Below are 70,025 nucleotides of genomic sequence, written 5' to 3'. Positions count from 1 at the left end.
CAGGCCTGTAACACAGTGTGTTATTTCTTAGACTTGCAGACGTTTGCCCAGCCCCAGCTGTCCGGGCACGTTCTCAAGAAACTCTGCAACTTAGGCCTACTGCAAGGGCTCCCGGAGAGAGCGTGGTGGAGTCCTTAGGGTTCCAGTTTATGTGTTATGGTCTCATGTTTCCCAACTTGAAACATCACAGTTAATGCATCAGCATTAAAAATGCAGCACTCAAGGTATTTACTAATGTTCAATTTAATCATACGTGTCTCTGGCACCTGAAGAAATTAGGCGCCTGGGGTGAACAGTAATTAGCAAGCATTCGAGCCTTGGAGTGCCCTGCAAGTGCAAAAAGCACTTTTAAGTGCTTTTAAGATACGAATCTCTCAGCAGCTCTCCCATGAGAAGGCCCCTCTGCTCCAGAAAAATTAAGCTGGGTAGTTTCTACAAAGTATTGTACAGGTGAGGGAGGTGAGAACTCTCAAATTTTAGGTCCAGGTTTGTCTTCTTGTATAAAATTTGGGGGGATACGTCTTCAGCACAAAGCTGGGTGTAAACCCGGAATCAAGGGGCCACCCTCTGCAAGTCTCCACCCCATTAGCAAAGGGGAAGGAGACCCTTCCCCCTGGTAGACTTTCGTATGTAGAACATGCAGATCACGTTGTACCCTTTTCCTCTGACACGGTGAATCCCAGCTTCCTCATACTTCTTTATCTCATTCTGCAACACCAAAATGGCTTAGAGGGCCACAGCCATTCAGACGATACCAAGTGTTCTTGCAGGAGCTATGACTCTCCCCCTTCAGTTGCACAATCCAAACAGCTGCGGGTCTGAGGATGCCCGGGCAGCCCCAGAGAGAGCACAGCTCAGTGAACGCACCCTATTTTAAAGGGGGAGGCAATGCTTAACATAAAAGGGATGCATTGCTAGCTGTGGAATTCCATGTATCCACAGGGGTTGGGGAAGGCAGGAAGAGGGGTCCTGTCCTTGAATCTCCCTACTCAGACGGTAGAAGACAGCCCTAAAGATGACACCAGCTCCTGCAGACTAGACTCCCTGACTGTACTGGAGGACGGTTCTCAAACGTGTAAGTCTGGGCTGGGACTCGCATTTCTTACAGTTCCCGGGTGGTGCTGCTGCGGCTGGTCCAGGGACCAGGTACTCCGAGAACTAGTGGGCTGGAAGCCCCTTTCTCAGGTACCTGACTTCATGTGGTTGTAGAAGCATCTAAACCTGCCTTCCCCATTTACTCACTGTGTTGACAAGCGCTGGATTTGAACCGTGGTGTGCGCTGCAATTCCCACCTGCAATACTGTGATTTATAAGAAAAGTGTGTATTTGGTCATTCAGATGAGAAATATGTACTTGGCTATTCATCCACAATTCCTGGCTCTTAGCTCCCAAACCCTTGGAATTCTTTGAGCCATAGGAGCAATGAGATATTATTTGGTCTCTTGTCCTTGGTTCCTGAGAACACTTCAGGGAAGGTGACTTTTCGATCCCACCCAAGGGTGGGGGCTGGTTGCCCTGAGAACCATGTGATTAGTCCACCGGTGATGTCATCAGGCACGCCTGTGTAATGAAGGCCCCATAAAACCCCAGAGGGCAGAGTTGGGAGGAGAGCACCAGGTTGGCGAACACGCGGAGATTCGGGGAGAGGGGCTCCTGGGGAGGGCGTGGAAGCTCCACGACCCTTCCCCAGTGTGTCTTTTCATCTGGCTATTGATTCGTATCCTTTAATATCCTTTCATAATAAATCAGTGATCTAGTAAGAAAACAGGATTGCTGAGTGCTGTGAGCCATTCTAACAAATTATTCAAATCTGAGGAGGAACCTCTGAGTCATAGCCAGTCGGTCAGAAGCACAGGTGACAACCTGGGATTGGCATCTGAAGTCAGGGGTGGTCTTATGGGACTGAGACCTTAACCTGTGGAACTGATTCTGCCTCCAGGTGGTGGCATCAGAGCTGAGTTCTTAGACATCCAGCTGGTGTCCGAGAATTGTGTGTTGGTGGCAGGGAGCCACACACATGTTGGAAGTGGATCCGGGAACCCAAAAGACCATCCCACCTCTGTTTTTCTGTTTGCTGGATTTAAAGAGATTTAAGCCAAATCGTTTCAGGCGGGGAGGGAAAGTTTTCAAGATGAAAAAGAGAGACTGTGAGCTGCTTTGGTTTTGTTATTAAAGAAAATTCCTAGGCTTTGGGACCGTCACCTTTAAGATGGAATCGTGTCCACGTATTCCTGCTGAGAACCTCGAGCTCCCAGGCACGTGTTCTTTTTCTGTTTCCTCGTCTGAAAAGTCACACTTCCTCCCTAAACAACTGCTAAGCTTGTCTTGTCTTTCCAGCCACCAGATTACGTGAGGGCTGTTCTTGTTTTAAGGGAAGAGCAAAGAAATATTGAAGAGTTCGGTCTAATAGCCGGAAGAGCCAGCAGATGCAGAAATGAGTTATAGTTCTAGCACATTTCTCTGCTTAAAATAAGCCAGTTCCAGAGTGCCCCACCTGCCACACGAGGACCCCTGACTCTGCCCACAGCTGCACTTGGGGACCAGAGCCAGAAGGACCCTGGTCCCCCACGCCCAGCCCCTGGTTAGAGCCTGGGCACAGAGGGGGACACTGAGCTGGGTTTCCATGTGCCGTGTGAGCAGCTCTGCCCTAGGGTTTTCTTTTCCCCAAAGCGTATAGTTGGCCCCTTTATTACTGACCAAAAACCTTGAGGGTCTTAGAAGGCCTTTGCTCATCGGGTCAGGTTAAATGCTGTGGAGACGCTAGCACACTATCTTCAGACCCTCCCCCCGTCCCCGTGGAGAGAACCCGCCGAGATCTCCCCGTCAGGCTAGGCAAATGGCTGCACAGCACCCACGGGGGACAGAAAGATTTATTAACAAGGGACAGTTTCCAACAGTACTATGAATACTACATGTGGACAAGCCCTATATTAAGCATTCGGGACAGAAAAAATTGATGTAAAGCCATTCACTGAATGAGCCAAAAATAATTGCCCAAGAGGCTTGGGATAAAGCCAACAAAAGCACAGAGCAAAGCCCGCAGAAATGCACGAAGCCCTGACGTACATTTGCTTCAAACTCTGTAGCTTACCAACCAATTGAGGTTGGTCCTCCCTGTCCTGCTCCCTATTTAGAAGGAAACCAAAAGGAGGAAATACACAGCCCCCCAAGTGCAGGTCAAGAGGAGTAAAGAACCCCCAGTGGCTCAGAGCGTAACCTTGGTTAAGTCAGATTCTGTAAGTGGCAAAGCTATCGGACTTCATTTGCTTTGGAGGCTGCAATAGGAAGCGTGGCAACAGGCAAGAGGAGCAGGGGTTACTGAGCTGAACTCCACCCATCACTCGCTCCATGAGCGCCGGGGCTGTGCTGGGCGGTGGGCGGCACAGGTGCAGGCTGTGAGCACTCCAGAGCCCCACGGGGTGAGGGGGCGGGTGGGAAGCGGAGCGGCTGGAAAGACGTAAGCAATTCCTTATGATCCAAAATGTGGAAGAATGACATGAGGCCCCATGGGGACATCCTCGGTGAGCAATTGCCGGTCCTGTCTTGCTCAGCAGATGGCCGGGCCAGAGTGTGCAGGTTGACAAAACTCTGAGGGCAGGTGGGAGAAAAGAATGGAAAGCTTAAGAGGAGATCTGGGGGTAGGGGGTGGGAGGGAAAGAATAGGGATGAAACAGCTGCTGTAGGGAAAAAGAATCTCGGAGAAAGAATGTTTTAAAGAGAGGACTTTAAATGGTTGCTACTGGTGTGGTGGCATAAAAACCAACCATTTTTTTATGCTCACAGATTCTATGGATTAGAATTTGGAAAGCCCACAGTGGAGACAGGAAGGAAGGTCTACTTCCAAGATGGCACCTTCCTTCCTGGGTCTGGCCCTGGTCTGAGTGTAACCCTGAGCACCTGCGTGTGGTCTCGTCAGGGGCTTGGGCTTTGCATGGATGGTGCTGGTTCTGAGCAGGAGCTTGCAGATGATATTTGATTCCAAGTCAGAAAGATCTTGCAGGGGAGGATATACCTCAAGTGGGAGAGTGCATGCTTAAGCTTAGCATGCACAAGTTCCTGGGTTCAATTCCCAGTACCTCCTCTAAAAATAAATAAATAAACAAACCAAATTAGAAAGATCTTGGTCTTTGAGCTATAAGAACATTCTGGTTACTGAAATTGCATCTGTGTTGCTCAGAGAAAAACGGAGCAGTCCTAGATGGCAAAAGGGAATGTCCTGTTTACAGGGGTATAAACTCATTCGTACACAGCCACGAGGGCTGGTACACTTGTGCTCACGTATGTGTTTGTGATCTCTCTGTTTCCATTTTTCTCTCACGCTTTCAGCATGAACAGATGGTCCCTGGGTTGTAAACCTAGGTAGCCTGTTGGCCTTCTGATCTGCTCAACTATTATTTAAGCTAAAATTGGGCATTTATTGCCTCCCTTGGGAAACAGAACGTGCATGGCATGAAGCAGCTAGAGAGAAAATGACAGTGGTGTCTCTAGAATGAAAGTGATGACTACCGTGCTCCTGATTACAGCTTCACGGGTCTCCTACTTGCTCTTTGAGGGGAAGGGTGCTACACAGAGCTAGGCTGAAAACATGCAGATAGAAGCAAGCCTTTCCATTCTTTTCCTGGAAACAGAGAAAATGTTCAGTCAATTGCTTGTGTAATAAAAAGTCCAGGGTTACTGTAAAATTGATTTTTTCTCAATATGGAAGTCATTCTCTTACCTTTCCTTCAGGATTATGATAAATGTGTATTTGATTTGAGGAAAAGCTCCCCAAGATAGAAGGACTTAACTTTATATCTTTTAGAAAAAAAGGAAACAAATGGCACTGATTAAATTAATTTTCCTCCAATTGACCTTTGACTATGAAATAGCAACTTTAAAAAATTGCTGATCGGAACACAGTCAACAAGCACACGAAAAGATGCTTAACATCATTCGTTATCAGGAAACTCGAGTCAAAACCACAAAGAGATATACTTTACACCCATTAGGATGACTGTCACTAAAACAGCAAACAATAGAAAATAACAGGTGTTGGTGAGGATGTGGAAAGATTGGAACCCTCATACATTGCTAGTGGGATGTAAAGTGATGCAACTGTTGTGGAAAATGGTTTGGCAGCTCCAAAAAAGTTAAATATAGAATTACCATGTGACCCAGCAGTTCCACTCCTAGTGATAGACTGAAAAGAACTGAAAACAGGTGTTCAAACAGACTTGTACATGGATGTTCATAGCAGCTATTATTCACCATATACTATTATACACAATAGTTGAGAGGTGGAAACAACCGAAATGTCCATCAATGGACGAAATCAGGATGGTCTACCCAGCCAATGGAATAATACTCAGCCATAAAAAAGGAATGAATCCCTGATAGATGCTACCACATTGATGAACCTGGAAAACATGATGCTGATCAAAAGCAGCCAGTAGCAACCATGAGAGAAAATAAACATATTTATAATATGTCTGAATACATGATCTTTGTAGATCTTTGCACTTACTTAGATCTCCTTTATGTGCTTTATTTTGTTGTTGCTTTTGCTATTATAAATAACATCTCTACCAATTACATTTTCTAACCATTTTTTGCTTCTAGCAAAAAGACTAAATTTTCTATTAATTATATTTAACCCTGAGTTGACTGATACTTTTTATTCTTTAATTCATTTGAGTTTTCTAAATAATACATTCTTTTTAGTTTTTTTATATGAATCATGCAATCTGAATACTGACAGTCTTCTTTCTTCTAATTCTTATAACTTATATTTCTTTTTCTTATAATATTACATTGGCTCATATCTCCATTTAGTACAGTGTATTTCTTTCTGCCATGTCATTTTGTTTTCTATTTGCCTTCCTTTTTATTTGGCTCCTTTCTTCATCATTTCTATTTTCTATTAGATTTATCAAATATTTTTAGTTCCTCTCTTTTTTTCCCTCCTGACAGGGAGGTTACAGTTTGAATTTCTATTCTATTTTAACATGAATTCTTAAAAACCAGATTCTTTTAAAAGCTGTAAATGTTAACCCCCAATTTACATGCCCCTCTGGGCAGGCTCAACACTCTGGAATATTCTGCGGGGATTGCTCTGAATGAAACTTCTCTGAAGGACAAGGCATCGGGAGTAGCTCCAGCCTTTTCCAAACCAGGAGGTTCTGGTTTCTGTACCTCCTTCCAAGCAGTAAGCCTAGGGAAGACCTGGCAATGGGGAGCTATTGAATATTGATTTATTATCTAATGCTGATTCCATTCAAATCATTGATCAGCAGTATCTGACGCTGCCTCTCCCTTTCCTACTTAATGGTCACAATAATCTTCAGAAAATTGGTTAGCAGGGACTGGCCTCTGACGAGCTGTTGCTAGACTCCCAATTTCAAATGGCCTCTACCAAGAAAGCCACAATACATCCCCCAGTATTCCACTAAAATGCTGGGGAGTGTGAACACAAGAGTTGTCATTCTTCTTAGCTAAACTAAGCAAACACAATACACATTTCCCTAGAGTTGCTTTCAGGTGGTCAAAATCCATTTGAATATTTATTACCGAAACAGGAGACTGGAATTCCAATTTAATTAGAGGGTGGCAGCTTGACTTTTCTCCCCACAAGTTCTGGGTGACTTGAATTTCTTAATTTAATTCCTTTAAATTTTAGTAGCTCAGCTAAATTATTTTCTCCTTCTTTGCACAGTAGTTTTCTCTATCACTCAAATCTTCTGCAATTCATTCTTCCCACTCAGAATTAAACTTAGTTAAAAATTTCTATCATTCTCTGGAATAAAACCAGTCCCTCAGGCTGTCTTCAGTTCCCTTCCGTTTTCCACATTATTTTTTGTCAGTTATTTTATTTTCACCTTATTTTAAAATTTCTCCAAATTCATCATTTTTAACAAATTGGGTCTTTTATCACCAACTGTACTTCAGGGGTTCCATCTTCTCAGTGGATACCCACCCTTTAGTCATTCTTTCAGAGAGAGCTTGGCCTGGCAAATGTGTTAGACTGAAAATGTTGTTATTTTACCCTTATTCATGAATGATAAGGTAGCTGAATACAGCGGTTCTACACTGACAATTTTTTCTCAACATATTTTGCTGGCATTTATTATCACTGATGAGAAGTCTATCTGTAGCCCAACTGTCATTCCTTTGTGTGGGATGTGTGGTTTTTCTTTTGGCAGGGGGGATGTGTGATTTTTCTCTGAAGTTTATTTTTCTTTATCCTTAATATTCCATAGTTTTTATGATGAGTCTAATGTGGAGTTGTTCTTATTTCTCCTGTTCAGGATGTGTGCTTCTTCAACTTGAAGACTTGGGTCTTTCTTAAATTCTAAAATCCTCGGTTTTATTTCTTCAAATAGTTCACCTTCTCTGTTCTCTGAATTCTCATCTTCTGAAGGGAACCTTGTGGGACCCTTCCTTTCTGAGCCGGTTGACACATCCTGCGGACGTGTGTTGAAAGCTTTCATTCTGTCTTCCATGCTGCTCAGTATCTCGTACTTTCCATTTCTTCAACTCTCTGTGCTGTGAGGTGACTTCTTCAGACCTATCTTTCAATTTGCTGATGAGCTCTTCAGTGACATCCACCTTATTATGTTTCCTATCTATTGAGTTTTCATTGTAATAACCATAATTTTTATTCCTAGAGTTTCTGCTCATTCCTTTCCAAATCTTCCTGCCCTTGTTTCACATCCTCCCCTCCCTTTAGAGAGTGTGAGTATATTTACAATGATGTCTCTTCCAGATCGCTCTGTCATTGGTGCTTCCTGGGAGGTTCCTTATCCCAGTTGCTGCATCGGATTACTCTCAAGTGGTAGTTTGTTTCTTCACATTTGGCTGTGAAATCAGCTTCAGTGTGAGTCGTCTCCATGTGCAGTCCTGCACCTGCCCTGGGGTGTGGGGACATCCCTCGGGTCTCCCTGGGTTTCATCATTACTGGGCAGATTCACATGTTAATTTCTTGGCTCAGGGTTTCTGCACCTCCTAGGTGGTGAGATTCAGACCCTTCACCTGCAAGTGGCCCAGAACTCTGCTGACTTTTTTTACACCCACGACCTAGAGTGAGTGGCATGCTTCTGAGTCATGTCCCCAGTTAGGTGGACAGAAGTTTCTTACCCCTGCTCACAGGTGGGGCAGCCTTCCCTTGCTCCCCAGTATACGTCAAATCCCAGCTCTGCATCGAGACTAGGGGCAGGGGAGAGAGCTCACCTGTGTCTCCTTCCTTCTTGCAGGTGGAGGCAGAGTTCTGAGAGCCCCGCAGGCCACCCTGGTTCTCAGCTATGGCTTTGAGTTCCCTTCTTTCTGGCATTAGGGGGTTTTTCAGCCTGGATCTGAGTTTTCAAATGTGGTGGTGTTTTATTGAGCATTTCTGTGTGTTTGAAGCAGAGCCATCATGGGAGGAGGAGGTCTCCATATCAGCTCCATCCACCATGTCGTGTTGACTGGAAGTTCTGAGATCAGGAGGCAGAACTGGAATTTTTAATTAATAAAATAACCAAGTCCAACTTGATACAGAAACCCCAGGATGCTGTCCTGGTGCCAGCAGCTCACTCTTCAAGCCTGAAAACTGTTCTGCCCTCCTGGGCCATGAGGGAGGGGCAGCCTCGCATCTCCTTTGAGCTCCGGGATCCAGCACCACAGCAGGCCCAGCCCAAGTGCTCAGACAGCAACAGCTGCTCTCTGCTTAGGCTTCACAGACACCTCCTCTGTTGCTCATAACTTCCTGACAGAAGCGTGTTTTTAACCCCCACTAAAAATGCAGAGACTGGGACCCAGTGGCATTAAGTCACTTGTCCAAAGTCACTCAGTCAGAAAACAGCAGAGCTGGGAATTCTACTTGAGGTTTGTCTGAGCCTCCCGTCCATGTTTTTGGCCCCTCCTGCTCTCTGGAGCCTTCCAAATGTTAGCCAAACAAAGGAGTGTGGAAGAGGAAGGAGATTTATTCTGCATGGTCTCAGTGGTAAAAGAAGATTAATGGGTAGAAGCTAAGTGGAAACTGATTTTGACTCATGAGGAATTTTTATACCACTTAAAACATCCAAATGGGCCTCCTTGGATGGTAATGAGTTCCCAGGCATTAGAGGAGTTCAGATATTGACTGGCAGGGATATTGCCAGAGAGAATTCCAGCAATTCGCTGAGCTGAGCCATTAGACTGGAAGGTTTTGGGTCCTTTCAGACCCCTGGATTCTGGGGCTATGGGACTCTAGCAAAAGCTGTTTTCACATCTATTCAAAGCTGGCCATTCACTGGACTATAATGCCTCTTTGATCTAATTGATGACCCAAATAGCTTTAAGCAGCTCTCAGCGGGTGGCCCAGCCATTGTGCAGGGTATCCTGTTCAGGGAGCTGCATACACTGGGTGTGTTTTCTCTCCACTGTGGGCACCGCGGGGCAGCCCCCCAGGGTCAGGACAAAGGAGATCTTTGGCTGCTAGGGCCCCAGCCTGTCCCCACGTGACAGTCCACGACCTCACCAGGGAGCAGAGAGGAGTACAACTGAGGAGGAGAAGAAGAAAGAGGAGAAAAGAGAAGGGGGTTGGGAAGGAGACAGAGCCTTTTGAAAGTGTTTTCCAGCAATTGATTCTGATTACCTTCCACCTCCACTGCTGCGGAAGGAAGCTCATTATGCACACGCTGACTCAGCGGCTCGGGTGACAGTATTGATGCCCACTTATCCCCCAGTCCAAGGAGAGAGATTAGCTGCCTGCTCTGGGGTCCACAAGGCAGGACGTGCTTGTCACCCAGGTTGAGGGGTGAAGCCCGAGCGTGACTGTCCAGCGGGATCGTTGATGAGCAGGGTTGCTGGGTCCAACTCTGGCACTTTCTCTCCGCCGCGCCCAGAGCTCTGTTCCCAGTGTCTGAGCCCCATGGGACACGGCCTTCCTGGGAGCAGTTGCGGGTTCTCCACTGCGCCCTCCAGTGGCTCAGCCTCAACTCAGCTTCCCGGGGCACCTCTACCCTCGGCCTGCGGTGGGGGAGGGAGCCTGGCCTCCATCCCTCCCCTCCCCTCCCGCCCCGACTCCAGGGCCCTTAACCTTGGGAATGCATGAGGAAGGCTGTCGTTCTTGTCTTAGGAAGGCTCTTCTTCCTGAAACCTGCACACGAACTGGAGTTTCTGGGGTTAACATCTTGAAGAGGATATTGCTATGGCCTGCATGTTTGTGTCCCCTGCAGTATTCACAAATTGAAACCTAAACTTCAAGGTGATGGTATTAGGAGGTGGGGCCTTTGCAAGGCGATGAGTCATGAGGGTGGAGCCTTCATGAGTGAGATTAGTGTCCTCACAAAAGAGACCCCAGAGAGCTCCCTGCCCCTCCCACCACGTGAGGACACAGTGAGAAGACAGCCATCTGTGAGCCAGGAATCTGTCTGGATCTTGGACTTCCAGCCTCCAGAACTGAGAAGTAAACGTCTGGTTTATAGGCCCCCCAGTCTGCCGTTCTGTCACGGCGGCCTGAATGTGCGCAGACAGCTGTAAAGTGCTGCGAGCTGCTTTATCCCTGTCACTGCTCATCTTCCGGTCTGGGTTATATTCTAGAGGCCTGTCCACAGCTAGAGTATCGAACATGTCCTCCTGATCACTGAGCCCAGGATCTCTGCACTTCGCATCGTCCGGATCCAAGTGGGGACCGACGAGGAAGGAGGAACCTGGAGTGAGTGGACACACACCATCCCAGAGACGGAGACCCCCGTAATCCTTCTATCTTACAGCCAGAGGGTTGCGTCTCATCTGGGGGGGGGGCATTGTAATCTTGACAGAAATCATTCCTGGGCACACATTTTCCTACAGAAAGAGGAGAGGTCACCCGAGTGCCCCAGTAGGGCCCTGAGGTCAAGGCCAGGGTCCCTTTGGTCTTAGCAGCCCCAGGGCTGGTGGGGCTCTTGGAAGGCGGGAGCCCGGAGGCCCTGTGGCGTGTTCTGGCCCTCTGGCTCATCTCTGTGTTAGAAGAGTGGGTCGGTTCTGAAATTAATGGGAGTTAAAGCCAATGGGCCAACTGAGAGCCTTTCAGATGCTGCAGGGCTCGCCCCGGGGGGGGCTCTGGGTGGGTCATCAGTGTATTACAGGGTTTGACCCTGCAAACTTCTTCCCTTTCAGGTAGACTTGGTCTGTGAACCACTCACAAGCCATTATCAGGCGAAGACCTGTGTTTTCCTGGGTGAAGCTCATCTGTACTCTGATAAGCTCTCCAGGCTAAGGCAGGCTGGTGGCTAAAGGGTTGGTATCGACCATACTCCTTAGTGATGCAGGTGGTACCCTCTGAGCCCCCACTGGTTTCTCTGTCAGCACCTAATGGCCCCGGGGCTTTGCTCCTCTAGACCCTGCGCGCTGGCCTCGACTTTCCCCTGATCTCTGTCGTTTGACTTGGACGAGGGCCGGGCCCCAGAGCCTCTCTCCCATGTTGTTGTTGGTGTCCAGCCACAGGGCCACTTTCTGGCTGAAACCTCCAGAGCACAGAGCCAGGACGGGGAAGGCCCCAGAACAGGTCACTGCACAGGGGAGCACGAGTCCCATGGCTACTCAGCCTTGGAGCCACAGCCAGACCTGAACCAGGACAGCAGGGGCGAGGGGCAGCTCGAGGAAGGGGCCCCAGTGCCCCACTCACCAGCTCCAGAGCCAGGGTCAGCTGGAGGTGTCCCCCTGATGACTGTATTGATTGGTTTGGGTTGCAGTAACAGTCCTCATGTTACTGTGTTTTGGAACAATCAATGCAGCGGTGAGACCAATTAATGTGACCATCCCTACGTAGGAAAACCAAGTCCTGGGTCAGGAACGGCCGTCCTTGCCTCCTTGCTGGCTCTCCGTCCATGGAGCACTCTGGTTTAGAAAACACTGTCTGTCACCGTTAACATTCATTTCAGTACCACCCCCATGCCAGGCACCGTGTGGAGCTGGGGTGCTGACAGTCATGCATTTGGGACCCCAGCAGCCTGGCAGGTGTTTGTGCCCAGGGCCTCTCAGGGGTCACAGCGTCTGAGCTGAGACAGAGACACTGAGGCCCACATCCATGGGTGGTGACGGGCCTTGGATTCACCTGCACACTTAGCTGTGTGCCTTATTGCCTGTGAAGTTTGGGGACACTGGATTCTACCTTATAGAACAAAAACAAACAAATTAACAAAAACAGAGCTCAGAAAGAGTGCTTTGCTCAAGGTGTCGGGCTTCCCCCTGCAGGCCTGCAAGCCTCGTAGTTGCCAGGCCTCTGGACCGAGGAAAGAGCCTGGAGTCAGCAACACAGACGTCACTGGTTTATTGAACAGGAGACCTTACACGTCCGCAGCAAACGATCCTGGAGTGACACCAACCCTGCACGCAGACGACAAGCAGGATGTGGCAGTCTTCACTACGCAGGGGAGAAGGAGGCCACCATTCATGGGGGAATCAACGTCCGGTAGGCTCATCACTTACCAGGGAAACCGTCTGGGGCACATCCTCACAGCCCCTCAGGTTAAGGACCATCGGGGCAGATGTTTTCCTTTACTAAACTAGCAGGTGGGGCCTCTCTGGCCCAAGGATTAGAACACTCACTAGCTGGGGCAGGGGGCAAGCACTCTGGTGTGAGTAGGGTGTTGGGGAAGCAGGGACTGGTTGAGCAGAGGATGGACAAGGAGCAAGAGAACAGCCATCTCGAGTGACCTGCCCACACACAGGGTGACCACGGGGCCAGTAGCAGTCTGGGTGCCAGTCTTCAGTGCCTGGGGCTGCTCCCAGGGGCTGTCACACCAGCATGGAGCTCGAACCCAAGCTGACTCGCTGGGTGAGCTCCTTGCGTGACGTCAGCGAGTGCAGACCACAGGAAACAGGACTTGGGGAGCAAGCGGGGGAGGGGGCCGTCTTCCCTGGGCCCAGTCACCCACGTGGTCACCCTGGCATCCTCCTCTGTAACACAGACTTGAGAGGGTTCCTTGAGACTCTGCCTGCTCCCCAGGGGCCCTGCTGGCGATAACCTCCCTTGGGTCCCCCCTTGGCTTCATGCCGGTCCCATAGCTTATGTGCCCTTTGGGACTCTCTCAAGAGAAAGGGCACGTTCCCACACACTCGGGGTACAGGGCCGGACACTCACGTCCAAGTCGGTTCCAAGCATTAGCAGCTCAAAGGAGTTTTTCATCTTAAATGACTTTATTTGGTGTCAAAGACGAAAACATTATTATTCACATATTGCTCTAAGGAAAAGAATGTCTCTTTTTTTAAATAGTTATTTAAGTTCCGTGACCTTCTATTCATAATCTTGAGGTACTTTTAAAAATACTCCCTTTCTTTGGGCCTCACCAGAAGGACTTGTGGAAAGGCTCTGGTGATTTGTAACCTGCTGGTCTCCATTTCAGCATTTGCAGCTGTGATGCTTAGAAACGCCCCCCCATCCCCCCGTTAGTGAACTCTTGCTTCTCAGAAGAATAACGTTCTCAGAGCAGTGTGGCTTCAGGTTAAGAGGACAAAATAAACAAAGTGAAAAGCTCGGATTTCCTTTTAGGAACTCGATAGCTCAGCCCAGAAACACTCTTTGCCAACAGGTTGAAGCAGTGATGGTAATAACCACCACGTGGCCCAAGGTGTTCACGACCATCCTTTCCCGCCAGCCTCACCGTCCCACGCAGAGGTAAGCGGAGCAGGACCCTCGGACTCATCCCCCCAGGTGACTTCTGCCCATGGTGCTTTCCTGCCCGTTTCCTTCCCCCTCTGCAGAGACTCTCTGCCTCCAGACGCGGGATATCATGATGGGTCCCAGAGGCTGGTAGCGATCGCGGCAGGGAAGCCCTTCATCGCGCTCAGCTCAGTTCCTCATCCTTTAAGTCTGGCCCACTCACCCAGGATGTCCACTGAGCACCTGTCATGTGCCAAGAACTAGGAATATAAAAGCAAACTAGGCACATGCAAACCCCTGCCCTCTGACCTACACCAGATCCTCCCGTCCTGTCATCCACCAATCGGAAAGGCCCCCACCGTATCTGATTTCTCCTCGCGAGGATGAGGAAACCCAATCCACCCTTTTATTCTCTGACCATCTTCCAGTCTCACCCTGACTGCAATCCACCCACCAGCCTTGTGGCTCTTGCCTACATTTCCCTCCAAGTTCCCATTCTTCCGGTGTGAGTGGGCGGAGCACAGGGTTCTTAGGGCAGTGAAACTACCCTGCATTACAGACTGTAATAGTGGATGAATGTCAGTGTACATTTGTCAGAACCCATGCAGTGAGCCCTGATGTGAACTGTGGACTTGGTTACAATGACGAGCGGGTGTTGGTGCATCGGCTGTGACAAAAGCACCGTTCTGGGGGTGGGGATGCTGGCAGGGGCAGGGACTGTGCTTTTGTGGGGCAGGGGGTGTGTGGGGACTCCCTGTCCTTCCTGCTCAGTCTTGCTGTGAACCTAAAACTGCTCCAACAAGTAGTCTTTTTTTTTTTTTTTTTTTTTGGCTTGGTGCAGAGCTAGCCTGATTCAATTCAGTACAGACTGGCTCCAGCAACTCACACTAACCCACATTATTCCCGCCGGCATTTGGACTTTTTCTAGAGGCAGTATGAGTTTTAAAGCAGAAAAAAAAAAAATAGTGAGATCATTACTGGGTTTCAGGAAGATGGTTGAATGGGGATTAGCTGAGCTAGCCAGGAGTCAGGGGACCCATCAGGACCCTGTGGAGAGGGCCCCCTCCTGCCCCACTGCTCCCAAATCTTCGACCTTAGAAACATGCAGGAACAGCAGAATTTCATCACAGGCCCGAGGAAAACGCCAGCCTACTTTCCCTTATCACTGAGTTTTGCCATGACAGACTAGGCATCCTCCTTCCAAGAGTGAAGGAGGCAGCCTACCAGTGCTGGGTTATTCACAGAGATGACCGCCACCCAAGAGCTGGTGAACTCGGTCAGGAAGCCTTTGGCGTAGAGCTGACAGGCACAGCAAAGCCCCCTTTCACACCTGGCGAGTCTTGGGCTGTCCTCCTGTGAATGAGCGGTAACGCCAATCATGTCGCGCTGGCACCAGAAAGGCTCTCACAGAGCTGCTGGTCTTCCTCTCCAGCTGCTCCTCTTTGCCTGCTCAGATGTCTGCCTCCACCAGCTTTCATTTCCTTTTTCAGTTTTTCTTTCCCAACCAATTTCTTTGTTTAGGCCTCACTGCGTCTTCTTTTATCGATTCCCATTTACTTCCTCCAAGGAGTCGGAAGGCTTAACGTCAATTTCAATTTCCAAACCTTGGCAGCAATTGAGAAAAGTGCTTTCTTCAAATCAATACTTCCTCCCGACTCGACATGGAGCTATTAATGATGACTGGGTGTATGATTTCACTGGGAAAAAAATAGGAGCCAACAGGACTGAAATCCATGGATATAAAACTAGCTGGTTTTTCGAGATAGGTTTTACAGGGAGGCCACAAATGCTCAAAAGAAGCAGAAAGATCCTCGCGTTCACTGCACTCCCATTATCCACTGACCTTGTTACCACATCACCAGAAATCAGGTCCATTTGGCAAGAGTTCCTTTAAGGACTTGTTCTGCCAACTATGTGTGAACCTCTCTTTTTCCTTCCCGGTGATTTCAAATGGAAGGCTTTTTGCTGGCCACGCCAGCAGTTTCCTCAGCACTGTAAGTTATTTACAGTCGCTAATTGACTCATTGGGGTCCCTTCTTCCCAGACCAAAAATGTTGCGAGTGTTTCCACTCTAGGTGTGATGCTCAGTCATTCCTTCAGGGCCACCCCTCGTCCTTCTGCAGCTGTGCTTCCATAGGCGCCCCTCCCTCCTCAGACTTCTCCCCAGAACTCCTGTCCCCGTGTTAGGGACACCGCAGGCTCCTCTCCAGGCAAAGCAGAGGGAGACACCGGCCTGCCCCCGCCTCTCCACCCCAGCCCCCCATTCTCCACACCACTGCGTATGAAGTTGAAGAAGACTCCCCTGGAGTGTTTAGAACAACCGAAGGGAATTAAAAGGTAAAAGAGGGAGATTTTTCAACAGTACAAGAGGCCCCACCTCCACAGGTCCAAGCGGAAGAGCTTCGCAGGCTCCCGGCTTCTCTCACCTACAGAGCTGCCCCGGCTGCAGACCACGTCCTCACCCCAGGGGTACCTGGCCCCCTGCTGGAGTTTGCCTTCAGAATGTGCCCTGAGGGTGTTAGAAGAGGCTGGCCGGGGGGGCCCCCCCCAGCAGCACCCTCGAGGTCTCCTTCTCCTTTCCTTCCAAACATCAAGCTGGTACCAACTGGTGCGACATACACACACACACATGCCCACACGCATGCACACAAGCACAAGTGCAGACACTCCAACCCCGGTGAGGAGCAATAGAGTCAAATCCAAACAGCAATGCAGACAGTTTCCTAAGAACACCACAATTTTCAAGGTCGTGATGCCACGGGAGGGGCAGGTATGTTACTGCATCTTGTCTTAATGCATTTGCTCACCTCCACCCCAAACCTTTTCAGATTATCCTCCCTTGGGCTGGAGAAACAAGCCCTTTCTTAGGAAAGCCTGGGAGGCTGGGCCATGCTCTTCAGCCAGGGAAGAGGGGAGGGAAATGGGAACTTGGGAGGGAGAGTTACTTGTTCCTTCGCTTCTACACAGAGGGTCTGCATTTTAAAAGGAAACTTCTTCGGAGATGGGGGGGCGGGGTCAGGGAGGACCTAAGTCCTGTTCCCCAACCCTTCCCTGTCTCTCCTCTTGGGAACACTGAGTGCTCTGCAAGTGTGTTTGGCTGAAAGGATCCACCAGTGCGTTTATGAGGACTTGGCACCCAACTGTGAAAGGTTTCCAATTCCCGTGCTAATCTGTCATATATACTTGGTGTCCCTGTGGATTTTATTTCCCCAAAATAGTGCCATTCACTTAATATTTTTCTTTTCAACTTCTGTGCAAGCTGTTTCTAAAGGAAATACTATTGTAAGTACAGCAGATGGATAGGTGATGGATGGATACATGCTCAGTGGATCAGCGGATAGCTAAGACAGTAACTTCTCTCTCCAAACCTCACACATTCCAGCTATTTCCTTGGAACAGGCACCTAAACCTTCTGGCTGTTTATTAATTGAAAATGGGCCTCTCATTTTATTCTTCAGACTCAGCTGAAAAGGGGCTTTCGTCAAGCTGGAGAGAAGATGGCTGCATTGACAACTTCATCAGGGATCTCAGGCATGCATGTTCCAAAGAAAACCCGTGTTAAAATTTATTATGAGCCCACGTGGACCCTGGGCAGCAGCAGCAGGAACAGCTGTCTTCTAAGGCCCTTGCCGATCTGATGGACCTGAAAATTAGTTGCACCATTGGCCTCCCATAGAAAGTTCTTCACCCACCCTGCCATGAACTTTCCAAGTCACCATCCGGCACTTTCTGTCCTCCTGTGAGCCTCTCCTATAATGATCCCCCCCTGGGGAGGTTCCAGTCCCAGGAGGCTTTGGAAAACAGAGTCACGAAGATGGATCCAAGAACAAAGGTATGGCCAAGACGCAGATGTGCTGGTGCTCACTCCCAGCAGACTCCTGCACACCAGCTAATGCTGGACCCGAACAGATGTGCTTAGTCCTCCCTCTCCTCTGTCCAAAAAGTGTTTCAGAGAGATCACTACAGTACAGCCTTTGGGTTTGCAAGTAAATATATTTTCTCAAGAATCCTCAAGCAGGAAAATCAAAAGCCAAACCAAAGCAAAATAAGGTATCAAAGGCCCGAAAGATACTTAGGTGAATTACCATCCAAGTTTTACAAGCCTGCTTTCTTTGTCTGGTTTTTCTATCTGCCTCTTGGAAGTTTTAAGAAAAGGCTTCACAACTCTAGTGGCCCTGATGTAGCAGCAGCAATCAGAAACGCGCCCCGCCTCAGTGGAGAGAGACCAATTTTAGAGACACGTCATTTTATCTCTGTTCACGGTTAGGTATATAGCCTACTTGCCACAAAAAATAAAATGGATTAATTCAGAAAACCGCACAACAAAAAAAGGCAATATCAGAAGTCAACTGTGCCTTTGAGTAAACAGTGCCTTGAATTGTAAAGCATTTCAAGGATGAGCAGTAGGTTCAAATAATGCAGTTTTCTCTCAAACCATGAGCACAGCCTGCCATATAAGCTGTGTTTATGTGGCGTCAAATTCATAAATACAGATTCTAAGTTTCAGAAAACATGAAATGAAGCCTCTTCCTTGAAAGCAAGTATCAGTGTACCCCTTATGTTATTCAAAGGTGGGAAGCATGTATTTTGAGTGTGAGAACAGGGTTGCTTTGCTTCCCAACTCACAGAACAGTTCTGTACTAAGGATTTGAGCAAAAAATAACCTTGATTTTTATAGACTTGTATTTTTTTTCCAAGGCCGTGGCCTATAATCTTATTAAATTGAACAGTTCAAAATAAGCTTCCTTGGGAAACTTAGAAAACTGACTCTTGGAAAACTTTGACTTTTAAAATATATATTTGCTATTAGTTTTCATTTACCCAAAATGATTATTACCAAAAAATCAGAAATATTGCAGAAGGATATAATCAAGAATATCTATTCTTGCCACCCTCTCTCAGAGATAATCACAATCAGTAGTTTTGAGTGTATACTTTGAGTTTTTTTATTGAAATATAATTAATACTAGAGTTTTAAATATATATATTTGTATATGCATATTTTACTCAAATATACATACATGCACACACACACAGATGTGTTTTTTCTTTAGCAAAAATTGAATTGTATGCTAAGAGACTAAATCTTAATTGTTTCCACAAAAAAGGAATGGTGATTATGTAACCAGACAGAAGTGTTAGCCGACACTGTGGTGGTAATCATAATACCATATGTTATGTGCATCGAGTCAAGATGTTTTACACCTTGAACTTACACAACGTTATATGCCAATGATATTTCCATTTTCAAAGAATGGATTGTAATCTACCACCGTTCTGTGGCTTGCTGTTGTCATTGAAGGACCTACCTAGGACCTCTCTCCTGGATGGTGGAGAACAGGACGAAGATGCACCTGGGACAGTGGGCACCTGCGGCTCTGGCCCTGGAGGGAACAGGGCAGTGGGGACAACAGAGGCATTTGCTGCAGACGCTGGCCTGAGGAGGGGCTCCATACATGCTGCTGGAAGCGCTCACGCCCCAGGCCAGCCCAGGCCCTGCTGCCCCCACCACCTGCCGTGCAGGAGGGAAGGAGCCCAGCGGACCCAAGCAAGCAAGTTGCACGCTCCTGCCCTCAGCAAAGTGGGCTGTAAATGCCCCCACGTGACCCAGATGATTCTATTTTTAAAGTTATGCATCATTATGCTATTAAAGAAGAGAATTTGGCCATTTTCCATGCAGGAGGCTGCATACGTTACTTTATTATGAAAAGCCGAATGCTGCAATTTGTTTTCCAGGCTACATCCCTGCTTAGTGGAGATGCTGCATTTGTTCCACAGCCCTGTCTTCTGGGGCATTCGCTGCTCTCATAACTCAGGTTAAGCGACGCTTCAGGTCCTTACGAATAGCTCCGCCTCTTTGCCCCTCCACCGCTGTCTGTGGTCGCTACGCTACGCCTGCTGTTCTAAACGATTGGGACACCCTCGCTAATGAGCAGGAGGAGCCGATCTCTCTCTCACAGAAGGCACCTTCTCCAGAGTCAGGCAGAACCCCACCTGCACTGGGCACCCCCTCCCCTGTTTCTCTCAGACTCTTCCAAACGGAGCCTGGGAGTGGAGGGCCCATCATGAAGGGAGGAGGCCTCCATCGTGAACCCGTGTCCCCCCAGCACAACTGCCCCATGGCTGTGCTCCTTCTCCCACTGCCCATCGTTCAGTCTCTTTCAAAACCTGCTTGGAGTGATGATACGCTCAGTACACCCCTGGGGAGACCTGGTCCTAACTCTGGAACCCGACGCTGCGGCTCTGGGCTGTGTGTTTGGTCCTACACCCTGAGCTCCTGTGGCCACCACCCCGTCTGACTGACTGGTACCCGGATCACGGTGCCTTCCATCCCAGCCAGGGGAGCAGGGTCAGATGCAACTGAAGATGCAGGGGTGAGAGGCGCTGGGATGGGCCTTCCAAGAGCCTAGGGAGGCACCTAGAAACCCAGCCTCCGGGAAGGGGACTCAGAACCAAAATCACTTGGTTCAGTCGCTCCGGTAATCCACACTGCCGGGTGTTCTTCCTGCGGAGCTTGGGGAGAGCAAGACCTGCACAAGGCAGCGTTCTCACCTCTGATTGTGGGCCCATCACATGCGGGCCTGTCATTCCTTTGTTTTCTAATGAGAAGGTTGAACCCCATCATCTCAGGAGCAGCATCTGATTTCTTGGAGCGTCTGAAAGCTTCGGAGCCAGACAGCCCAGGGCCCAGGCACCCACCCTGTCTTGTAGGAGCTGCATGAGTTCAGGCAAATGACTGGCCTTTCTACACCTCAGGCTGCAACTCTCTGTTATGTTCACGTTAGAAATACCGCCCCTTAGAATCGAGGTGATTAGATGATGTAAGAGGTGTGCGGTGTTTACTTCATGTCCGACCCACAGTTAGTGCTGAAAATATGTTGGACACTGTTGCTACTGTGATGTTTCTTCCCCTCTAAGAACCTGTGACGCTGTGAGTGAAATGCAGAGAGCTGGGTAGATGCGAACAGGACAAAAGGGATGTGATTTTGCAAAGTCCTGCTAAGCACACCGGTCCGTGAGGGAGCCAATGACCTTTAGACACACACCTTGGCCACACGTGTCACCGGATGGTCCTGTGCAGGGTGGCTGCTGGGTCTTCAGTCTCTGTCAGCCCCACGCTCCCAGCACAGCCTGGTCCCGGAGCCTGATCCTAGACCTCCTGGGAGCTTGGGAGGTGCCTCTAGCGCTCTGTGCACCCAAAGTGTCCTGGAGCTGCAGAGATTCTGCTGGTCCCCCTGCAAGAGGGGGCCCCGAGAGAAGTGTTTATTTGCATCAGCTCAGAGGCCCCCTGGGCTCTCTGAAATACTGGAACTGTGGCCACTGTTGGCCCCACACAGGACGTGTAGGTGGATTTTGATGAGGCATTTTATCTCAGTCCAGTGGAAGCAAAGGTCAAAAAAAGACCAGGCTTTTCCACTTCAGTGAGGTTCCGAGAGCCAGATTCACAGAGACAGCAGGTGAAATGGTGGTGCCAGACGCTGGCAGGAGGGGTGGGCAGTCAGTGCTTCGTGGGTCCAGAGTTTCAGTCTGGGGTGATGGAAAAGATCTGGGACTGGATGGTGGTGGTGGTCACACAACACCGTGAATATGCGCAATGCTGAATTGTATGCCTACAAGTGGTAACTTTCATGCATGTTCTACCACAAGGGGTAAAAAACATGCAGTGCATGGCTTGGCTGTTCAGGCGTGAGCTGCAACGTTCCCACCTGCTCTCTGCCTCCTTCTTTTTCAGGCGATGCTGCAGAAATTGGTCCCTTTATAGAAAACTGTAGGTATGAGGCATGGTCCCAGGTGCATAAAACTCCACAAAATGAGTGTTAAAGAAACGCAATAAATCAGAATTGCCTTTAAAAGCTTCATAGTTTGCCTTGCTAGAACTGAAAGCCCATAACATTAACACCCTCGGAATAGGACGCCCTGCAAGAAAGGACTCCGGAGGCCCCTCAACCTTTCTGCTGCTGCAGGTGTCAGGATTCTGTGACGCTCTCCCCCCAGGGAACCCCGCCCCCGCTGCCCACAGAGAGGCTGCTCCCCACTGGGCTGCCCCCCAGGTACCCCCCCCCCCGGTCTCTGCACAGCAGAGCAACCACAGGGCCCGGAGACCTAGTGGGACTTGAGGAAGGCCTGGCTTGCATGGGTTTCAGCCAAATATTTTCAGAGGAAATAGCAACATTAAAGACGCGGCTGGAGAAAAATTCAGGCAGGAATTTTTTTCTAGTGAGTCAAAGGCACTGATTAAAAGCACTAATTTCGAGAATTTTGTAGCTGTCTCAGAATTACTTGACTGCTTGTTAGACCTCTCCAGCTTCATCTCCCTGCCTTCAAAGGCCTGTCGGGAGGCTGGAGAGGATAAAAGGAAAAGTGATTAGAGAGAAGGAAAAGAGAGCAAGGAAGGAAGGTTTGAAGTGCTGAGAGTCTGCAGAAAGGAGCTTTGGGACGAATACACTGCCTTCCAGTCTGGGACACACTGTTACCACACATCTGAAGCACTACTGGTGGGCAGAACCCAGACCGCTCTTTCCAGCTCTCGGAAACTGAGTGTGGTGCCTTGGAGACAGGGTTTGAAGGAAGGTGGGGATCTGGCCAACCAGGTCCTCTCCAGATAGGCAGATATTTCTAGAACGCCCACAGGTGTGCCCTGCTCAGAAGAGAAACAGATGAGAAGGTCCAAGTGGCCCCGAGTTTCTCATCACCATCACTGGAAAACCAGATCGAACACCAGCGGTCTTCAGAAACGTGAGAGAGGAGACATGGTCCTGCTAAGAGGAAGGGAAGGAAAGCATCCGAGGGAAAACCCCTCTAGAGCCATTGAAAACGGTCATGAGTTTCTGGAGGTGTGTTTTTAAATGTGACAGCTGGTAAGTGTCCTGGAATCTGCTTGCCCCAGACCAGAGACTTCTTTCAGGGCACATCAAGCTTTGGCAACGAAGGTGCAGCGACAGAGGGTAAATGAGTTAGAATGATCTCAGTGGAGTTGCAGGAAATTGTTCTCAATAATCACACACTGAGCGAGTGACTGCATATTTTCTGTCCTTGCCATGAGTGAAGGGCATTTTCTGTGGACCCTGAGAAGGAGGGAGCAAGGAGCTGTTGGAGGGGGCGCTTCCCAACAAAACGGGACAAAACGGCACTTTCTCAGCTAAGACTGGGAGCTGAAGGTCAGGGCAGCCATGCTCTTAGATCATCAAGTCGGGAGGTGGGCAAAGAGGGGCTGGTGATGGCTGACTGAGACCCTGTTTTATGCCAGACTGGGTCCAGAGTGGCATTCTTCCCTCCAGGATTGTCTGGGGCTAATTCTTAACAGTAGTTACAGTACAAGTTGCCTTTGTGGAAGTTGTAATAGTGATCAAATCATAGTTGTAATCAGCTACACTTCTCAGTGCGTTTTCTGGGCCAGGCCTTACTCTTGACACACGAGAAAGTGTTCTTTCAGTCACAGGCTGAAAAGATGAGAGAAAAACTGGCTTCACGGAGTTAAAAAAATAGTAAGTAGAGATGCTGTGTATGCCTATGAAGGAATGCCTTTCCCAGCTCTGCTCTGGCCAGCTGCATAAAGGGCCACATCGGGAGACCCTGCTGGCCCCCACCCCTTTCTGCTCTGTCCTTGCTCTTCGGGGAGCCCCCTTCAGTGGCACTGACCAGAAGGGGATTGATTTAAATGGTTAAAGTGGATTAAAATGCACCGTATCTTGGAGGGAAACGTTTGCATCTGTGCTTTAATCCCCTGCCAAGTTCACAGACTCTTTTCACCTACTTTATCTCATTCAGCTCCCTGAAGAACATTTATATCACATTTGCAGATGAAACATGGAGGCAGCAGGTAATTTCCTCATCTAAAGTTACACAACTGCTTGGTGTGAGAACCAGAGCCCGACCCCCAGCTTCTGGCTCAGGTTAAGGAGCCTACCAGTAAGCACACGATCACTTCGATTGAAACGCCAGGCCAATTTGTGTGTCCTGACACAGAGCAATAAAATGGAACTGGAACTAAAGAGAGAAAAGGGTTTAAGGGAAAATCCACTCCTCCTGTGAAAACCTCTCCAGATGACAAGCTGCTTGGAACCACATAACAATGAAGAGCGGTTGTCTCTCAAAATGCTTTTCTCCAGAAAGTACTCTAACGCGCTGTTTCCTTGTTATCCAGAAATGTGCTGACCGGTCAGCTTGCATTTGCCAAAGCAGCTGTAATTTCCAGTAAGTGTGTGCCTTTCCATAAATCGACTGTGTAAATGTTTGATTTGTGTACTTGTCATGTTAATACATTTTGATAATCAGAACTGACCATCTGTCCTGACGCCTGCTTGGGAAGTACAGCGCAAACCACTCTGCTCCCCCGCAGGCATCGGAGCAAGCGGACCTGCCGGAGAGCGCTTCTGGGAGCGTCCACGCACCGAGGCCTCCGTGGAGACCTGTGGGGATTTTATTGTATTCGACTCCAAAGAAAGAGCCTCGTCTTGGCCGGCTAGGCACGCGGCCCCAGTGGGGAAAGCCCCTCGGCCCGCCCGGAAGCGATCCCCCCACACCCACCTGCTCACGCACGTGCTCACGTCGGCACGCACGGCCACCCCGGACAACTCTCGCGGTAGTGTGCACACTCACATTCGTGCACACGCACACATGCACTTTTTAATGCGGTAAGACTCGCAGGAATCGGCGGGGGCCCGCGTGCTCCCTCCCCGCACGCACTGCGGCTGCGCAGAGCGGTGCCGAACGGCCCAGGCCCTGCGACCCAAAGCAGCCTGCGGACGCCCTGCCCCGTGTCTCTGTCCCGGGGGTGACGGTTGGCGCCGGGCGACCTGCGCTCCACCCGCACAGCCTCTCAGAGGCCCTTCCTGCACGGTGGGCACGGCTCCTCTCACCAGGAGCTGGCGTCTCCGGGGTGAGCACCTTAGGGGCCAGAGTGGCTATTTGTCCTTCTCCTGCAGCTCCCGCAGCGCGGCCTGGAGGAGGCGCCGAAGCTTCGAGAACACGCCGCGGGGCGCGCGTCCCTGGGGGTCCCCCGGGGCCGCGCACTCCTGCACCGCAGCCCGCAGCTGCCGCCCAAGCGGGAGGGAGACGCCGGGGCTCCTGAGAGGCGAGGAGAACCAGTGGCGGAAGATCTTGTCACAGATGACCTGGGGGAGAGGGGTTACACGTCAGTTCAGGCCGGAGGGTCGCCCTGGGAGCTTCCCCGACCTCCCTCACTCCGCCCCTCCAAGGGGGCCCCTGGAGGTCGCCAGTCTCCGAGAAGTACCCGCCCCCCTGGCCCCTGAGCCACCCAGCACAGGCTCGGCGAGGGGGAGGCCGCCTCCCGGGAGGTGGACAGCGCCTTTTCCAGCCTCCGAGCTGTTGGGAACGGACTGAATACGCTGTTGAAGAGAAAAAGGAGCAGAAAGTCACAGGCAGGAACTGCTGGGTGAGGAGTGGGCCCTGGCAGGTCTGAGGCAGCCAGCCCCGCTGTCATGCACTCCTGAGGTCGGGTTTCTTACCCAGAGGTTGGTGACGGTGACAGTGATCACCAGCTGACACGGGGTGTCCTGAGGGCCAGAGGACACGTTGGTGTGAGTGAGATGGGACTTTGAGGCCCAACTGAAAAAAAGTAAATGGGAAAGGAAAGGCTGCTCCTTTAAGGAGCCTTTGGACTGTTTCATTTTAGGAGAAGTGAAAATTAAGCCACTATCTCACAGCCTTCAATTCTCATTGGGTATGAAATTCACTCATGCTGAAGAGCTCTTTAAATTCCCAATTCAATCATGCTGTCTGTTTTACAGTCTCCTCTCTCGTGGGAGGGCTGGACTGAGAGCTGCATACTTAATGTTTTTCTACACCACACTTTGTATTAGATTCACTTAACAAGTGCCTCATTGTTACAGAGCTCCTGTTTCATAGAGGCAAATAACTTTAACTTCTGTTTCCCAACCCCTGCAAGGACAAAGATTCTATTAAAAAACATATTATTTCTTTTTTGAGTTGATAATACATTTTCAGGTGCAAACACTGAAAATGTCCAAAAAGACAGACTGTAATCTTAGTCTCCATTCCCACTCCTGACAGCCAAACACTCAGCCTCTGTGTCTGATAGGCAACCACTTACTTCCTTGAATATCCTTCTGGAGAGGTTATACATACGCATGCATTTCCTTTTTCTTCACTTTCCTTGGATAGGAGTGTATTACACACCTGTTCCTAGAGCTTCCATTCCCATTTAACCAAATATCAGGGTGAGCCTTCAAGCCTTATAAGGATACTCTCTCTGTTTTAATGGCTGAACCTCAAATGTGTGGCTGTGTCAAATTATTGAGCTAGTTCCCTATTGACAGAAATTTAGGTTGTTCACTAACTTTTGCTATTATGAAAACTGCTGCAATAAGTACCTTGCAGGTAGGACATTTTAATTTTGCATGTGAATAAGTTTCTGGAAATGAAATTTTTGGGCCGGATTATGTGCATTTTTTGTTTTGATAGATATTGCCAGATTAACCCTATAAAAGTCGTACCAAGTTACACTCTCACAGCAGCCTAGGACAAGAATGCTTGTTTCCCCCGTGCCTCACCAACACGTGTTGTCTTTCTTTTTTGCCAACTGGTAAATGAAAGTGGTTTAATTTGTCTTCTTCTTAATCAGTCAGGTTGAAAATGTTTATGCTTCCTTTCCAGTGAATGGTCAAAATGATGTTCTTGCCCACATTTCCATAGGATTGTTGGCCCTTTTTTTCATATTGATTTCTAAATGCCCTTTGTGTATTAAGGATATTAGCCCCTTGCTTAGGTTGGTTTCCTGGGGAGCAGGCTGTAAGATGGAGGTTTGCATGCTGGGATTTACGAAGGTGCGTTCTCAGGAACCATCTTTCCACAGAACTGAGGGAGGAGGGAGAAGGTAGACTTCTGGTTCTGGGGTGACCTACTGAGCTGTTCCTTATAGAGGCCCAGGGGCCAGACTTTGAATATGCCTCTGCACCCACTGACCAGTCAGTAGACACGGCCCCTGGGATGTGGGGTAACCATGGTGAAGAACCTGTGGTGGGCCGAGGACCATCCTGGGGGGCACGTTAGCCTCGGCACCCGGGGACTAAGGGCGGAGTCCGGCCCCTACTCTCCCGGCCTGCAAGAGCAACGGCGAATATTTTGCCAGCTTTCTCTTTTACCTTTTACGTTTCCTCGTGTGTCTTGTAATTTTGTCTTGTTTTTGCCACGTGGATATTTTAAAGATGGTTAACCCTGTCAGTTCTTCCTCTTACACCCTCTGAGCTTTGTTCTGTACTTAGAAAGGCCTTCCGAACTCTAGGAAAATATTTTAAATTCTCCTAGGTTTTTTTCTGGAACATTTAGGATTTCATGTTTTAGGTGTCAGTATCTGAGCCATCTGGAATTTAGTCTGACATAAGGCTTGAGACAGGAGTTAATTCGATCATTTGTTGTTCCCAAACGTTACAACACTGCTCACTGTACAACCCAGCTGCCTTCCCATGGCCCCAGAGGCTGTGTTTATCACACACTAAATGCCTATGTGTCATTCAGTCTATTTCTGCAATTAAAAAAAATTATATTCCTTTGATCTGTCCACCAACTGATACAGGGCAGGGATTTTTTCTTCTGAGTAAAAGTTTAAGTTAGAAAAGTAATACATACCACTGTAGAAAATTTTGTAAATATAGGAAAAAATGAAGGAAATACAAATTATCTGTAATCCTATGGTCCATAAATAATTGCTTTTGATGTTTTGGTATCTTTTTTTTTTTTCCAGTCACATACTATTTACCAAAATGAGACCATGTGGTAAATACTGATTTGTAACCTGCATTTTTTTTATTTAATGAATGCTTCGTATTTTTTCATATCCTTAAAACCTAATTTCATCTCCAGGTCTTCAAAGGCAATAGTGATCAAATATGTGCACAAATGAGATTGCTTGACTAAAAGAGAGTGAATATTTGTAACAGTCATGTACCCTCCCGAGAGAGAGAATTTAACAATCATGTTAACAATATACTCTTATCTATTTCCCTGAAGCCTCACCTGCTGATTAAATAGCATTTTAACAACTATTCCCAATAGTTGAAAGTAAAAAAATCATGATCACTGGGTTTTCATTTGCACGTAGTGAGATTAAATATTTTCCAGGTTCTCTGGCCCTTTGCACTCCATCTCCCGTGTATTTGTTACATGTTCTCTAGCCAGTTTTGTGTGTGTCCCTCTTGCCTCTTCACAGCTCTATAAGAGCCCTTTCTGTATTAAGGATATACCCTTAGTCTCCCATTATGTGCACAGGGCACATGTTAGTGTTCCCACTTTGTGGGGTGAGGTCACAGGTGGCTGACACTGCAGTGAAAACATCTTGTTCCCACAGCTGAAGAAGAACAATCTCGCTGCAGACCCACCGACGGAGCGAGTCCACGTTACATTAAAGAGGCTGCGCTGGAGAGGCTCCCGCTGGGCTTCCGCCCCAGGGCTCTGCCCTGCCGAGTCCAGGACCGCCAGGTTAACTACAAGTTGTCCAGGTCTCCCCAGGTCAGTCCTTCTACTGGGTGACGTGGCTCCAGGCTCTAAGTCCGTGTCACCAGGTCTGCATCGGGGTCGTATTGGCCTTACGGGTTGGAGGAGTGTAAGGATGAACAGACTGCAGAGGAGGTGAGACTGGGGAGTGGACTGGATAGGAGAATAAAAAAGTAGGAAAGTTGAGGCTAGAGCATAGATCAGTGGCGGTGGAGGTGAGCCCAGCTTCCCTGCCAGGACGTCTTCCTGGTCTTAATCAACACCTATGAGCCGGGCTCACCTGCACCCACCTGAGAGCCGGAGCGAGGGCCGGGAGTGGACATCTGCCCAGAGAAGGGAGACGTCTTCCCACGGCTGGGGGCTTTAGCCCTGCATCTGGGTCTCCCTGACTCTGACCAGATCTGAGAGCCTGGACCCAGTACGGGTTCCTCTTTATTCCTGGTCTCCTGGACGTGGGACACACGCTCTTTCTCCCTCTGTTAACCCCTGCTGGCCTAACGCCTTGCCTGTTGGGACTGGGGTGTGTGCCCAGCCTCTCAGGTTCGGCTTGCACTGTTTCCAGTCTTATCCTTGGTGGGTCAGCCTCTGGATGCTCATTCTGTGTGTGTGTGCGTGTGTGTGTGCGTGTGTGTAGATGCAGAAATCAGACCCAGAGGGAACAGCAACCCGAGCCCCCATGGCTGCGGGGAGCCCAGTGATGGCTATGCTGGGAGCACCACCCATCAGGCCTGTGGCGTTCCTTGACCAGCAACTCCTGGGGTAGACAACAAAGAACACATGACCCCCCACCTCCCACCATCCTGCTCTTACTGACCACACCAAGCCTAGGTGGTGTGGAAAGGGCGATGACCTTCGGCTCCGTCACCCAGATGCCACGGCTTGGTGACCAGAGGCACCCAGAGAGAACAGGGTCCCCCCACAGAGGGAACAGGGTCCCCAGCCCCGGAGGCAGCACCGCTCACCTGCAAGTTGCTGTTGGCTCTCTGGGCTCCACACCTGTGGACTCGGAGGTCACACTTTGAAAAACAGTCAAAGAAATTGCAGTCTTCATCTCCTGTGCAATTCTGTTCGAGAATTTCCCTCATTTTAGGTTCAAAAAAGGCCATGTCCACATCAATAGCCACTGCCTGTAACGGGAACAGCACACAGGTATCAAGAGGACCCCCGGGGGGCTCAGCACAGAGGGAGCCCGTGTAGCGGGCCTGTTCCTGTTGGCAGATGCTGGTGTCACAGGCCTCGGGGGGCACAGAACTCTGCTGGCCGGGGGAGGAGCCAGGCCGTTCTGGGGACACGTAAGCCACTGGCACAGATTATACTGCAAGGATTTAACTGCAGAAAGGACCTGTGCTGTCATTAGTGAAAGCCTAGAATTTGGAACTAGTACCACTTTTCATCTTTAAAAGTTTTCCCAGATTTAAAAGTTGAATCTCTGAAATAATCTTAAAAAAGGAATTGACTCTCCGTCCATTGCTTTCTCACTTGGTTTCTGACATTCAAGTCTCAGGAATATAAAAGCTGTGAGACGCAGACAGTCTACCCCTGTGGATAGAAGCAACAAAATAAAACTGCATTCCAGGGGCAGGTAGAGGATATGATGGTAAAAATGGGGTGGCCGGTGCCTGCGCTGTCTAGTTATGGCCCGTGACCTGAGTCAGCTGGCCTCCAACGGACAGGGACAAGTGGCAGAGCCAAAGTTCTCAAATGAGGGTTGATACATTTGGACCCTGATCCAACAGCTTCAGAAACTAAGTCACACTATCAGCATGAAAATCTGATGACCCCCTGGAATTTCACACTTATCTTCCTGGCTTCAGACCAGGTAGGCTTCAAAACCAGTAAAAGAATAACATCTAAATTATGCAGATTTTCCTCCACCACCTGAATTAAAAAAAAAAAAAAAAGATGAGCTCAAACCCGAGAAAACCTGGACTCTGCCCAAACCAAGCAGTGTATAGCTGCGAGGTATTAAAGAGCTGTTCGAAGACTTGATGAATCTGATGGAGTCTGTGGCGTTTCACAAGCCTTCACAGGTCGGCCTGTGGTAGCATCGCAAAAAGGGGTTCATTTTCTCCTCAGTTCTCTGCAGAGGCACATCCCAGGTGGCAGTTTGTTTTCCCTTCAGAATTGACGCCAGAAGGCAGTTTGTTGGGGATTATTCAGCACAAGAGAGGAGGGAAAATAATTTATTTCCAAATATATGGAGAATAATGACACGAAAGAACAGGGAACGTGTCCCCGTTTGAGAGCTTTGCCTAATGACTAGTTCAGGCACCACAAACAAATGATCATTTTAATCAGTTTTTCTCTCTCATTATTTAGCCAAAAGAAATACCTCATTTCTTGATTTATACTGGTTAATACACTAAACGTGTTAGGCTATGCTAATGAGTCTATTGTCTTTTGTAATTTATTTGGGGGCTCCAAGGTCCTCCTCTTCTTTTGCTGGCTCCTGGCCATCTCCTCAGCTTCCCTGGGCCCCACAGTGGAATTCCAGCCTCCTGATATTTCTTTCTTCCATCTCTGATTGGTCCTTTCTTATCTCCCAGGAAGAGCCAGATAAATTTTTTAATTTTTAGTGTATGGTGCAGAATGGATTACAGCTGCTGTGAGCATAACTCAATGCACTAAAATAAGAACAGTGACGAAATGAACAGAAAAGCCTGCATGAGTTTCTTAGGGAACATCCGGAGAATTGTAACATTCTTCCTGCACAAAATTACCTAATTGCATCGTCTTCAGAATTCATCCTGGCATCAGACGAGAAAGGAATGACGAGGATTATTTTGTTCTCCCCTGGAAAGTGTGCCTCTCAAGTAGAAACCACACCATCTGTTTGAAAAGAGCCCTCAGAAGGGAGGGTGTTTTCCTAGTTTGTTTGCAACCACCGGACAAATTCTCAGACTTGCAAGGGTGACCCTAACCCTAACCCTAACCCTAACCCTGGAGACAGTGGGTGACTGCAGTCATCAGTCCTCCCCTGTCATCTGAAGGACACGCCCTCCTTCCACCTGGGCAACACTACAACAGGGGCCAAAGTGGGGACCCACCTGCTGGTCCCTTAGCTGCTAGCTCTGCTGGTTCTCATGCTGAACGCACGGCAGAATCACCTGGAGGGCTTGCCTTTAAAACACAGATGGCCACATCACATCCCAGAGTTTCAGACTCAGTAGTGGAGTCAGAGAATTTGCGTTTCTAACATGTTCCCTGGTGATGCTGGGACCACTGGTTTTCACCTAAAAGTTGTAAAATCAGAGGTAAAATTCACATTGTGGACCTCCGCATCTGTAAGGAAGGTCAGTAATGCCAGGCTGGGCAAAGGGGGCTCTGCTGTCCTCCCCTCCCTGTCCTCATCCGAGCGAGTGCTGGGGCGGAGGTGAGGCCCCGAGGGCCCCTGCACCATTGCCCGCAGCAGTCGGGGTTGGTCAGAGCGCAGCTGCAGTTTCACTGAACGAATGTTCAGTGGTGAGCAAGGTGCTGGAAGGCACGTGTTGGGGGCCACACAAGCCAGTCTTCTTGCTCACCAAGCAGGGGAGCCTTCGCCAGGATCTCGGCTCTAAGAAATACGCTGAATGAGTCTGGGGTCCCTCCCACTCACAGCTCCTCTGGTGGGGTCTCATGGTGCTCAGGGTATCGCAGACGGGGCTGAGCACCTGCAGAACTCATGGCAACATGTGGCCCCTCCTGGAACTTCCCAGAACCTTCTGGAACTTCCCAGAACCTCTCAGCTACTTCCCTTCCACACTTGGAGCCACCCCCAGCCTGTCCGCCCCTTGGGCCAGCCAGGACGGGGCATTAGGACAAAGCACTTCGGCCAGGATGCTGCAGCGCCCTTCATGGCAACAGAGACACGCTTGGAGAGCGATTCACACTGGGGGCAAATTTAGCTCCCGAGACTTCCGGCTCTTTGAGGAGAGCATCACTGTGCTGCCTGCTGTGGAAGTGCTTAGCTGGCAGTAATGCTACCTTCCTTTTCTCCCTTTATGTTTTTATCTGTGATGAAGAACATTGTTTGGCTGTGAGCCAGGCCCATAATGACCAGCCCACCGAGGTGGCCGGAGTTAAGCTGGCCTGGCCATTCACCTGCAGCAGGAGTAGTGACCCAGGCAAGGACGCCTGTGTTGGGACACCTAGATCACTATAGTGTTAATCTGACGCTGATTACCTGAGCTGAGTTTACCTGAGCTGAGGGGGACCTGGGAGGTGATTATCTTTTAATGAAGCATTGAAGTTCCTCCTGCTTCTCTACCTTGGGTAGTTCTTTGTGCACCTGCACTGCCTGGAGTGGGATATAAAATTCATCTGCCCTCTGCAGAGCAGATCAGAGGCTGCTCTGTCCATGCGGGCAGGTGTGCCTCTTGTGGAAGGCACCAGAACTCCAGCTGTCCCTCTAGAAGTCTTACCCGCAGAAGAGAAGCCAACTGGCATCTCTCCAGGAAGAAAGTATTAGAAAAAGCTGCATCATCCCAGAGCACGGGCAGTGTGAAAACGGTCCCCCTAGTGGGTCCCCGAACGCCATCCTTCCTCATCATCCTCTGAGTCTCCTCATCTCCTGAAGATTGTTTTCTGCACAAAGCAAGAACTTGTTTTCAAATGGCTCTAAGAAGCTGCTAAGCTGCTTGGAGAAACCAGAACAGCCCTTGAGGAGGACAGACCTTGCCTCCCACTGTCGGCAGCTTTCGTCACAATTCCTGGCCCTGGGGTGTCAAGGGAGTATGTTCTTGAAATTCTCTTGTCCACACCCGAAAGGTTTGGCAGGTCGGCGTGGTGCGGGCTGGCAGGCTGCATCACTTGCAGTGGTTTCCCAGGATTTCAGAAACCCTCCCGTTTACCATTTGATTCGCCCTCCCCAAGGTTCTGTCCTCCCCGTGATAAACACCCTCCCCACCAGGGGCACTCACCGTGAAGTCGCTCCTGATGGCAAAGTTTTCGGGTTTGATGTCACAGAGGTGCAGGCGGTGGGAGAAGTCGTGGTCGAAGTGGGCGACCATGTCCAGGAAGCTGAGCGCCATCCCGCTGACCGCGCGGGCCCGGCTGCGGTCCCCGCGGGGCGCCCCGTCCAGGGGGAAGAGGGCCCAGTGGTGGGGGCTGCCGGCCGCCAGGTGCTCCACGGCGTAGAAGTGGCCGCAGGAGCCCAGCACGGGCGGCGTGTGCGGGCTGAGGCCCCGCAGCAGGCTGAGCAGGACGAACTCCTCCTGCTGGAGCAGCGCCCACAGGCTGGCCAGCTGGCCCCGCCGCCGGGGTCCCCGCCGCCCCAGCCCCAGCGGCGCCAGGCTGCCGTTGGCCAGCTCCAGGCCCAGCGCGCTCCTGACCTCGCCAGCCGCCAGCAGGAGCAGCTCGGCCTCCGGGAAGTCCTGGCCGCCGTCGTCGGGCTGGCCGTCTAGGAGGCCGAGTGGCGGGAAGCTGGAGAAGGCCTCCTCCTCGGACTTGAGGACCACGGGCTGGCCGCGCCAGTCGGCCTGCAGCACCTTCTTGCCCCGCTCGAAGTACAGGCAGCGCCGGTACAGCAGCTTCCCCGCCACGCACAGGTCCTCACAGAGGTCCCCCACCAGCGCGCCGCCGCGGTAGTCCCGGCACTGGAAGGGAGGGGACAGCCGGTCACACAGCGGGCCTTTGCGCCCCAGACCGCTCCTGGCAGCTCTTGAGAACCCTCGAGAGTCTGAACCAGGGGTCAGAGAGCAATTAGGGAGTGAAAGACTGGAGAGAGTGTCTCCTGGTGGTTCCATTTCCCCAACAGGCCCAGGACAAGTTAGGAAGCGTGTCTCCCACTGTCCAGCTGGGTGATGCCAGCAAAGGCCGTGTGCATCTGGGTTTCAGTGTCCTGGACTGTCAGGGAAAGGACTGGGCCCTTGGTTCTCAAGTCTCGGCCCCACATCAAGGTCACCTGGAGAGCTTTTCACCTGCAGCCAAAAACAGCTCAGCCAGATCTCAGGAGGTGGGGCCTCGGAGACCCCAGGAATGACCCTTCCCGTAGGACTGCTCCCTCAGCCGGTTGTTTTCTCAATGGGAAGAGGTGTGGCTGTAAGGCCAGCAGGCTGTGGGAGGGGTCAAGAGGATCCACTGCGGGAAACATGAGTTAGGACACACCTGGTGGCTGGTGGTGTCGGCAGGACTGGGAGGGGAAGCCCGGGGGATGCCTTTTGGAAGAGGAGCCCTGTGGGGTACGTTCCAGAAGTGGAGGGTGTGTTGGGTGCCTGGCCGTGGGGAGGAAGCACTCAGGGACCCTCAGATGGAATTTCTCCTCAACTTCAGAGCTCGTCAGCCCTCCTGCCACGTGGGGCACCTAGTGACATCCCCACCCACCCCCACACGACAAACATTCCTCCCAGGAAGTTGTCCAGCTAGGCCCTGCCCCTCTGACCGGCTAGAGGGGGCGTAGGAGAGGCTGGTGCAACACCGATTGAGAGGAAAGACTATTATTTCTTTCTCTTTCTTTTTTTATCTATTCCAGGAAACCTAGACCCATTTTTACAAGGGTTTGAGCATATTTTCTAAGTCCACCTGTTTTCCTGCACAAATGCATCTTCCTTCCATGTGGGCAAATGCAGGTCAGGTGTGTAATTACACGCCGCCCAGACTCTCTGGTGGCTCCATGTTGCTCAGCTCTATTAACCCCACGTAGATTGTACACAGATCCTTCAAGGCAGAAAATATACCTCCAGTGCCTGGATATATGAATAATTACAAAATCCAGAACACTCTGAAAACTGCAAGTTTTTCATGGCTCGTGGGGTCAAGCCTAACTGAAAAGATGTGAGGCTGTTTATAGTCTGAATATATTTGACCTGTGATTTTGCATATTCTTTGCTGCAGAATCATTAGTTGTATTTGTTTAATTTCTTTGGTTACTGGTGCTGCCTCATACACAAAATGTAAGGTGTACTTATGTTGCATATTATCCAACACCCAAAAAAGTGTGAATTCCAAAACAGACCTGGCCCTAGAGCATTAGATAAGGGATCGTGGATCTTTAGAAATACTCTCAGCCAGCTGTCCAAAGCATATGACCAAAGTGCTGATTAAAAAAGATACACTCCCAGTTCTTAGAACAAGTATCTGGATTTTAGGGACCATTTTAGGCAGTAACTGGACAACAGCCTGGAAGACCCAAGCCAAGCCATCTGCCCTGGCCCCTCGGCTTCCTGCTGAGGGGCTCCTGCACGCGGCTTCCCTTTGCCGGCGGTGTTAGGTCTCGGTGCATCGTATTGGGATGTGAGGGTGTCATGCTTGCCAAACTCAAAGATGCAAGGGATGGAGACCTGTAGATAGAGTCTTGGACCTTTATCTGCTCCTGGAGCTTGGGAAGCCACCCTGTTTGCCCGGGGCTGGTTTTTTTGTCTTTGGAAAACAAACAGCCTTGATACAGCTGTATTAATAAGCACCCACGAAACTGTTTTAAATATGCTCATTGCTGTATTCATCCTGCAGTTTAACGTAACACAATTTTGGTCAAGTGCCCTCCTTTTACTTTTCATCCTAGCACCTCTTTCCAGGGCTTTGGGTCATGAAATGAAGAGGATCAGGACCCTCTAAGTTACCCTCTTTGTTTGGAATTGCTTCCAAATCGCCCTTGTAAGAAAGCAGCGCTGGTTCAGGCCCCTCTGAGACCTGCTTCAGGATGATCTTAGCCGTAAGGTGGGGATGAAAGGGTTAAGTGGTCAAAAGACCCAAGAATGAAAAGATGTGAATGACAGATAATACGGGGTGTTCATTTTACTTGTTGCACTTTTCTTCTACTTTATCTGGTATTTACAGAGTTTCACATCTCTGTAATAAACCTGATAAGCAAAGGCAACGTTTTTCCTTGAGTGCCTTATAAAGCCCCCAAACCCCTTACATCTGATAATATAAGGTTTAATTCAAATTCAAAATGGTTTAATTCAATTCCATAATCGTTTTTAGAGCACTGTCAAATTTGTAGTTTAATCAAAGATGCTTTTGTACGAAGGACAGAACGGCACTGAGCAAGAAAGGAAATCGGGTGATAGATCCGAGTTTGGTAGGACGAGGTGGCTCCTGCCGTGCTGGGCGAAAGGGAGAGGAGGCTGTGGGGAAGGTGGACATGGGTGTGGATCTTGGCCCGGCCACCGCACCCAGAGCGGGGAGCATGGAGGGTATCAGCTGTGACTGCCTGGGGCCTTCACGCTGCTCATCTGGAACTGCGGCCAAAATTATCCCTGTCCTGTGAGCTCAGACACCCGCTCCACTCCCCCAGGATGGCATTGGCCATGGACAAGCTACTTCGGCCACGCCGGCCACCTTCGCGTTAACACCACCGCTTTCCCAGCTCAGCCCAGCAGTGCGTGAACTGAGCCACGATCCAGCTACAGGTGATGGGCTCAGGAGTCACAGAGCGAGGTAGCTGCCTTCCAAACTCCTACATGACAGTGGAGTAGGAACAAGAAAGGAGCACAGCCAGGCTCGGCTCTAGGGCAGACTGGGTTTGCCTCCGTGTGTTGTGTTTCCAACATGATGATGACACTGTGTCACAGGAGACCTGTGAAGGTCAACCAAGGTCACCTGTGCAGAGGACCTGGTGGTCTCTGTGAATGCTAGTCCCTCCCACCCTGCCCAGCCCTGGTCACTAGAGGGCTCCCTCCCCCCAGGAGGCTTCTTCCTGCAGAGATGCGTCCCAGCTCAATTTTGGAAGACAAACTGTGGGCCACCTAGCGGACCAGGAGGGAGAGGGCAGGGAATGACCTGCACAGGGGCCCGTGGTTGCAAAGTTGCTTGTGGGTTCAGAGAGCCAGACACAGTCTAGAGTATTGGAGAGCAAGTTTGGAGCTGACACCAGGGTGGGAGGGGCTGGGGTGTCCTGCCAAAAACTCCGCTTGCCATGTCTCCACCTGCAAGGTTCAGATCCACACTGAGGCAAAGTATACATGAGACTAGTTATTACAGAGCTGCTCTGTCATCCTCCTTCACGAAGAAGTGTTTTGGGCCTATCAGTTCCTACTCTTCTTATTCGGAATGTAAAATTCGTCCACTGTGGCTGCTCTGGTTACCAGTGTCCTGTGAGTGAGTCTGCAGGGTCTTTTTGCATCTCTGTGCCTGCCACACTCAGAGAAAGACTTAGCTCAGCATTTAAAAAACAGTCAATTTAAAGGACCAATGACAAGTTTACAAGCTAATTAAAAATTATCATCATGTTAGAGACAATAGTGAAATTATTTTATTGGCAGTATGTCCTATTAAGGTAGCTAATTTTTTTAACTCAGTAGAAGTGGGTTATTTACTTAAACTCCATTTAAAAAATCACTTTTCTCTGAATATGAGGAGGCCCTAACTGCCAGCTTGAAGACAGATACATTTCTGTACCCAAGTGCATGTGCATACAAAATCCAGTGGTATCAGATTTTAAGATAAACTGGGGGGGAAAAAACAAGTTAAAATCTCATTGTAGTTAACTGGCATTTTTTAAATTAACGAAATTCACAGCAGATTCCTGTTTCTTATAGCTTGTGTGCAAACTACAAACATGCATCCCCAGTAGTCCCAGTTCCTGTAGGAAGCGCTCTTAGAACCTCTCCAATTGTATCGCGGTTCTCAGGCAAAAACAAAACCTGTCCCCTCTAGTCTGGGAAACCGGTGACAGGGTCTCAGAGGTCATGCCTGGAGGCTGGGTTTTCTTTTGTGTGCTTGTTTTTGTTTTTAAGGAGCATTAAGTTCTTGTGTGGTTAGTAGCATGTCTCACCACAGAATTCCTTTGCGGACTCTCAGAGCAATTAGCCAGCCCACTGTGCAGCCCTGCCTGACCCCCGGACAGCTTAGAAGACACACATGACAAACATGGCCAGAGCGCTCGGGAAAGCAGAGTCACCCTCTGCGACAGAGTCCTTCTGGGGGTGTGCCCTGCGTGTCCCACCCGGCCTTGGCTTCCTCTCAGAGCAAAGGAAGATAAGCCTGCCCTAGTGAAAAGAAATCCCTGATGTTAGTGACTAAATTAAATCACATCAAGACCTAACTAGTCTCTGGAGAACAGAGTCTGCGGGAATCTTTCTGAGATGCTTTGGAAGTGATATGCTGTGCTGAAAACTTAGTTTTCAATATTGGAGAAGCCAGTTACTGTCATGGGGTCTCTCCTCTCCGAGTCACATCCTGGCTCCTGACACAGTAGCTGTGTGAATTGGGACAAGTGACTCCACCTCTCTGGGCTCGGTTTCACCATCTGTGAAATGGGGAGAGTGAAAGCAGATCCCTCCCAGAGGCTGCTGAGGGGATGAAACAGTACACATAAACCTACTTAGCTCGGAGCCTGCCAGGGTGAGCATCGGCGGGGCCCCGCCGTGAGGTGCGCTGTCTGCAGGACCCGGCTTATAAATTATCAAGCACAGGGCAGGGGGATATAGCTCAGTGGTAGAACGCGTGCTTATGCTTCCTGGTTCAATCCCTTTGCCTCCGTTTAAGAAAATTGGAAAGTAAAGTAATTAATTATCAAGCCCAGCACAACGCTCACCAACCTGGCACAGCCTCCTGACCCGGTGCACTGGGAAAGCAGGGTTCTAGGAACCTTACGGAGGTGTCTTGATTATGGGATGTGCTGAAGAGCCATGATGAACAGGAGGGCTGCCGTCTGCCTAGAAAATTCCAAATCTGGGAGACCCAGGGCTCAACTCTGGAGCCATTCCAGCTGGCTCTTCTCTCTTTCCCTCTTGAGTGTGGAGGGTGGTGGGCTCCCTCCGGAGGTGGGGTGAGGCCCGGGGAGGGCACCAGCACACCTCCCAGCTCATAAGCAGCCCCTCAGCTTCCTCCACAGACCCCGGCACGCCAGCAATGCCACCTGCCTGGTGGGAGGGCACAGAGGGTCCCCACGACTCCCCGGGCTCCGCCTGACGGAAAGGGGCTCCCCCGGGCTCAGCTGCAGCTATTTCTTCAGTGCTGGTGTTCAGAGTGAAAGCTAATGAGCGTCTGGAGGCCAGTCAGAAAAATAACAGCCAGTTTTATTACAAAGGATAAAAGCCAGGCAGAATGAATTGAAAGTGCTTGGGGAGCCGGGAGACAGAGGCTCGATTCAGTCCTGGGAGGCCACAGTGCCAGCCTCGGCATGGTGGCCTGGGCCCAGCAGAGTCTGGGATGTGGAGACCGGGGTCCTATTCAAACCTCGGTCTCGTCTGCAGTGTCCTGGGTGAAAGGAGCTGGGTGGGGCTCCCATGAGCAAATCCAGATGGAGAAGGGAGAGAGTCAGGTCCTGAACGTGGCGTGAGAAACAGCAGCCTGAAACAGGGCCTCCAAATATGCTCCCACCAGCATCAGGTCACTGAGACCATGGCAGGTGAACTTCAGGGGGATAGACAGATGTGGTATTTCAAATCTGTCTTTTGGCCACAGGAAAGAATGAGAGTCTTCAAAGGCAGAACCTGTCTCTTCAGCTTGATGTCAGACTAAAAACAACCCCTTAGGGCTGCCACTGGAGAGATTTTGGCAAAGCCCCCAAACAGAATTGGTTTTAATTTTATGAGCTGGGATGCTGGGAAAGTTATGATTAGCAATTACTTAAGTTACACTAGGCTATTTAATTTCCATTAGGCCTTCTCTCGCTTAGCCAAAGGTAAAGAGATGAAACATAGTGTTTGTTTTTTATTTTAATCTAAAAGACTATCATATTATTTTTGTAAATGGGTGTTCCATCCTCTCCAAACTATTATTTTTTTTTACTATAATTAGTCAATCAGTCTCCCCAAAACGGGGGGGAATGTCTCTATCAGCGAATGGAACTTCTAGATGAGCTATTGAGATCAGTGTGCTCTTGAAGCTTACAGAAAACTTGACAGACCTTCATTGTGACTGAACAGATAGATTGACAGACAGATGACAGGTGATTGGTTATTGGCGGGATGGAGGGAATTGACTAGGATCTCATCAACGTTGATGAGATCAATTCACGAGGACGCGTCAGACTCGGGGAAAATAATTTGGTTTAGCTTGTCCATTTCACCTCATTTCTTTAGTTTTTCCAATCTCACTTCAAAAAATAGCGATTTACATGAAAGCCTTTATGCTACCATAAAACCTGCAATCTCAAAAGGCGCACCCATACAAAAGCAATTGGACTTAAAACTTCCCATGCGTTTCTTGAAGATTTCTTAGAAAATAGATCACTTTTCACACGAAATGCTTAGGGGCACTATTTTAGGACGTGAATAATCACTTAATCAATGTAAGAACTAGTTGGCACTACCTTCAATTTTCTTGGCCTTTCTGCTAGGGGTTCCTACTTTTATTCAAGTCTCTAAATGCGCATCAGCTTCCGAACCAAACAGAGAGACTAAGGAGCTGCTAACGTTTGGAATCAACTAATGCGCATCTGGGGCCCAGGGCGCGCAGCAGCCTGCAGGCTGCATTTCTGTCTCTCCCTAGTTGCCGGACCCAGCTAGGGAGCCTATTAGGAGACTGCAGTCAGAACCCCAGGCCGGGGCACCGCTGGGGTCCGAGCCGCCTCCCAAGCGGTCCGCTCGCCTGAGCGCGCTCTGCCTTGGGTCCTACGGACGCGCCTGGGAGAGCTGCTGCCTTGGCGGGGGGGGGGGGGGGCGGGGGGGGCGGCAAAGGCCCTACTAGCCGTCTGCATGGGGCTCGGTGAGGTGCAGCCCAGGCTGGAATCACAGAACAGCGGCGGGTCGAGACGGGGACGCCAGGGGCAGAGGCGTGGTCCCCACCGGCCCCCATCCCTCACCAGCAGACTCGGAGCAGACCCGCAAACTTTTGTTAGGAGCTCAGGCTCGCGGGCGGCGGAAGGGCAGTGGGGCAGAAAGGTTATCTTGGGACGAGGGGCCAGTTTTGGCAAATGGGGAAGGACACCCCCGCGCCCCCACAGAGGACTCCCGGGCAGAGTCCCATGCTGGAAACCGGATGGTGCGCGCCGAGCACTCCCTGCCGGGCGTCCGGACCCCCCACCGTGGGTGCCACGGCCGCCCCCGAGTCCCCGGCCCCCAGGGCGCGCGGCGCGGGGCAGTGAGGCGGCGGGACCTACCAGCGCGGCCAGGATGCGCCGGCTCTTCTCGTCGGTGCAGCGCTCGGAGAGGACGCCCGGGTGCGCGCGGAGCAGAAGCGCGGCCGCCAGCACCCAGCCCGCGGTCCACGCGGCGCAGGCCAGCAGCGCGCCCCGCCCGCACCGCCCGCACCGCCCGCGCAGCCCGCACCGCCCGGGCCGGCCCCGCGAGCCCGCTGCCCGTGCCATGTCCAGCCCGCCGCGCCCCGCGCCCTGCGCTCGCGTCTGGGCTCCGCGGCTCGGCGGGGGAGGGGACGTGGGGGAGAGGCCGCGCGAGGGGAGGGGAGGGAGGGGAGGCCCCCGGGTCGCGGGCGGGCGCCTGGCCCGCCCCGGGGGTGGGGTGCGGTGTTGGGAGGCCAAAACCCGTGCCCGTCCGAGCACCCGGGGGGCAGGGGGTGTCCGCGCGCCGGACGTCCTGCTCTACCCGTCGCACCCCGCCACTGTTTTCACTTTTTCTTTTTTTGCACCTTTTTCTCAAGACCAGCTCCCCTCTTGAACAGAATCCGCATAGATTCAAGCTCCCCCCCGGTTTAGACTCCCAGCTCCTCTGTCGACACACCTTTGATTCAGACAAGCTCTCGCCCCTTCTCAGGGCTGCTGCTCAGTGCCCCGCACTCTTGTCTTTTTACAAACCGCCCCCACCCACCCTGCGATCGCTGGTTGCTCTCGGCTGCAGCTCTGTGCCCCCGCCCGCATCTACCTCTCCACTAGACTCTTGCCTCCTCCCGGTCGGCCCCTGCTGGGGTCTCCTCCAGGCACTCGCCGGGTGAGATCCCGAGTCGGGGGTCCGGGACAGTCTGGGAATGTCTTGGCGACGCCCGCCCACCTTTCCCAGGCAGCTCCTCCATCCAACCACCCTCGCCCAGGCTGCCAGAACCTTTGGGCATCCTTTCCAACGGGGTAGGGGGAATCCCTGCAGTCTTTAAACGTTTTCCTTACCCCTGGCGAGGAGAAAGTGTTCACTGAATGTATCTGAATCTCTGTTTATGTGTATTTGTAACATCATCTGGGGAGCATGCTTCAACACTCAGTCGCCGTGGTAATATAAAATAGGCAGGAGCCCCCGCCAACAGAGCTGTCCCTGGTTCTTGCCAGCCTTCCCCCACCCCACCCCACCCCCTCTGCTCTCCACTCCCTGAAAGCATCTATGTCTCCCCTAAAGAGAGAGTCCTGGGCAGGTGGTGCGCTGGGAGGTGAACTGTCACAGCTGACGGCCTCTAAAAGCTGCCCCGCCCCAGAGGCTCCTGCATTCGCTCAACAAAAGCTTATTATTCAGCCAGCCCATCCCGGATCACCCTACCTGACCGCCCTGCTCCTGAGTTTCATATATTTTCTCCCCCAGTGCCAGGATAATAGGAATTACCCTCCCCCTGATTAAGGATCCTGTAATTATCCCTGAGGAACTGGCTTCTTAACTTAGTCTATTCTGCAACTTGCTGGTTCAACTTTTAAGTTTCATGGCCCAGTGGCGGAAGTCTCCAGGAATTATGACACATCAAATTAACAAATGGTCAGCCCTGAGGAACACTTTGGGTGCAATGCAACTCTTCCCTAACGCAGTGGACACTTGGGATTTGGGGGTCGCTGCATTGTTAGTAATAGTGCCTGTTGGAGTTCCCTCCATTTGACCAGTTCTCCTGACTCCCCACGCCCGCCAGGGCACACCCAAATAGAAGCAGAGTGTGGCAGGATTTCCCTAGGCTGGCTGTAGCGAAACTCCGTAGTCTCCTTTCAAAATTGTTGTGGAGCAAAGAAGGCATCCTAGGACTCAGCTTTAAAATCTTGACTTGATGGTGTAAAGGTGATTCCCTTTCCTAACAGTTTTATTTGGGGTGGGAGTGGGGGTGGGGTGGATGGCAGGGACAGGAGGAGAAATGAGACAAAGAAGTGTTAACACTTACCCTTTAAAACCTAGGATCAAAAACCACGGAGGGAGGGAGCAGAACATGAGATCAAAATTAACATCAGGATCTGCAAGACAAGTTTTACTTTGGTAAGTTTTAGAAATACATTATTAATCACACTTCCTTGGGCACTTTATAAAGAAAAGTATGCAGAAGAAAAGAAAATGATAACCCCACAATAACGCAATCCTTTAAACATTCAGCATTGTTTTTTCAGCTGAAATGTAGTTGGCATACATCATCATTGCTTTAATACAGAAGTTATGTACTCTCTAGAGCCAAAGCAAAACATTTGGGATACAGAACCTATGCCGGGCTGCCACCCTGTTGTGCAGTTTGCACACTGCACAAATCTGCGGAGGGTGGATGGGGCTGAAGTCCTTCAGAGTTCAGGCCACCAGGCCCTTTCCCTGGGAGCCCCATCGGACCCGACCTGTCTAATGGGGACTTTCCTGGGGGATCTACATGAAGGTGCCTTATAGGTCAGCTGTACCCTTGGTACAAGATACTCCCCTAGAGCAGCAAACAACTAAACAAATAATTACATTAACGATAAAATGTGAAGCTTTGACTTAAGGAACTGGGAAAGACGAGTTTGGTCTCATCATTTGGGAGCGCCCGCTTGTGACTAAGAATGACTGACGGCCTCGGCAGGGGGTGGCAGGGCCTGCAGGTCAGGATTAGGGTACCTGCAGAGCTGGGGGCGTGGCTTGGCCCAGCACAGGCTTCACTTCAAGTTGATTTGAATAATCTGACTCCTTAAAAAAAAAACTATGAAATCCAAGAACTGCTTTCCCCCAGTCCCTCACCCAAACTATGAAAACCGAAGTCATAATATTAGAAGTGGCTGAGTACCGCGATCCTGCCCGGCATGTTCTGTTCGCAGGGAAATTCTCAAGGTAGTTTTCCTTTGTCTTGAAGGAGATGGAAATTGGGTTCAGTACAATCACAAGGGACAAAAAGACCTGTGAGATGGAGAAAACAAACTCATGGTTACCAGTGAGGGAAGGAGGTGGGAAGGTATAAATTGGGAGTTTGGGTTTTGGAGAGACTAACTACTACATATAAAATAAACAAGTTTCTACTGTAGAGCACAGGGAACTATATTCCATATCTTGCAGTAACTTATAATGAAAAAGAATATGAAAAGGAATATATGTATGTACATGTATGACTGATACATGATGCTGTGCACCAGAAATTGACACAATACTGTAAACTGACTATACTTCAATTAAAAGAAAAACAACAACAAAAAAAAAGACCTGTGAGCAGCGACTGGGGTTCCAGAGTCCAGGCCCAGGGACGTGTGTTCACACTCAGACACACCCACTGCAACCAAGCAGAGGGAGCACACTCTGTAAGCAGGGTCTGTCTAACTGAGCACGTAGACCACACTGCCTTTATTCACTTATTCCTTCCATTAGACCAGAGGCTCCTTGAGGGTAAGGGCTGTGTCTCATTTCTGTTGTAACCAGCACCTAATCTGGCCCCTGATTCAAAGGAGGTCCTTAAAGATTTGCTAAAGAAAAGAGTGGAACCTGTATCCTAGCTTTCTGTCTGAAAGATCAGAAAACTTTGAGCATCCTGTGGAATTTTTCTTGAGACAGTGCTTTTAACATGCGAATATTTCCTTGTGATTTCCTGAGGCTAAGTGAAGCAGTCCAGACTCATCTCGGGGCTCGGGATATGCTTGAACATAAATCCTCTGGGTTCTGAACTCATCTTTTGACAGTTGGACTTGTCACTGAGAACAGAATTTGAATATTTTGCTTATTGGCCTTTACTAGAAGAAAACGTAAAATTCTATAGCTTTGACTCGGATTATACTAGACAAAGAGGTTTATCAGTGCTTAATTCTACACGTTTCTATGAGTTTATAAAAGTATTTTTCTTCCTCTAAGGGCTTTGAAACAACAGATATACCCATGTTTATACAGTACTTGATATGTTCCATTACTGGCTCACACAATTCTCCCAGCAACCTGGTGGGTGGACTGAGTGCATGTTGTCATCTGCTGCTTCACAGGAAAGAGTATTGGCTTTTTTAACCCTTATTTTATCTTTTTTCTTTATTTTTTAATTTTTTTGTGTTTTTTTCCGGCTTTATTGAGATATAACTGACACGTAAAATTGTAAAAGTTTAAGGTTTACAGTGTGGCTATTTCATGGCACGTATATATTGCAAAATGATTACTACAGTAAGGTTAAACATCTTTCGATTAACAAAATTACCATTCTGTTGTTGTTATAGTAAGAACATTCAACATTTACTCTCTTAGCAACTTTCAAGGATGCAATATAGTGTTGTTAACTATAATCATTCTGTACATTAGATCCCCAGAATTTACTCATCTGAAGCTGGAAGTCTGTACTATAAGTATATATATTCTTTTTCATTATAGGTTAATATAAGATATTGAATATAGTTTCTTGTGCCAAACAGTAGAACCTTGATGTTTATCTATTTTATATATAGTGATGTGTATCTGCTAATCCCAAACTCCTAATTTAGCACCCCCTACACACATACACACTCTCCCCTTTGGTAACTAAGTTTATTGTCTGTGTCTGAGTCTCTTTCAGATTTGTAAATAAGTTCATTTGCATCATTTATTTAGATTCCGTATGTAAGTGATGTCATGTGATATTTGTCTTTCTCACTTAGAATGGCAGTCTCCAGGTCCATCCATGTTGCTGCAAATGGCATTATTTCATTCTCTTTTATGGCTGGGTAGTATTCTGTCATATAAATATACCACAACTTCTTTATCCAGTCATCTGTTGATGGACATTTAGGTTGTTTCCATGTCTTGGCTCTTGTAAATAGCCCTGATATGAACATTGGGTGCATGGATCCTTTTGAATTAGAGTTTTCTCTGGATATATGCGGTAATGGCCTTTTTAAGTAGGATCTGTTCGTGGGAGGAACAAGGTGAGAGGCCGACTCACCTGCTTCTAGGAGTGATGTTCTAATTCCTGTTTCAGTGTTGGAATTGCCCACTTTAGGAGCGGATAAAGTGTTCTATACATGTCACAATCATTTATTGAAGTATCCTGCCTCAGGCCAAGAAAGTTTCAAATATTTATCAGCTTTACGGGTCATTTGCAAAATGACAATCAAAACAAGATTCTAGCTCATGCTTAGCTTTGCTTGGATCTCTGTTTCCCCTTCCCAGCAAGGGCAACCACATTTGCACAAGGGCGAACGCTCAGGAACGGGGAGGCCGCCTTTCGCCTTTCAGAAGGGGGTGCATTCCTGATCACCTGTGTAGTTAAGGGGTGAGGGAGGATAAGCCTGAAGAAAATGAGAGACAGCCAAGCTTCCCTCCTTACTCGAGAAACCTCTGCCCACCCCTGCACGTCCCACACTTCAGAGAGCTCAGCTGCACCATCCTTGGGGGTTCACTTTATCCACATATTTACCTTGCTTTCCTTCAAAATGAGATCAGCCGCATTTTAAAATGAGAGTTTTGTTTTGGAAAAGAAGGAGAAGTTACTTCACTGTCTGAACCAGCCTCGGGGTGGAGTGGGGGATCTGGGTGCAGGTCTCACTGGGAGTCCTTTGCAGCCAGAGTCCGGGGACTCAAGACATGAGGAGACAGGAGCTTAGAATTGTTAGGGGGAAGAAAAAACCAAGTGGGGCTTCTCTCACAGTTTTGCCTGAAGTCCCAGAATCACGCAGTTCATAAAGCTCAATCACTGCTCTACGCTGGTTCAGGAGAATTCCTGAAGGATGCGGGCAAAGATGTAGTGTTGGGGCTTTCTTTACAGCGCGCTATGTGACAGCGACAAGCTGGAAGCAACCTAAAGGTGTGCGCTGGGGGTTGGTCTGGTAGCCCTTAGTCATCTTCTGGCGGAAAAATGTATGCTGTCATCAAAGATGGTGCCATGAAGTCGGTGTGGGTAGGTGTTACAGGAGAAGATGTCCTTTTTCCTGGCCCTGCCCATTTCCTTCTCCCCGCACACCCCACGTTTTCTTAGGGAATCACACCATCTCATGCTCAGTCCCTGTGGTTTGTCCCGAAATGCAGGGGGGTGAGTTTGTAAGAAAGCCCACCGAGGAGGGCGAATCTCCCCACCACAGGGTCGGCCGAGGGCCCCCGGCCAACGAGTGGCAGGGAACTGTGTTCTGGGGCTTTGTTGGAGCCATTGGGAAGGAGGCTTTGTCCCGCTGAGGATGCCAGACTCTGAGGATGCGGGGCCGGCCGGGGGCCACCACGGGGTGGGGTTGGGGGGAGAATCAGCTGGAGAATAAGGTCAACCACGAGGAGGGAGGGGAAGGAGGGGCAAGACTCACCAGGACTTCATGTGAGCCTCTGACCTTTCCATCCCCCAGTGGACAGACCCCCTTTGTGGATAAAGCCAATTTGGGTTGGGTCTCTGACGTTTACAGTGAGCACAGTCCTGGTCAGTACAGACATTCGTGACGCGTCACTGAGTGAAAAGGCAGATTTCAAAACGTTATGTCCCATCTGAGTTTTTCTAAGCACACCGTGCACTTATTTACACACAAAACCTATGGAAAGAGGCATCAAGACGTTTATCGCGTTACCCCTAGTGGAGGGGTGGCAGGCGATTTTTATCTTGTTCTCTTTACGTATGTAAGTTTCTAATTTTATTTAAGACAAGCACGCATTATTTACGTAATGAAAAAGCTTTTTTTAAATGAAGTATAGTTGATTTACGAAGTGGTGTCACTTTCTGGTGCACAACAAAGTGATTCAGTTACACCTGTGTATTCTTTCTCATATTCTTTGAAAAAGCATTTTTCCTTAAAGAGAGAAATTACCGGAAGAGAAGCAGACACGAGACCTCTGGTGTCAGCGGCTTCTAGTCTCAAGAGTGGCTGTGGTGCTGGTCGCCGGAGAGATGCCGTCTGGGCCCGCTCTGTCAGGGCTGGGTCGTCCCCTGTGACCTCCCGGCCTTGCTCACCTTGCTGGCAGGAGTTCATTCACTTATTCGCTCTCCGAGCACCGCCCCCCCTCGGTGAGAGCACACCCTCCGCCACACGGACTCTCTGCAGAACGGGCTATGACATCTCTGCTCCTCTCTGTTCCCTCCTGCTGCCCGTGACCGCCCCCCAGGCACCCTTCTAAAGGGCAGGTCTGAGGCTGCTGTTGCCAAACCTCTGTGGGTCCCCGGACCCCCTGTTGGGCCCTGCATGACCAGCGTGGGAGCCACAGTGGTGGAGGGTCTGTGGGCCAAGCCCTAGGATTATATAGTTTCTCCTCTCTTTCATCCTTGTCATCTTTCAGGAGCCAGAGAAAACCTCTCACCCCCCTGCCCAGAAACTCGGGAATGGCCCTTGCCCCTCCCTCCTTGTGCCTGTAAGACGAGGGGCCTCAGCTTCCTCCTGGCTAAGGGCAGGCGGCCTCCGGGATCAGAGCCCCTTCACACCCGAGCTTCTCAGACTGCGGGGGTGTTGGCTTCATGATTTGTTAACAGATTTACGGAAGCATAATTCACATACCGTAAAATTTCCTCATTTTATGTATGCAATTCAGTGATTTTTAGTAAATTTAGAGTTGTGGGACGGTCACCACCATCCGGTTTGGGAACATTTCTATCACCCCAGAAGGACCTCTCCAGCCCATTAGAATTTGCTCCCTATTCCCACCCCCAGCCTCGGGCAACTGCTAACCCGTCTTTATAGCTTTGCTTTTTTCTGGGCATTTCGTAGAAATAAAATCATACAATAGGCATGTTTTGTGTCTGGCTTCTTTCACTCAATCTAATGTTTTTGAGGTTCATCCACATGGTAAGAGTGTCACTCCTTCATTCCTTTTGTTTTACTGGATGGTACTCCTCTGTATGGTTAAGTCACGTATTGTTTATCCACTCATCAGTTGGTGAACATTTGGGTTGTTTCCACTTTTTGGTGTTACAAACTTTCCTGTACATGTCTTTATGCGAACATATGTTTTTATTTTTATTGACTTCTGAGCAATGAAATTGCTGGGTCTTCTATTTTTTACTTCTAGCTGAAGAAATTGCCAAACTCTTCCGAAGTGGTTGCATCATTTTACATCCCATCAGTCATGTGCCAGGGTTCCAGTTTCTCCGCATCCTTGCCAACACTCATGATATTGGTTATAGTGGATCTAAAGTGGCGTTTCAGCTTGATTTCCTCGTGAAGAGACGTCATTTTATTTTCAATGGCCAGAAGTGGCCCCACAATTTATGTGATCATTCTTTCTTGTCCTGCAGTGAGGTCCTTTTATGACAGAACCACACTTCAGGACTTTTAGGGCAGCTCGTTGTCCTCACATCTTAGAGCACCAGTGATGCTGCTTAACGTCGGTGAGCTGAAGGCCTGTAGGCACCCAGCATGGTTCCCTGCGCTGCCCTGAGTGTAAGATTCTGGAACCACCCACTGCGTCTTCTCTGTGCTGTTTTGCTGGTGCCTTTGCTGTGAGTTGAAGTTGGCCAGAAATCTCTGTACAAAAGGGATCACTGTGTTCCTTGCTGGGTTCTCCTTGGTTTACAAGCCTCTGGGGTTTCCGAACCGCTCACTCAGTTGCACCACATTGTTTGGGACAAATTAGGAAATCTCTAACCGTTTTTTGGGCCTCTTTCTTGCATTTTCATTTCAACTCAAGACGCAGCTGCTGGTTGGGATTTCCCTCCAGTGCAGGAGGAGCGGTGGGAGCACTCACACCTCCCCCGACACCGTGGGCGCCGGCGGGCACGCGTGGAGGAGCCCGTCAGGCCCGTTCCATTCACCTGGAAGCCCCGCGCGGGGCAGACCTGCATCTGCGCCTCGGCCCGGAGACTCCTGCACAGGGGTTCTTAGGAAAGGGTGACGTTCCAGAATTTCTTTGCCTTTTGGCAAAAGACATGCAACTGTGCAGGGAGCAGCTCCACCGGGAAGCGTGCCTGGAGCAGTCTGCAGCCGGAACGGCCCACCCAACTTGAAAGTGGGGCCAGTTAAGCGGGTCTCTTTCACCAGCGGACGGAAGCAGAAGGCCCTGGACTCTGATGCATCTAAATCGGGAAAGGCTGATGCCGTGGCTTCCGCTACATTGCCAAATAAACGTCCTGAAGATACCCACAGTTCTGGAGTAAGATTCTTCTCAGCGGGGGTTATCAACTGTCACCTATGAGAAGCCACAGTGTCAAGTCACCCCGATTTCCCCTCAGCCCCAGTCACCTCGGCTCTCCAAGTGCTGCTGAAAGCCAGTGGTGGCCTTGTGAGTGAAGAGGTGGCATTATTACATCAAAGAGGTTGTGCCGCCTCAGCCCTGCTCCCCAGAAAGCATCCTTGTTCAGCCTCAGACATCCTTCCTAGGAGCAGCGGGCTGGATGCTGAGGAATCCAAGATATCAGGACACTCACTGCTTTTCCATTCAGTTGCCGCCGGTTTCGTGGGAGAACCAGGTGTGTGAAACACATGCCCACCCAGGCATTTAGAAAGCGCCAGGTGGAACAAGGGGAGGGGAGGCAGGAGGTGGTGCTGGAGGTGAGCCTTGCGGGCTGAGTAGGGGCCACCGGGACAGAAGGAGGACTCGGGGGCTCCGTGGCAAAGACAGAGGGGTGCAGGCGGAGGGCCTGGGCAGGGGTCTGGGCAGGAGAGGGTGGACTGGCGGCAGCAGGCAGCATTTCACAGAGCAATCAGATGCCCTGGGCTGGAGCATGGCCTCGACTTCCTTGTCCAAGATCACTCAGGGCCCCGTAAAGGAGGGACTGGAGACAGCCTTTGTGGGAGGGAGGGATGTTGTCGTGGTGGCCTGGATAGGACTTGCCAGCTAGATGTGGGGCCTGAGGGAGCCAGCTGAGACCTGCAGTGGCCCAAAGCGCTGAAAGGATGGTGGCACTCCTCCCCTCCCCAGCCAAGTCAGCAAAAGATAATCCTCAACCATAAACCAACTGCGTGGAAATCTTAAGGAATTTTCCCTTCCCCGTGATGATTACTCCATTGCTCCCCGTGGACTCTCCAAAATAAAACCAAGTACTTTGAACAAATATTTTGAGGTTTTGTGCCATCCATGTGTCCTAAACATGTGCTGACAGTCCCCACTGAAGCATCCTGTGTCACCACCAGGGGACGGCAAATTGGAACAACAGCAAGATGTCACTGCACACCTATCTGAATGGCCAAAATCCAAAATCCAAAACGCCGACAAAGCCAAATGCTGGTGAGGGTGTGGAGTAACAGGAACTCTCGTCCTCTGCCAGGGGAGCTGCAGAATGGTTCCACCCACCTTGCGAGACAGTTGGCAGTTTCTTACAAAACAAAGCACATTCTGACCACATGATCCAGCAAATGTGCTCCTTGGTATTTACCCAGAGGAGTCACGTCCACACAGAAATCCGCACGTGGATGTTTACAGCAGCTTTAATCAAGATTGCCAACTCTTAGAAGCAACCAAGATGTCCTTCGAATATATGAATGCATTAATAAACTGAAAGATACATAATTTCCCATTAGAAAACATAATTTTTTATCATGGTAAAATATATATATAACATAAAATTTACCGTTTTAACCATTTTTAAGTGTATAGTTCAGTGGCATGAAGTACATCCACTTTGTTGTGCAACTACCACCACCATCCATCTCCAGAACTTTCTGTCCTCTTAAACTGAAACCCTATCCCCATTGAACAGTAACTCCCATCCCACCCTGCCCCCAGCCCCCAGCAACCGCTACTCTATGTTCTGTCTTTGTGAGTTTGACCACTCCAGGTGCCCACAGACTCGTCCTCTTGTGTCTGGCTTGTTTCCCTGAGCATAATGTCCTCAAGGGTCTTCCTTGTTGTGGATGTGTCAAAACGTCCTGCTTTTTCCTGGCTGAGTGATATTCTGTTGCAGGTCCAGACCACATTTTGCTTATCCATTCCTCTGTCCACAGACACCTGACTGATTCCACCTTTCAATTATTGTGACTAGTGCCGCTATGAACCTGGATGTGCAGATATGCGCTTGTGTCCTTGCTAGAATGCACGATTGTTCATAAAGGGAAATATCAGGTGGTAATGAAAGCTGGCTTTCTGATGGAGCACGTTGCTTCTGCGAAATCAGAAGATTCACTATAAAGCACCGATTTTCTATTCTGACTACAACTACTGTATATCAGCACTGTTTTCTTCTCAAAGTTACAAAAACTGTATTTTACATGCTTGCCAAGGTACAGGATTACTCAGGAAGAAAGTCTCATACAACAAATGCCAGTCAATGCAAATAATTGAGTAACTCTAGCCAAAGGGGGGGGGGCTGCCCTTCATCGTGCAAACCAATTAACTCCCCTAATTCCCTCACTACCAGCTCCCTCCAGCACTCTGAGGCTCCCTTTCCAGGCTCCCCGCCAAGTTCTGCTCATTCTGTCATGTAATTTTTTCCCTTATTCACTCACTCCTGCCAAGTGCTCTTAACGTTTTTCTCGTCCAGATTGCAGTGTTCATGGGGAAGATGTGCTCAGTCGTCTCTGAGCCTGGCCTGCCCCTTCACATCACAGTGAATTCCAAGGGCAGGGGAGGCACTGGTTTTGTTTACTTTGAGTTGGGAAGTGGCCTGCGTTTACAGGGCTGGCCCCTCAGCAGGAGTGGATGGATGTGTGGATGTGATGCAGGGGACCAGGGTGGGGAGGTCTCAGAGCAGGTCATCCATGGCTTTGTTGCTTCCATCACACCTTGAGTTTGAACATCTATCTCATTAGCATAATGGATTAGCTTTTCTTCTTACCGAGCAATCACAAAGCAGATTTCTGGTTTTTTCTTTTTTTTCCATAACATCGTATAATATTGTTTTCAGTACTCCTGGCTCTGGACGTTTTTGGCAAAACTCTCAGCTTCACCACTTTCAGTGCTAAACAATAGCCTGTTTTCTAAGTAGTACAGAGCCTCGGCCTGTTTACCATTAGAACTCCAGAGTTCATCTGTAACCCCCCTCCTTCTTGGCTCAGGTCAGCCTCAGACCAGAACATCTGTGCTGAGGAGGGGGTGCGGCCTGTTCCTCTGTATTTCTTTGTCTCCCTCCTCTTCTACTTGCAAATAACGATGGTTTGATTTCCTTCCTTCCAGCTCTTCTGTCTTTAATTTTTTTTGGGGGGGGGGCTTCTGTCGGTGTCGTTTAGAGGTAGTAGCAGGCATCCACGTCTTACTCCTACGTCATTATTTTCCTGTGACCAAACCAAATATTTTATTTGTGTAACTGAAGAAAATGGGTAACTGGTATTGGGCGCTTTAAGAAATGCAGCTATAATGAGGGCCTTGCTGATACCAATCACTGAAAGTCCATGGTAATAATCACCTGTACAAGTTCTAACTGATCTCAGCTTCTACAGTTTTATTTTTAAACCAGCGTAGAGACGTGACTTTTACGTGAGCATGTGTGCCATTTCATGAATTTCACACATGTAGAGTCATGTAGCCATAGGTACAGAATAGTTCAGTCAGCCAACCCACCCCTCCTGCTGCCCACCCCCTCCGCCACATCCCCGGTGATCACTGAGTTTTGTGCTTTTGAGAACGTCGTCGAAACGGAACCATACATTTTGGAGACTAGCTTCTTTCACTCAACATGATGCTTTTGAGATGCCTGCAGGTAGTTGCGTGTAGCAACAATTCATTCCTTTTCATCGTTGAGTCATATTGCACCATGTGAATGGACCACCGTTGGCTTCTGCATTCACCTGCTGAAGAACATCTGAGTTGTCTCCAGTTCGGGGTGACTGTGAGTAGTCAGTGCCCAGGTTTCGGGCGAGCACACGTTTTTATTTCTCTAGGGATTTCATACCTAGGAATGGGGTTGCTTAACTTTGTAAGAAATTGCCAAATCATCTTCCAAAGGTGTGCCGCTTCACATCTCTGCCAGCAGGGCTGAGCCCTCCCGGTGCTCTGCGTCCCCGCCAGGATTTGCTGCTGTAAGTATTCTTCTATCCCAGCCGCTCTGTTCCAGCAGGGAGCAAATCCCCTGCCCTCTTGGAATCTACAGCGTGAGACAGCAGTGTCGTGCAGCCCACAGAAGGCTTGCAGACAGCACACTGTGGTCTCAGCTTGCATTTCCCTAACATCCAGTGGAGTCAAACATCTTTTTATGGGCATATTTGCTGTCCATAGATCTTCTATAGTAAAGTGTCTGCTCTTTTCCCATTTTTTAACTGAGTTTTCTTACTGTTGAAGCTGAGAGTTTTGTGTTTCCTGGATGCACATCCTCTAACGGAGATGTGATGTGTGAGTACTTTCTCCCAGTAAGGACCTTGTCTTTTCATTCTCCTACCAGCCGATTTCAGTCTTTGAGTTAATTTTTGAGTAAAGCCTGAGGATGTGGTCCCTTTCCTACATATTGGGCGTTGAGTTGTTCCAGCACCACTTCTTGAAAAAGACTATCCTGTTTCCATTAAATTGCTTTTCTGCTGTTGTCAAAATTCGCTCGGCCATGTTTACGTGGGTTTGGACTCTGTTCTCTTCCGCTGACTTCCATGCTTATCCCCTTGCCAGTATATGCTGCTGTGTTTCCTGCTGTCTTTATAGTAAGTCACAAAACAGGGACATGTGGATTCCTCTACGCCCTCCCTCCCTGCACTCCCTGCCGGCTCTGAGTCCTCACTGGACCCACAGCTCCTGAGGAAGGAAAGCCTTGCCTGGGGATCTCAGCAACAGATGCCAAAGGAAGTGTGGCCAAGGGAAGACACGGTCCACTGCTCATCTCCCCCAGCTGGGCCCCTGGGTCCTTCAGGGCCCAACGCCTCCCCACTCGGCACCCTCCCCAGAAGTGGCCCCACGTCCGCCCTAACAGCCTCTCCTGACGCCACAGCCACACCAGGGAAACAAACTTGGATCCTACTGGTGGCTGTCAACCTGGGAGCCCCGGGAGCTTTGGGAACCTCGAGGCTCAGGTCCCATCCCAGGCTGGCTACCCGAGAACCGCTAGGAACCCACAGGGAGACAGACGGCCGTGTTTTCTAAAGCTTCCCGGGGGATGTTCCCCAGACTGAGACAGTTCTTGAAGATAATTAAGAGGCCAGGCTAAAAGTGTTAGTGGAACTGCTGGTACAGATGGTTTCTTCCATTTTATTTTCTGTAAAATTAAGTACAGTGAAAAGCTAAATGGGTTTTTAAAAACAGGCAGCATAACTTAAGTCACAGGAAGATAGGAGCCCCTGGAATGAAGCCCACGTGTTGTTCTGAGAGGGGATTCGAGGCGGCAGCTGGGACCCAGGTGCCTGGTGGCTCTGGGAATCTCTGCTGTCTGTCATTGGCCCTGGCTGGACCTCGGTTTGTGGGACCTGAGGTCTTAGAAGTTAGGGGGCCTCTTTAAGAAAAGGAGCAGAGAGCTGTGAATAAAAGTTAGGCACAAAAGTAGACACTTAATTAGAAGGGGCCTGTGGGAGAGGAGCCCTGAACCTTGAGTTTCACTGATTTCAAGACAAATAACTTCTCTGATTAGGCCCAAATATTCCATCCCAGGTGGGTGCTGGCAGTGCCAATCAGCCAGGCACGTGCTGAAATGTCCTGCCTCGGTGGCTTCCTCATTGTGGGTGGCCTGTGTGGTGGCCTTATAACCCTCTGAGGAGGGCCTGACATGTTCCATGTTCCCTGGGTTCTAGGAAGCGGGTGGCGGGACCCTTGTGTTCCCAGGAGGGCCGGGGCCAGCCCCTGGTGCATGTGGCGGGATGGTGGCATGTGCCGTGAGCCCTGCTGATCAAGTTTCCCATTTGAGTAAAATCACCGGAAACCTCCATCTCCAGCGTCATCGCACCCACAGTGCTGGGCTCCGAAGGTACACGCAAGGACCCAGGGGTGGGCAGTTCTCCCTGCTGGGGCGCCCCTGGCTTGCTCTGTCCTCTCCTCGCCTCAGTGTCTCCTCTCCACTGGGTATTCCTTTTTCCCATTTTTTTCTATGTTTCTTCCTCTTTCTACTTCTCTGCTTCCTTCTGGAGGTCCCAGTAGGTACCAAAGCTGCTCTGGACATGGGTTATGGGCGTGTCTGTTGGGATGGTTGTATCGGGGAGCCCTTGGGCATTAGGTCAACTGCAGTGTTCTTGAGGGCACAGACGCACGGTGTGGGGGTTGTCCTGTGCGCTGAGCACGTGACTGTGGAATACATGTGCACTGGCTTGAGTAGTGTCCCCCAAATTCACATCCACCCGGAATCTTGGAACTACGTTTTTTGCAGATGTAATTAATTAAGATGAGGTCTTACTGGATTGTTGGGGGGGGGGATCCTAAATCCAGTGACTGGTGTCTTTATGGGAAGAGGAGAGGACACACAGGTAGGAGGCCGCGGGAAGACAGAGGCAGAGACTGGAGGGTGCAGCTGCAAGCCAGGGAACTCTGAGGAACACCCGGGAAGGCCGGGAGCCACCAGAAGATGGAAGAGGCAGGGAGGCGTCCTCTCCCAGAGCCTCCAAAGGGTTCGCGTCCCTGCGATGCCTTGATTTCAGACTTTCAGCCTCCAGAGCCGTAAGACAATGCATTCTGTTGTTCACCAGCCGCCCAGTTTGTGGGAATTTGTTGCAGGAGCCCCAGAACCTAATATTTATTTATTATAAATAGATTACTTTGAGAAACAGTCTCGGGGTGGCTGAGTATACGTGCAGTCACGGGGGAGGGAAAACCTCCCGCTGTTGATGCTGGAAGTTACGTGGCCTTTGTTTCACGATTAGAGATGAGACCCAGAGGCCGCTGGGCCCAGGAGGGCTCATGTACTGAATTAGCTGGACCAACTGGAAGTGACCCTGAGCCCAGCACCGTTCTGATGGCTCGCGGCTGGAGGGAGGCACACATCTGAGCGTGCGCAGACGTTGTCACCTAACTGCACCGTGCTCTGGATGGTGGGTTATTTTGTTTTTCCCAAAGAAGACACTGAAATTTTTCAATCTGTGTTTGCAGACTTTGTGCAGTAAACACAGAGAATTGTTTAACGGGGTTCGCCTCCCCCTGGCCAGTCTCTTCCTCCAGCCTTGGACAGATCGTGATGGCTCAAAACACACAGAACTCTTGACATTTTCTGGAACATTCAACTGTTTCAGTTCCTTTTGCTCATCCGGGGATTTTAAAGCTGTTTATAGTCTGACACAGGATAGGTTTTGCTGTTTTGTTTTTGTTTTCCTTTCACTTAAAAGACAAGCTGGGAAAATAGCCTCAAACCGCCAACAAAGTATAAACGAATCATGAATTTTTTAAAATCCCCAAGTATATGCTTTGTTTCTTAAATAAGAAAGTGAAAGGTTGGTGGGGAGCCAGTCAATCAAAGGAAGAAGAAGAAGGGGAAGGGGAAGGGGAAGGGGAAGGGGAAACCTTCATCACCTCAGTGCGCTGGCTCAGAAATAGGTGAAGACGGAATAAATCGCGGGCCACAAAACAGCGTGTGCTTAGAGAATTGTTCTGGCAGAAATCTGCTGTGCGTCCTTGGTAAGTGGGTATAATTTCCGGTGAGCAAACATGCTTCTCTTGTGTTTTATATCCTTTGCATTAAATCTGAAGTCAGCTGCAGCAGGCGTCGTATGCTGTTAACTAAACTCGGCATGTGGATCCTTTTTAAATGCTCAGTGCAAGACGGGGAGCGGGGGTGCAGGCTTAAACATCAACAAGTTTTTTCTTGGTTAATTAGTGAGTATAATCCTTAAGTATTTGGATATTTTGAAACATAATTGAGAAATGAATACTGGTATTATTGCAGCCAAGAGAGAGGATATCAACCCAGAAGACTCATCGCCAACTCACAGGTGAGTCCTGACAATTTGTCACCTTATAAAAGATGACAAATCCCAATTAACAGTATTAGTGGCCAAGCTCCAAAATCAGTTTGAAATTCTCACGACAGTGTGGAAATTTGCACACATTTTTAGAGGAGAGTAGACACAAAAGATTAAAATCTAAAGATATCATTCAAGGACACCTGATAATGTAAAACCAGTTGGAAGCTCTGTGAAAAGCGGTCACTTGCCCCACTGGTAGCAGGTCATCTCAAAATCTGTAAAAGAATTGAAGAGGGGGCTTTCTTCCCCTTCTGTCCAAGGACCGTGTATATGGCAGAAATTCTGGGTTATGTTAAGATTTTGTTGGGGGAGGGTGGAGGAGGGTTGTCCTTTTTGCCTTGGTTGCAATTTCTCAAGGCATTTGATTGCCGGTGGACATTTATAACTGTCAAAAGTAGAATTTTATACATTTATTCAGAGGCCCACCCTCAGGCGCTGAGTGAGACTAAGTCTTGAGCCTTCTGGGAGCCTGTAGGTATAATTTCCTGGATGTATAACTTCACGGCCAACGCAACAAGATGGTGGGCGGGGTGGGGGAGGGTATTTGAACTTTCCTTCCAAGTCACTACACCCGTAAGACACACCTGTTGGAGGGGATTCTCCAAGGAGAGGGAGGAAAGAACAAAAGGAGGAATAGTTTTGTCCATCCATCCATCTGTCCACTCCTTCTCCAAGTGCTCAGAGAACATCAAGTGTGTGCCAGGCACCAGGCTACTTCAGGACTTGTGACCCAAATTCAGCGTCCTCAGTTACCGCTTTGTGTCAGTAGGACACAACTGTGACCTTCAGAACACTCTTCCCGAAAGATCTTTGTGGCAATCAGGAACATCAACAAAAACGTATTTCTGAAAAGTGAAACATTAAAAAAAGAAAATTCAGCACTAAACTGACAACAAGGCTCCTATTCAGACACCCGGCAGCCAAACTCTATCTCCAGTGAAAAACACGTGGCCAAGAACACCTGCAGTAAAACGGAGCGACCGCCCGGGGTGCCCAGGCGCGACGGCTCAGGACAGAAAGCCAGCACTGCGGAGCCCAGATGTTAACTGTGGCACGTGGGTGTCTGTTCCAGGTCCACGGTGCTTTTACTGACCTTTGTGAACAGCTCACAAATATCAGTGGAAACAGCAAAGCCATGTCTTGAAGCTCTTTCAGGCTCTTTGAGCTTGCAAATCTTCGGCATAGTCAGGGTAGATTTCACTGAATTAGAGCGAATTGCAGGGGTTTTATGAATTCACCAAATTGACGTTTTTGAATACACTCGGAGTTAAGGTGTTGTGTAACTGTTCCAGGCCAGAAGGCAGGAGATGCCGATGCAGAAGGTGAAGACCAGACCCGCTGCAGCTGCTGCTGGTGTGGGTTTTTGTTGGTGGTGGTGTTGATTTGGGGGGTGGGGGTGGGTGGGGAGGCACCGTCATTGGAATAATCGGAGTTTTCTTTGCAGTGGTGATTTAAAAGCCCTCGTTTCCATCTCTTAACTGCCCACTCACATTTCTCTGCCCAGGTTGGCACCTCCGGATTCTTGGATGCAAGGCCACCCCGGAAACTGTTAAGTCAAGAAGTCTGTACTGAATCCAGGGGTAGCTTTTGTCTTGAGGATAAAAGCAGTTCTGTTTCTTCAACTGCAGGGACAGAGTCCCGACCTGACCCCAGATGGAACGGGAACTTCTGTTGCTTCCGACAGAATCACCAGCGAGCCAGAGCAAACTCCCGCCTGCTGAAACCTTCCCAGTCTGTGTCCTGCCCCCAGTCCAGCATGGTCATGTGCAGAGTGCCACGCCCAGCTGTGATGTCACCTCCTCAGCCAGGTCGGGCTGCACCAGATGGGCACCCGACCCAGAGGCAGCCATCAGCTGCTGGCTGCTGGCCTGGAGAGAAGCCGGCAGGCCTTCTGCCCAGTAGGGGAATTGATTCCTGATGGTGACCTGCTAAACCAATCACATGCTCTCTTTTGAGAAATATTCACTTGGACAAAGAAAACGAATTCTCTGTGTCTGAGATGTGGGCTCCCCAGGTGGCCACTGGGTCATCAGCGCGGACGCTGGCCGTGTGTGGCACCCAGCTCTCCGTGGGTGGCTCTCTCTAGAAGCCCCTTCCATCTTAGCACCTGCATACTTCTCTCTTCCTGGGAGCTAAAGGCCGAAACTGGGGGCTCAGAAGACACACTGGGCATGGTCCTTACCTTGGACATGTGTACTAGGGAGAAGCTGGGTGGGGGGACTCAGACAGAACAAAGGAAGGTTGGACTCAGTAAAGAAGCTACCCTACCTTTCCCAACCAATGTTCAATCTTACTTTTGAAGTATCTTCCTGGGTTGAGAATAAAACACAAAGATATTTGTTAAGTAAAAAACCTACAGCTCAACAAGAGTGCCAGACTGCCCTGCGTGTCGGAGCCTTTGCTCTGGAGAGAGAGATTCTGGGCAGAGACCTAATCCCCAGCTCGTAGGGAGGACAGAGGACACCGTGGCTCCTGGATGCGCCATGCAGGGACACACACCGGAGGGGCCACGGCAGGTGAGTGGAGCCCGCGGTCCCTTCGTCAAAGCTGTTCCTTCTACTCTGTCTGGACTTCACACCTCCCTGGGGTGGAGACAGTGAGACCACAACTGAAATACGAGGGGAACTAAACAGTTTCCTCTCAGCCTTTGAGTCTCCAAGGGTGGCCTGGTCCCCATCTTAAGAATGGGGGATGGTGTCTGACAGACGCCCTGCAGGGGCCCCACAGAGACCATTCATGGGGGGATGGAATTCAGCAGCCGCTGGAGGCTGAGGCATGTGAAGCACATGGACGCTCCTAGGCCATCCTACTTGGCATCCTTCTCTGCATCTAGGTACTGGAGAACAACCAGACTTTCCACAGTGGCCTCTGCCCAGGGAAGATCTCAGTTTTCCAAGGTAATGGGTGCTCCCATGGTCTGTGTGCGTAGTTAAACTCGGTTAAACGGAACTGATTAGGAGTCTGGAGACTAAGTTCTGTGACTCGTGCTGGGATCTGAAAGTCGTAATTGGAAGCATGATCTAACGTTTTATTAATGGATCTGTAATCAGTAGTAACTTTCATGTTGCTAATAGTCCCTAAGTTCTCAGAATAAGTCACACCACTTCTCTTTCTGAAGCACCCAACCTCTGGTCACCCGACCACATACTTCTTTGTTTTCTCTCATAGTATCCCTGTTCCCCCAAAAGTCCAGCAGGGAAGAGGGGAAACCTGTTTACTCAGCTCCTTAAACTATGATCTGATTGGTCCCTATGGAGCGACCTTGAGAAGCATCCTGGACCCAAAAAGGAATGGACTGCAGCGCCACCTGCTGGAGATTCCCAGCTGTGCACCTTAGGTTTAAATACTACCTCAGTTTCTTAATTGCCAGGTAAGGCAGGGGTCTCAGACTGAAATACTGGGGGCGCAAGAAGACTTTTAAAGGAAGGTTCAAAAAGTTTTAAGGGCACCAACTTCCAGTTGCCCAGATTCCACGTGAACTCGCTCCTGGAGCAGATAAAGCTGGGAACAGGCCAGCAGTGGAGCTGTTTGCTGTCCCTCCTGCCTTTCTGCTCTCCTACAAGACACTCAGTGCTACATAGACTGAGTGTTTGTGTTCCCCCAAAATTCATGTGTTGAGACCTAACCCCAAGGTGATGGTATCTGGCGGTATCTGGGCCTTTGGGAGGTCATAAGGTCATGAGGGAAGAGCCTCATGAGTGGGATTGGTCTCTTATCAAAGAGACCCCAGAGAGCTTTCTGCCCTGTGAGGTTACATGGAGAAGACAGCTATGAACGAGGAAGTCTCTCTCACCAGACGCTGAATCTGCCGACACCTTGATCGTGGACTTCCAGCCTCCAGAACTGGGAGAAGTAAATTTCTGTGATTTATAAAGTATCCAGTCTGTGGTATTTTGTTACAACAGCCTGAACAGACCCAGATGCTCAATGCCAGGCTTTGCTTTAAGTGCTGTACGCTTATTAACTCTTCAAAAAGCCAAAATGTTCCAAAGGGACAGTTTGAAATACCGCAGTATGCTATTAGAGACCGCCACCTTACTCGAGGCCACCTGTGTCTGTTGCATATTTTGCTTTATTTCAAGGGGTAGGAGGTACAAAGTTCCACCTTCTGACAATTAATATATTTCCAAGTAACAGTTCTATGTCAAGAGTAAATTTTCTTAACTTTTATTCAGATTTGCAGAAGAAACATTTTCAGTAACTTTCGTCAAATGATTATTAGGTACTGTAAATGCATATTCACTTTTTACTTGGACCCAAGCTTCCTCTTTTCTCTTATTTATTACCAGCACATACCCATAAAATTTTAGTAAACCTGTATGTGTTATGGATTCTACTCGCACTTTTTTCGCTGTTTTTCACCAAATCCTGTCTCATTACAGCGATAACCTCATTTATAGATACCTGAACTATTTTTTTTAAAGCCTAATAGACATGAGTAAAGGATAGCCTTCCAATATATTACTCTAAATAGCTAAAAATTCTTTACCAAAGTGTATATGTAGGTGGTTTTTATCAATCATGTACTAATACTTGTAATGAGAATTTAACCCAGAAGAAAATAATTAACATTTAGAACTTTATGGTTACAGGAAAGTACACTAATTTAAAATTTTACACATATTTTGTTGCAGAGAAGCATGTTGGACCATCAATAAAAGACTATCAAGTATAAACATGTTACAATTTGACAAAATCCTACGAGGGATACAGATGAAAATAGGTTTTCGAAGGAAAAACAAACCATGTAAAAATTTAGGTAATTTTATTTTAAAATATTTACGGGAGTTGAGAAACTACATCCCTTGCAACTATTAAACCTGTTATTAAAACAACCAAGAATGCGAGAGGTCTAAGAGTTTTGCCAAATTTGGGGGGGAACACAAAAACGGAGGGTAAGAAGTAGCCGCTAATAAGTAAATGGTGGCCTACTTTCTTCATATATTCCTAGGATTATTGGACTTAAATACTAAAATATTTCCTTAGTAACATGCTGCTGAAGGCTTTGCGAACGAAGTGCCAAAGCTAAAACGGAAACGTGCGCTCCTCAGGGGCCCGCGGGGATGGGGACTCTCGGCGGGAGGTCGGAGGCCCCCCCCCTCCACGCTCCAAGCCTGAGGGTTCGGAGCGGGTGTAGGCGTCCCCACTTCGGGCCATCTTTTGGACCTCGCGCGGGCGGAACACGGAGGGGAGGTACCCAACCCGCTCGCGCACCAGAACCGCGGCCTCCCTAGTCCGCGCCCCGCCCAGTGGAGGGGCGGGGGGACGCTGTCTTCAGCAAGGCCTGGGATTGGTGGGCGGTGCGGCGGCGGGGGCGGGGCGACGCCGGCTCTCCAGACGCGTTCGGGGATTGGTGGACGGGGCGGCGGCGGCGCGGCGGGACCGCGTGGGGGCGTGGCCGGGACTTGAGGTGCGGGACCGGCGCGGCGGCCGCGGGCGGGTGAGTGGCCTTTCCTTGCGGGCCGGGCGGGAAGCCCTTGGGGGCGGAGGGAGCGGGGCCGAGGCCGGAAGCGTGCGGCCCGAGCCGCCTCCGGGCGGGGCAGGGGAGGCCGGGCGCTGCGCGGCGGGCCGGGGACGCAGGCCCGGGGAGGGCCGCGGGTGGACAGCCTGACGGGAGGAGAGGGTGTCCGGGTCAGGTGCGGCCCCGCGGGGGTCCGGAGAGACGGGGGCGCGCACGCAGCGGCCTGTCGCGCTCTTCGCGGCGAGGCCCGTGGGAAACGAAGCCAGTGTCTCGCCCGCAGAGCCCTTCGGCGCGGGCCTGAGGTGGTGCAGCCGGACGGCCCGCGCCCGGGGTCAGGGGTCGGGGTCTCCCTCCCGCCCTCAGTTAAGGCGGGAGGTCGCAGCCCTCCGCTCTGGGCGGGCGGCGGTTTCCTCATCCGTCAAGTCGGGGGTGCTTGGTCCCTGGGGCCCCGGGCCTCGCAGCAGCGCCCCGACCCGCCCGCACCGGCAGCCCTGGGTCCTGTGCTGACGCAGTGACCTGGGGGAGGTTTTGTTCAGGCCTCTGTCGTCCTAGACGTTTGCAGGCAGGAGTGGCGAGAAGTTGTAGGACTGTGTCCCTGGGATTCACGGTCTAGATTGGGCACGTGAGAGCTTCCCACCCGTTTTAGTGGTTTTCACACACTTTTGAAGCCATGATTCGGCTGTTTACTCCATGTGTCCTGAATTAATGAGGGACAAGGAAGAGGGCACTGAGAACTGAAAGGATCACTTGTAGGCATTGCTGGATGGTTCCAGGTGCTGCCAGCGTCACGTCTTCCCCTCACACTAGTTTCACTGTGGAAGTTGTTGCTTACTCCCCTTGGAATGTAAGGATTCCAAGAGAGGAGTGAGGCTGGCGGTCATTGCCAGGTGGTAATACTTGCTTTTGTTCACGCCAACTCAGGGCGTTTACCCTAATGAATGGGGCTTTCCAGGGCATATAAAAGTGGCCCCATTTAATGGCTTTGGTACTGGCGGTGGTGACACAGGAGTGGCCCAGAACTGTGAGTGGCAGGGAGAAAATGGATGTGTCGTAAGCTCTCCGGCAGGGTCAGCAGTTCAGAGGAGGAATTTTTTCCCCCAGCCCTGATGAGCTGGCATGCAGAGCTGAACAGTCTGGTCTGTGTACTCGCCTTTGGTAAAAAGTGCAACTTAGACATATCTTTGACTTTAGTTGGAAGTCAAAAGTCAAATTAAATTTGGCTGCAAAGAACATAATGTTAATGAGACTATATCACAGAGAGCTTGGGATTTGTCGTATGTAATGACCAGAGACTCATGAAGAGTACCAGGTGTAGCACATGCTCCTGCTGAATAGAGTTTTATGGAAGTACGTAGCATTCCAGTTTACGTGTTTGGTGATAGGTGCATGAAAATGTGACTTACGTGCAGTGCCTCCTCAGCATTCAGGGGCTCGGACTTTCAGGTAAGAGCTGCAGCTGAGACAGTCTGCGTTGGCTGGGAGGCGTGTAAATATTTGTGCTCTGTTGTGGGCGCTGGAGGAGGCGGCAGGAGGCACTGAGGACTGAGTAGTTTGATTTCCCGTCCTTAGTGAAGTGACACGGCGCTGCCTCCGTCAGCTGAACGGCTGCCATGCCTCCGTCACAGTGGGTAAAGTCACTCATCTGTTTAGAGATCACTGTAGCATCCTGTACTGAGAAAAAGTGCTGGTTAACTCCAGGATGTCGGTCCACAGGTGTTCCTTACCTGCTGTCCCAGTCGGGAACTTGGTAGATGTAGTGGGACCTCGGGGCTCTGCAGCTGCAGTTTGAACCACGTCCTGTCCCCACGGTGTGGCATGTGCTCCCTGTCGCCGAGCTCTGCAGTCACTGCAGAAGTCTCAGTCCTGACAGGCTGGGCTGTCAGTTGGACGAAGTGGGGAGAACCACACTTGAAAGGCCCAGTTCCAGAATTATCTTTGCTTCATATTGATTTCAGTTTTCGGAGGTGGTGAGTCGGATGGTTTCTTTTCCCCTGTGTTCGTAAGGTGCAGCAGGATGTGCTGGGTCTCATGGGTGTTAGAAAGTGCGCCTGGGATGCTGGGGTTCCCTTGTCTTCCTCAGGCCCTAGTGGCATTTCACATGTTGTCTTGGTGATTTCTGGACCTCGGCTGTCATGGTCCTGCATGGGCCTAAAACTGAATAGACGCTCCCCTCGTTGGCTGCGTTGTCCGTCTGTGGCGCAGACACAGGATGTGGTGTTTTTCCCTGGGAGCCTTGGAGGGGTTTTTCCCCCGTGTAACAGTAAGTGGGAGGTTCTCTGTGCTCTTTAAGAAAGTAAAATTACATTTAAAAAATACTTTAAATGCCAGTGTGTCGGTGCTACTGGGAAGTGCCTGCTCTTAATTTACACCAGAGTGTCTTCAGCTCAGACCCGTCTTTCAGTTACCTGCCGTTTTGACACACAATCCTGTGCACATTTTCCTTCTCAGAAGAGAATGGAGATCAGCCTGAGCCTCCCCCCACTTCCTAGAACTGTCGTTTCTGCTGAGGTCGCTTCCTGGAGTCCTCGTGATGACCGTGTTGCAGTGCTGGTCGTGGGTGGAGTGGTTTATGATCCTGAATGAGTGCCTCCGGGCCTGCTGATCACTTGGGCCCCGTCTCTAGGCAGGACTAACAGGCTGTTCTTCCTTCCAAGAATCTCCAAGGTCTGCGGTCTGGTTGAAAGATGTCGGCGCTCACTGCCGTGTTTAAGTATGTGGATGAGAATCAGGACCGCTACATTAAGGTAAGGAAACATTTACTCTGTTCATTTTGGTCCCATGGGACTCAGAGGAACTTTCAAGAAGCTTATGTGAATTACGCTGTTCTCAAGTAGTAACAGTATCGTCTTGAAGGAGAAAGACAAGCACCAGAATGATCTCCCTCACATGTGGAACCTGAAAAAGTTGAACTCGCAGAAGCAGAGAGTGGGGCGGCGGTTGTCTGGGGCTGGGGAAGCAGGGAGGTGTCAGCCAAAGGGTGCAACTTTCATCAGTTACAAGATGAGTAAGTTCTGGGGATGCGGGGTACCTCATGATGAGTGTGGTAACAGTACTGTATTTGTGCTTTGAGATTGCTAAGAGTGTATCTTAAGTGTTCTCACCACCAAAAAAAAAAAACTAAACTAAAAAAATTGTCTAAAATTCTTTTGCTCTCCCTGCTCTTTACAGCGTAAGTTACTCTTGGCTTTTGACAGACAGTCTTTAATACATGTTTCTAGAAATAAGAGTGCTAATTCAAGATTTTTGTTTATTCTTATGGTAGAGATAAAGAGCTATTTTACATTTAGCATGTTTTAAATGATTCAGTAATGTTATATATTTGTCTGTTTCTTGATGTTAACTTAAAGGATCCTGCTTTAAAATGATTTTTGGTAAACATATTTCAGACAAAATCTTCCATGTTCTCATCCTAAAAATTATATTCTAGAGAACCTGGCCATTGCCATGATGACAGATAAGCTGATTTGGACTGTGAAAGTGTTGGGTATTTTCTGTAGCTTTCAGTTGTCATTTTGTTAGATTCAGATACAAATGTTCGTATGGAACTTTGTGCATCTTGCATTCACATCATGCTTAATGGTTAATGGTTTTTCTGACGTGCTGTGAAGTTCCCAGCACAGGGTCTGTACAAACAGTTCTCTTAAATCGATTTAAAACAAAAAGCAAACGTGATGAATCTCTTCTGCGTCTCGTCAATGTGTTCCAAATGGAGTGGCTGCAGGGAACAAGTCAGCTTTGTGGGCCAGATAAAGGCTCAACTGTGAGTACCTTCCTTCCTCGGGGACCACCTATTCAGAAGCCCTTTTGCTGATTGTCCACACACAGAAGCTTGCGGACTGGGTGGCCATCCAGAGCGTGTCCGCCTGGCCCGAGAAGAGGGGGGAGGTCCGGAGGATGATGGACATGGCCGCCGCCGACCTCAGGCAGCTGGGCGGCTCCGTGGAGCTGGTGGACATCGGGAACCAGAAGGTAGGGGCCACGACCTGCCCGCAGGATCCTGCTGTGGGGTGGATGGGACCGTCTTTGCTTCAGACAACCTGCTGGTCTTTAGAACAAACTAGAAGGGCCTGATTTGGGTGCTAAACAGAGATTTCTTGAGTTGGATTGGTTAGGGATTTTGTGATATTCCTCATTTTTCTCCAGGAGGGGGAACTGTTGAGGTTATTCGAGAACTAGTGAACGTGATGGCCGTTGTTAGACACTGCTTCCCAGAAATCAGCTGCTTTCAGACCAGGAAGTCACATTCTGCCCGTTAGATATAAAACTAATGAAGACTTGACTCACCCCGCTGTGTCTCTGGTGGCCCAGCTAGTAGAAAGCTTTTTCTTTTCCCAGAAAAGAGCTACTGTATGTGTGGGGCTCAGGGCTCGGCTGCATTTCAGTGCAGGAATCCGACAGATTCTAACTGGAAGGAACAGTCTCACTTTGTGGTACATTATTCCAGTATTTTCGTTTCAGATGATTTCAGTCTCTTGTTAATTACACGTTTGTGCCATGTATTTTCAAAGTCGTTAACACTTTTACCTTTCAGGGTGTGACTGGGCTTGGCTTATCTTGGTTCTCTTATCTGATGATCTCTGGGTCAGTTGAAATCAGAGTCCTGGGGTTTTAGGTGTGGACGTTCAGCCCTCTCTGCTCTTTTCATAGATGGAAGGGCCCAGAGGCCCAGGTGAGCTGCATCTTCCAGGGAACCAATAATAGGTCTGACTCCTAGTCCAGTGTTGTTTGTGTGAGATTTCTTCTGACCACAAATTTAATAGTTAGCTTAAGATTGCTTAAGATCCATTATAGCTTCCAGGCACTTTTCCCCACTTATGAGAGGATGAACCAAGTTTCTTTGTTATTTTCTGTTAGGAGCACACTTGACTTGCTTCTGCTCCCTTTTTTCCTAATATGTTATTTAAAAAATAAAGTGTAGGTGGCAAATAATTTTGAAGTGTTGTTTCGTTAAAATAGATGGATCTGTTCTCTTTAACATAGCCGTTAAATGAAGTTCTTAAGAAAGGCCCCTCCACGAAAGACTAAAATGACTACCACACTATTTGAATTATGTAACACCTGTTTTTACCAAGGAGTTGGCCGCTTTCATCACTGTTAGAGAAGTTTTGTCTTGGTCTTCTCTTCCCATCGGTTTGGGTTCATTTGGCACAGGAGGCCCTCTTTCAGGAGTGATAGTGACTTATGGCAGGTGTGCAGGTGGAGGAGTTGGTGTCATCACAGGTACACTCAGAGCTGGGGGATCTGCAGGCTCGTGGAGGAGAGAGGATGTTGGGAGTTGTGGTGGGCAAGGCTCGGGGGCTGGTGCTGACGTGGAAAGGCTGATTTGGGGCTCTTGGGGCCTCCTCACCAGTGCCAGAGTAGGAGCTGTCAGGTCAGGCTGGCCCACAGCCCATCCGCTACCCTGGGCAGTTGGTGTGGAAGGCCTGGCCCGAGGGCCTAAGCTCCAGATGGAGGGGCTCAGAAAGTGGGACAGTCATGGCTCCTGAGCCAGAAAGTGACGGAATGGCCCCCGGGTGCTGGTACAGGGTCAGGGGCTGGGGTCGTGCGGCACCGTGGGCAGAGGGAGCAGTGGGGGCTCCTTGTAACGGAGTCGTGCCCAGGCAGGTGCTCTGGGAGGGGACAGCCTGTCACCTCTGTAAGTGTTTTGCCGTGTTCCTCCTCTGGACCTGGTTCTGTGATGTCTGGAGTAGTTGGGGAAACCCAGACAGATTTGCAATTTCCAGCATGAATTTCAGTTCAAATTTACCTGTGGACCCAAACAGCTTCTTAGAAAATGCTGAAGTATTTCAGAGGAGCCACCGGAGTAGATATTTATGTAGAGAAAACCTGGAATTTAGAAATCATTTTCCTCTGAGGCAAGCTAAGGGCTGTCTGTGACTAGAGAGCCACATCCCGTGTGAGCAGGGTGGGTTTGGTTTCAGGAATGATTCTCCGCGCTTTGGCTACTGGTTGTGCTCACGAGGGCAAGCTCAGCCCCAGGTGAGGGCAGCTGCCTTGGGGTGGGGTGGGGTGGGTTGGCGTGGAGCCAAGGGCTGCCCTTGGGCAGCTGTGGGCTCAGCAGGAGTTACTTAAGTTGGTATTTATGAGTAGAGTGTACTGGAAAGACAGATTTCTCCAGGAGTGCGGCTACCGCTGCTTGGTTAGTGTGGCTTCCTGTGAATTTTAGTCCATCATGTCCTGGTCCACGGCCCTTTCTGTGCATAATTGTAAATTTGAGTGCAGAATTTCAAAACATGTCTTCCGCTTTAAGATCACGGTGGTTTTTACCCATTATTTTAGAAAATGATGAACTAAGTTGCAGCCTAGACTCAGCTTTTATAATGTGTTTTGTTATAGAAAAGTTTTTTTTTAATCAGCCTTTAAAAATTTACCAGACTGCCTACAGTTGGTAAACATAATTCAATCTCTGAGCTCTGGATTGTGGGAAAGTATATCCTTGTTAATCAGTGACTGAGTTGAACAAGATGATCTTGAACTCTACAATAGAGGGGACTGATGACAGGTAAGAAGGCTTGGGGAGTGTTAATGACATCTGCTGTGAACACCACACCCTTTCAGCAGAGGCTGTCCTCTCCCCCCAGCTCCCCGATGGCTCAGAGATACCGCTTCCTCCCATTTTACTGGGCAAACTGGGCTCCGACCCGCAGAAGAAAACGGTGTGTATATATGGACACCTGGATGTGCAGCCGGCAGCCCTGGAGGATGGCTGGGACAGCGAGCCCTTCACCTTGGTGGAACGAGATGGTAGGGACACTGCCTGGAGGAATGTGCGGGCTTGTGGGGTCTCCTTTAGGAAGTGCACCCACAGTCTCCTGGTTGTTACCTTTCCAGAGCTAGGTGTTCTTCCATAATCTAGAACTTGGGTTCTGGAGGCGTCACGCATGCGCACCTGTCGTTGAAACCTCAGAAAGCCTCCTCTCCTT

At 49.7% G+C, this 70,025-nt stretch overlaps 2 protein-coding genes and 1 long non-coding RNA gene across 9 annotated transcripts in view; 2 read left to right on the top strand and 1 right to left on the bottom strand.

Moving 5' to 3' along the window:
* Positions 1-22,351: 22,351 nt before the first annotated feature.
* Positions 22,352-41,222, bottom strand: DIPK1C (divergent protein kinase domain 1C). 5 transcript variants are annotated; one of them, XM_032470499.1, is made up of 5 exons: positions 41,016-41,222; positions 32,950-33,624; positions 29,014-29,178; positions 25,048-25,147; positions 24,555-24,927 (listed from the first exon to the last, which is right to left on the bottom strand). In XM_032470499.1, exons 1-5 carry the CDS (start codon positions 41,220-41,222, stop codon positions 24,683-24,685), a joined length of 1,392 nt encoding a protein of 463 aa, XP_032326390.1. In that variant the 3' UTR covers positions 24,555-24,682. The 5 variants fall into 5 exon arrangements, with proteins under 5 accessions (XP_032326391.1, XP_032326390.1, XP_032326393.1 ...); XM_032470502.1 differs by having other exon boundaries at positions 24,555-24,693; XM_032470500.1 differs by lacking the exon at positions 25,048-25,147 and having other exon boundaries at positions 22,352-24,693.
* On the top strand, positions 24,856-48,640 carry LOC116660621. 2 transcript variants are annotated; one of them, XR_004316195.1, is made up of 4 exons: positions 24,856-24,974; positions 27,906-28,066; positions 42,949-43,026; positions 47,704-48,640. It is a non-coding gene; the product is annotated as an uncharacterized LOC116660621 (long non-coding RNA). The 2 variants fall into 2 exon arrangements; XR_004316194.1 differs by lacking the exons at positions 24,856-24,974; positions 27,906-28,066 and adding an exon at positions 41,373-42,834.
* Positions 48,641-63,010: 14,370 nt separating this feature from the next.
* The window catches only part of CNDP2 (carnosine dipeptidase 2), a 16,801-nt gene continuing 9,786 nt past the window's right edge, over positions 63,011-70,025 (top strand). Inside the window, exons 1-4 of one of the 2 annotated variants that reach the window (XM_032470459.1) lie at positions 63,011-63,081; positions 65,757-65,846; positions 66,928-67,071; positions 69,684-69,846. In XM_032470459.1, the coding sequence (XP_032326350.1) occupies positions 65,787-65,846; positions 66,928-67,071; positions 69,684-69,846 (367 nt within the window). In that variant the 5' untranslated portion in view covers positions 63,011-63,081; positions 65,757-65,786. Of the gene's footprint in view, positions 63,082-63,534; positions 64,546-65,756; positions 65,847-66,927; positions 67,072-69,683; positions 69,847-70,025 lie in introns of those variants that run through there. The other variant, XM_032470460.1, reaches the window with a different exon arrangement.

Source organism: Camelus ferus, chromosome 30 (assembly GCF_009834535.1).
Source record: "Camelus ferus isolate YT-003-E chromosome 30, BCGSAC_Cfer_1.0, whole genome shotgun sequence".
In the NCBI taxonomy this organism is placed as follows: Eukaryota; Metazoa; Chordata; class Mammalia; order Artiodactyla; family Camelidae; genus Camelus; species Camelus ferus.
Note: the sequence above shows the minus strand (reverse complement) of the source record. Positions and strands in the feature narration are given on the sequence as shown.

Coding starts and splice junctions, on each gene's coding strand:
- DIPK1C (XM_032470498.1), bottom strand. CDS start 41,222: ATGGCACGGGCAGCGGGCTCGCGGGGCCGGCCCGGGCGGTGCGGGCTG. Junction 29,179..32,949: donor CCATCAGGAGCGACTTCACG/GTGAGTGCCCCT, acceptor TTCCCGTTACAG/GCAGTGGCTATTGATGTGGA. Junction 28,205..29,013: donor GAGCCAACAGCAACTTGCAG/GTGAGCGGTGCT, acceptor TCTCCTATCCAG/TCCACTCCCCAGTCTCACCT.